This window comes from Ursus americanus, chromosome 5 (assembly GCF_024610735.1).
Source record: "Ursus americanus isolate L20-20 chromosome 5, mUrsAme1.1.p, whole genome shotgun sequence".
NCBI classification, from domain to species: domain Eukaryota; kingdom Metazoa; phylum Chordata; class Mammalia; order Carnivora; family Ursidae; genus Ursus; species Ursus americanus.
In genome coordinates this window covers 79,491,089-79,563,177 of record NC_142131.1, presented here as the reverse complement: position 1 = coordinate 79,563,177, position 72,089 = coordinate 79,491,089, and the positions used below count along the sequence as shown (strand labels likewise).

The 72,089-nt window shown below is 40.2% G+C and overlaps 1 protein-coding gene across 1 annotated transcript; it reads right to left on the bottom strand.

Annotated features, from left to right (window-relative positions):
• Positions 1 to 31,585: 31,585 nt before the first annotated feature.
• Positions 31,586 to 32,560, bottom strand: LOC123780264 (olfactory receptor 2V1-like). Its single transcript, XM_045779077.2, has one exon. The coding sequence runs from the start codon at positions 32,540 to 32,542 to the stop codon at positions 31,586 to 31,588; it is 957 nt and encodes a 318-aa protein (XP_045635033.2). The 5' UTR covers positions 32,543 to 32,560.
• Positions 32,561 to 72,089: the final 39,529 nt, after the last annotated feature.

Genomic DNA, 72,089 nt, shown 5'->3' with positions numbered 1-72,089 from the left:
ATCAGGGTAATTCTAGCCTCATAGAATAAATTTGAAAGATTTACTTTTCTTTCCATTTTTTGTGATAGTTTGAGAAGAATAGGTGTTAACTCTTTTTTTATTAACTATTCTTTCAATGTTTGATAGAATTTACCTGTGAAGCTATCTAGTACTGCACTTTTCTTAGTTGGGTATTTTTTTTTATTATTATTAATTCAATTTCTTTGCTGGCACTCAGTCTGTTCAAGTTTTCTATTTCTTCCTGTTTCCGTTTTGGTAATTTACATCTGTGTAGGAATTTATCCATTTCTTTCAGGTTCTCCAATTTGTTGGCATATGACATTTCATGATATTCTCTTATAATTGTTTGTATTTTTGTGATGTTTGTTGTTATTTCTCCTCTCTCATTTGTGATTTTGTTGGGGTCTTTGTCTTTCTTTTGGATAAGTCTGTCTTGAGGTTTACCAATTTTATTAATTCTTTCAAAGAACCAGCTCCTGGTTTCATTGATCTGTGCTGTTGTTTTTTTAGTTTCTATATCATTTATTTCTGATCTTTTTTAAAAGATTTATTTATTTATTTATTTATTTATTTATTCATTTATTATTTATTTATTTAAGAGAGAGTGACAAAGAGAGCAAGTGAGCAGGAGCAGAAGCAGGGGGCTGGGGAAAAGCCAGAGGAAGCAGCAGGTTCCCCACTCAATGGGTGCCTAATGCAGGGCTCAATCCCAAAACCCCGGGGTCATGACCCAAGCCAAAGACAATCATCTGCAGATGTTCTCTTTGCCTGCTGTGGGCACTGTTTAGGCCCTGGCCTGAATGTGGTGAATTTTAACTTGGTGTGCTCTACTATGTTTGTGAAATGAGACCTGTCACCACTTCCACCAGAACTGAGGCCCTGCTGAACTCTCTGTTTGGGAGACATGCTGTGGGTAGTTGTTTGTGCTGGTGTTCTAAGTGAGGTGACTGTTGTGCTGGGACTGAGGCAACCATGAGTGAGAAGTGCAGTCCCACTGGAACACAGAGTGTTGGAGCTTGGTGTAAACAAGTTATGCAGCCGGTGTTGGCAGTGTGCTGCTTCCCACAGTTGGTTCTGTGCTTTACTGAGGGCAAGGGAGGGAAATGGTGCTGATAAGCTCCTTTTTTCCTGGAAAGGCAGCACTGAGAATGCTACTTCTCAGGGATGCACTTGGAGAAGAGTGAATAATCTCCTCCCTGTATGCCCCAGACATTCTTCAGACCACTGTTTGACCTTGGGTTGTTTGTCTGCCTTATCTCCAGGAGCAGGGCAATATCCCCAAGGCTCTATCCCAGCCAAGCCCAATGAACTTCAAAACTCCAGGCTTTAAACCCCACTGATGGCAAGAACTCAACAAAATTCAGCAGCTTATTTTCCAAGCCAATGGCCTTGGGGAAATATTCTCCTTATAGGTTCCCTGTTTGTTTCTCTCTCTCTCTTTCTCTCTCTCTTCCTCTCTTCCTTCTTTGCAATCACAACTCCCTCCTCCTCAGAACACCTGTAATCTGTTTCTCCCTAAGCCATGTCTTTGCAGTTCTTATCTTCTTCAATTTGGCCTCTTCTCTCTCTTTAGTTTTAGAGTATGTTCTGTCACTCTTCAGGTCAATTTCTGGGTTATTTAGGATGATTTGATAGTTAACTAGCTATGTTCAAGGGTTGTGGCAAGTCTCGGTCCTTCTACTTTGATGCCATCTGCCCCCACCCAAATCATCATTTTTGTCTTTTTCCTGCTTAGGCCAAAAGTTGCTATTGTGGTTGGGGCACCTGGGTGGCTCAGTCGGATAACCATCTAACTTCAGTTCACATCATGATCTCAGGTCATTGGTTTGAGCCCCACATCAGAGTCTGTGCTCAGCAGGAAGTCTGCTTGAGATTCTCTCCCCCTCCCTCAGCCTCTCCCTCTGCCCTGCCTGTGCCCCTCTCTATGTGTCCCCCACCCCAATCATACTCTCTCTCTAAGAAGTGAATAAATATTTTTTAAAGTTGCCATTTCAGGGGAATTTGTTTGACATGCCCTTTAAGCACAAAAAAATTAGTTGTTGAATTTTTTAAAAATTAGTAGTAAAAATTTAAAAATTTTTAAAAAATAATTTTTTAAAAATTATACTAGTTATATTTTAGCAGTAACTGAGGTCTCTCTGGTATCTTGTACCTTTCTGTCTCTGTTTCACTTTCTTCTCACTGAAGTACACGCTTTGGTAGTTGTTTCAGTGTAAATCTTCAGTGTTAAATATTCTCTATGCTTTATTATCAGAGGGAAACTATCTTTTTGTTTGTTTATTTTTAAAATGACAGTGTGACTAAATTAAAACTTTCAGGTAGTAAGACCTAAATGAGAGACTTGAATCCATCAAAATCCTATTGAAAAACACAGGCAGCAACCTTTTTAACCTCGGCCACAGCAACCTCTTGCTAGACATGTCTCCAAAGACAAGTGAAACAAAAGCAGAAAAGAACTATTGGGACTTCATCAAGATCAAAAGCTTCTGCACAGCCAAGAAAACAGTCAAAAAAACTAAGAGGCAGCCCACAGAATGAGAGAATATATTTGCAAATGACACTACAGATAAAGGACTGGTATCCAAGATCTACAAAGAACTTCTCAAACTCAATACATGAGAAACAAATAAACAAATCAAAAAATGGGCAGAAGATATGAACAGACACTTTTCCAATGAAGACATACAAATGGCTAACAGACACATGAAAAAATGTTCAAAATCATTAGCCATCAAGGAAATTCAAATCAAAACTACACTGAGATACCACCTTACGCCAGTTAGAATGGCAAAAATAGACAAGGCAAGAAACAACAATTGTTGGAGAGGATGTGGAGAAAGGGGATCCCTCCTCCATTGTTGGTGGGAATGCAAGTTGGTACAGCCACTCTGGAAAACAGTGTGGAGGTCCCTTAAAAAGTTAAAAATTGAGCTACCCTATGATCCAGCCATTGCACTACTGGGTATTTACCCCAAAGATACAGACGTAGTGAAGAGAAGGGCCACATGCACCCCAATGTTCATAGCAGCAATGTCCACGATAGCTAAATCGTGGAAGGAGCCGAGATGCCCTTCAACAGATGACTGGATTAAGAATTTGTGGTCCATATATACAATGGAATATTACTCAGCTGTCAGAAAGAACGAGTTCTCAACATTTGCTGCAACATGGACGGCACTGGAGGAGATAATGCTAAGTGAAATAAGTCAAGCAGAGAAAGACAACTATCATATGATTTCTCTCATCTATGGAACATAAGAACTAGGAAGATCGGTAGGGGAAGAAAGGGATAAAGAAAGGGGGGTAATCAGAAGGGGGAATGAAACATGAGAGACTATGGCCTATGAGAAACAAACTGAGGGCCTCAGAGGGGAGGGGGGTGGGGGAATAGGATAGACCAGTGATGGGTAGTAAGGAGGGCACGTATTGCATGGTGCACTGGGTGTTATATGCAACTAATGAATCATCGAGCTTTACACTGGAAACCGGGGATGTACTGTATGGTGACTAACATAATATAATAAAAAATCATTAAAAAAAAGATAAAAGGACCAAAGTGTTAACAGGTTAAAAAAAAAAACTATAGAGAACAAACTGAGAGTTATTGTGGGGGTGGGGGGTAAATATGTGATGGGTATTCATGAGAGCACTTGTGATGAGCACTGGGTAGTGTATGTAAGCATAGACTCACTAAATTCTACACCTGAAACTTATATTACATTGTATGTTAACTGAGTGGAATTCAAATAAAAACTTGAAAAATATACGCCCGGTTTTATTACGCATCTCAGTAATTCTGCAGTTGAGGTGACGTTCTCTGCTGTCTAAACCTGCTTGCAAAATTGTAAGTTGGATATTTCAGGGTGACATTATTTATGGCAGAAAGAAAGAGAAGGAAGCCTACTTGGGTATAACTGTGGGCGTCCTTTAAAGTCCTCTATATGCCTCTATGTTGGTATTTCTTAGAACATTAACAAAATATCAGATGACATTAGTTGAGTACTTTGGTAGCACATTTTCTTTAAGAAATTACCACTGAATTATTTCAGGTCTGCAGAAATAATCTGAGACAATAAAACTTTTAAAAAAAGAAAAAATAATAAAAATAAAAAATAAAATGACAGTGTGACTAAATTAAAACTTTCAGGTAATAAGACCTAAATGAGAGACATGAATCCATCAAAATCCTATTGAAAAACACAGGCAGCAACCTTTTCAACCTTGGCCACAGCAACCTCTTGCTAGACATGTCTCCAAAGACAAGTGAAACAAAAGCAAAAAGGAACTATTGGGACTTCATTAAGATCAAAAGCTTCTGCACAACAAAGGAAACAGTTAACAAAACTAAAAGGCAACCCACGGAATGAGAGAAGATATTTGCAAATGACGTATCAGATAAAGGGCTAATATCCAAGACCTGTGAAGAATGTATGAAACTCAGCACACAAGAAACAAAGAATCCAGTCAATAAATGGGCAGAAGAAATGAACAGACATTTATCCAAAGAAAACATACAAATGGCCAAAAGACAGATGAAAAATGCTCCACATCGCTCTGCATCAGGGAAATACAAATCAAAACCACAATGAGATACCACCTCACAACAGTCAGAATGGCTAAACTTAACAAGACAGGAAACATCAGATTTTGGCAAGGATGCAGAGAAAGGGGAACCCTCTTCACTGTTGGTGGGACTGCAAGCTGGTACAGCCACTCTGGAAAACAGTATGGAGGTCCCTCAAAAAGTTAAAAATAGAGCTACCCTATAACCCAGCAACTGCACTGCTAGGTATTTACCCCAAAGATACAAAGGTCATGATCCAAAGGGGCACCTGAACCCCAGTGTTCATAGCAGCAATGTCCACAATAGCCAAACTGCGGAAAGAGCTGAGATACCCATCAACAGACGAATGAATAAAGAAGATGTGGTGTATATAAACAATGGAATATTACTCAGCCATCAGAAAGGATGAATACTTACCATTTATATTGATATGGATGGAACTGGAGGGTATTATGCTGAGCAAATTAAGTCAATCAGAGAAAACTAATTATCATATGGTTTTCCTCATATGCGGAATATAAGAAACAGTGCAGAGGAACATAGGGGAAGGGAAGGAAAACTGAATAGGAAGTCCTCAGAGAGTGAGAAAAACAATGAGAGACTCTTCTCCATAGGGAACAAACTGAGGGTTGCTGGAGGGATGGTGGGTCGAAGGGATGGTGTAATTGGATGACGGGCATTAAGGAGGGCATGTGATGTGATGAGCACTGGGTGTTATATGCAACTAATGAATCACTGAATATTATATAAAATCTAATGATGTAGTGTACATTGGCTAATTGAATTTAAATTAAAAAAAGAAAATAGAAAATAGAAAAAGAAATAAAGAACTTATAAAACTCAACACACAAAAACATATAATCCTCTTAAAAAATGGTCAGAACACATGAACAAACATTTTTCCAAAGAATATATCCAGATGGTCAACAGACACATGAAAAGATGTTCATTATTTACCATCTGGGAAATGCAAAAAACACCCTAAAATGAGGTATCACCTCACACATGTCAGATGGCAAAAATCAACAACACGAGGAAACAACAGGTGTTGATGAGGATGTGGAGTAAATGGAACAATTGTACACTGTTAATGGGCATGTGAACTGGTGTAGCCAGTCTGGAAAACAGCATGGAGAGACCTCAAAAAGTAAAACTAGAATTATCCTACAATTCAGCAATCACACTACTGAGTATTTACCCAAAGAATACAACACTAATTCAAAGGGTACATGAACCTCTATGTTTATAACAGCATTATTTGTGATAGCTAAGATATGGAAGCAATCCAGGTGTCCATCAACTGATGAATGAATAAGAAAGTTGTGATATATCTATATCTATATATCTATATCTATGTATCTATATCTGTATATATATATGTATATATATTATATATTTGGTTATAAAAAGAATGAAATTTGGCCATATGTAATGACATGAATGGAGCTGGAGAGCATATTGCTAAGGAAAATAAGTTAGTCAGAGAAAGATTAATACCATATATTTTCACTATAAGTGGAATTTAAAAAACAAACAAGAAAGTGAAGAAAGAGAGAGAGAGAGAAATCAAGAATCAGACTCTTAGCTATAGAGAACAAACTGATGGTTTCCAGCCTTGGTGGGGAGATGGGTTAAATAGGTAAAAGGGTTTAGGGAGTGTACTTGTGATGCGCACCAGGTGATGTATGGAATTGTTGAATCACTACACAGTTCACCTGAAACTAATATAACACTGTACATTAACTGACTGGAATTAAAATAAAAACTTAAAAAATGAACTATGAATGAATTGAGAAAAAGAATCAATGAAAAATGTGTTGGATAAAAATATTGCATTAAGACATTTAAAATGCCCTATTTGGGATAAACTCCAGACTGGAGTCAGTTGAAAATAAATTGGCTTATTAAAAGCTGATACCAGGCACTCACTCAAAATTAAGCATAAATAGGCATAGATTAGAAAAAATCTAAAGAATCAGTTTAAAAAACACGCTGTGGACTGCAAAAATTTACATTAGTATGAGTTCTGACAGAAGGGAATGAAAAAAATGAATGTTGGAGAAATGAAATATGAAGAGGAAAGTCCTTAGAATGGAAGAAACACCTGAATTCTTAGGATGAAATGCTCTCAGAATTCTGAACAAGGTATTTAAAAAGGCATACTCTGATATACTGTAATGAAATTGCAGACATCAAGGATAAAGAATCTTAAAATCAGAAAAAAAGAGGGGTTAACAATAAATGGTTAACAGCTTGCTCAGATTCCTCATGATAGTCAAGAGCAAAAGACATAGGATAATATCTACAAAGTGCTGCAGGGGAAAATATTTACTGCCTGAAATGCTTTTTTAAAAAATTCAATTAGCCAACATATACTACATCATCAGTTTCAGATGTAGAGATCAATTCATCAGTTGCATATAACACCCAGTGCTCATCACATCACATGCCCTCCTTAATGCCCGTCATCCAATTACACCATCCCTTCGACCCACCATCCCTCCAGCAACCCTCAGTTTGTTCCCTATGGAGAAGAGTCTCTCATTGTTTTTCTCACTCTCTGAGGACTTCCTATTCAGTTTTCCTTCCCTTCCCCTATGTTCCTCTGCACTGTTTCTTATATTCTGCATATGAGGAAAACCATATGATAATTAGTTTTCTCTGATTGACTTAATTTGCTCAGCATAATACCCTCCAGTTCCATCCATATCAATATAAATGGTAAGTATTCATCCTTTCTGATGGCTGAGTAATATTCCATTGTTTATATACACCACATCTTCTTTATTCATTCGTCTGTTGATGGGTATCTCAGCTCTTTCCGCAGTTTGGCTATTGTGGACATTGCTGCTATGAACACTGGGGTTCAGGTGCCCCTTTGGATCATGACCTTTGTATCTTTGGGGTAAATACCTAGCAGTGCAGTTGCTGGGTTATAGGGTAGCTCTATTTTTAACTTTTTGAGGGACCTCCATACTGTTTTCCAGAGTGGCTGTACCAGCTTGCAGTCCCACCAACAGTGAAGAGGGTTCCCCTTTCTCTGCATCCTTGCCAAAATCTGATGTTTCCTGTCTTGTTAAGTTTAGCCATTCTGACTGTTGTGAGGTGGTATCTCATTGTGGTTTTGATTTGTATTTCCCTGATGCAGAGCGATGTGGAGCATTTTTCATCTGTCTTTTGGCCATTTGTATGTTTTCTTGGATAAATGTCTGTTCATGTCTTCTCCCCATTCTGTGGGTGTCTTTTAGTTTTGTTGACTGTTTCCTTTGCTGTGCAGAAGCTTTTGATCTTAATGAAATCCCAATAGTTCCTTTTTGCTTTTGTTTCACTTGTCTTTGGAGACATGTCTAGCAAGAGGTTGCTGTGGCCTAGGTTGAAGAGGTTGCTGCCTGTGTTTTTTATCGGATTTTGATGGATTCCTGTCTCACATTGTCTTTCATCCATTTTGAGTTTATCTTTGTGTATGGTGTAAGAAAATGGCCCACTTTCATTCTTCTACATGTAGTTGTCCAATTTTCCCAGCATCATTTATTAAACAGACTATTTTCCATTGGATATTCTTTCCTTCTTTGTCAAAGATTAGTTGACGGATGATTTGAGGGTCCACTTCTGGGTTCTCTATTCTGTTCTATTGATCTGTGTGTCTGTTTCTGCACTAATGCCATATTGTCTTGATGACTACAGATTGTAATATGTCTTGAAATCTGGCATTGTGATGCTACCAGCTTTGGTTTTCTGTTTCAGTATTCCTCTGGCTATTTGGGGTCTTTTCTGGTTCCATACAAATTTGAGGAATATTTGTTCCAGCTCTTTGAAAAATGTCGATGGTATTTTGATAGGGATTATATTGAATGTGTAGATTGCTCTAGGCAGTGTAGACATTTTAACAATATTTATTCTTCCAATCCATGAGCATGGAATGTTTTTCCATCTCTTTGTGTCTTCCTCAATTTCTTTCATAAGGGATTTGTAGTTTTTAGAGTACAGATCCTTCAACTCTTTGGTTAGGTTTATTCCTAGGTATCTTATGGATTTGGGTGCAGTTGTAAATGGGATCCATCCTTGATCTCTCTTTCTTCTGTCTCATTATTATTGTATAGAAATGCAACTGATTTCTGTGCATTGATTTTATTTCCTGCCACATTGCTGAATTGCTGTACGAGTTCTAGAGATGTTGGGGTAGAGTCTTTTCAGTGTTTCAAATAAAGAATCATGTCATCTGTGAAGAGTGAGAGTTGGACTTCTTTGCCCATTTGAATGCCTTTTGTTTCTTTTTGTTGTCTGATTGCTCAGGCTAGGACTTCTAGTATTGTGTTGAACAACTATGGTGAGAGTGGGCATCCCTGTCATGTTCCTGACCTTTCAGGAAAACTTCTCAGTTTTTCCCCATTGCAAATGATATTCACTGTGTGCTTTTCATAGATGGCTTTTATGATATTGAGGTATGTTCCCTCTATTCCTACACTCTGGAGAGTTTTAATAAAAAGGGATACTGTATTTTGTCAAATGCTTTTTCTGCATCAATTGAGAGGATCATCTGGTTCTTATCCTTTCTTTTATTAAGGTGATGTATCACAGTGATTGATTTCCATATGCTGAACCATTCTTGCAGCCCAGGAATAAATCCCACTTGGTCATGGTGAATAATCCTTTTCTTATCCTGTTGGATCCTATTGGCTGGTATTTTGGTAAGAATTATTGCATCTATGTTCATCAGGGATATTGGTCTATGATTCTCCTTTTCGGTGGGGTCTTTGGTTTTGGGATCAAGCTAATGCTGGCCTCGTAGAACAAGTTTGGAGGTTTTCCATCCATTTCTATTTTTTGAAACAACTTCAGAAGAATAGGTTAATTCTTCTTTAAATGTTTTGTAGAGAGCATCAGAGGGGAGAGGTTGGGGGATTGGGATAGGCCACTGATGGGTATTAAGGAGAGCACGTATTGCATGGTGCACTGGGCGTTATACGTGAGTAATGAATCATGGAACATTACATCAAAAACTAGGGATGTACTGTATGGTGACTAACATAACATAATTTAAAACAATTATATAAATAAATAAATAAATAAATAAATAAATAAATAAATAAATAAAATTTCATAGAATTCCCCCTGGGAAGCCATCTGGCCCTGGCTCTTGTTTGTTGGGAGATTTTTGATGACCGCGTCAATTTCCTTGGTGGTTATAGATATATTCAGATGTTCTATCTCTTCCTGTTTCAGTCTTAGTAGTTTATAATTTCCAGGAATGCATCCATTTCTTCCAGATTGCCTAATTTGTTGGCATATAGTTGCTCATAATGTTTTCTAACAATTGTCTGTATTTCCTTGGTGTTAATTGTGATCTGTCCTCTTTCATTCATGATTTTATTAATTTTGGCTATTTCCCTTTTCTTTTGGATAAGTCTGGCCAGAGGTTTATCTATCTTATTAATTCTTTCAAAGAACCAGTTTCTAGTTTTATTGATCTGTTCTACTACACTTCTCGTTTCTATTTCTTTGAATTCTGCTGTAGTCTTTATTATTTCTCTTCTCCTGGTTGGTTTAAGCTTTATTTGTTGTTCTTTCTTCAGGTCCTTTAAGTGTAAGGTTAGCTTGTGTATTTGAGACTTTTCTAATTTTTGAGAAAATCTTGTATTTCCTGTACTTCCCTCTTAGGACTGCCTTTGCTGTATCCCAAAGGTGTGGAACAGTTGTATTTTTATTTTCATTTGTTTCCATTAATTATTTTAATTCTTCTTTAATTTGTGGTTGAATCATTCATTCTTTAGTAAGATGCTCTTTAATCTCCAAGTATTTGAGTTCCTTCCAAATTTCCTCTTGTGATTGAGTTCAAGGTTCAACGTATTGGTGTCTGAAAATTTGCAGGGAATAATCCCAATATTTTGGTACAGGTTGAGTCATGATTTGTGACACAGTATGTGCTCTATTCTGGCAAATGTTCTATGTGCACTTGAGAAGAATGTGTATTCTGTTGCTTTAGGATGGAATTCTCTGAATATATCTGTGAGGTCCATCTAGTCCAGTGTGTCATTTAAAGTTCTTATTTCCTGGTTGATATTCTGCTTAGATGTTCTCTCTGTTGCTGTTGGTTCGGTGTTAGAGTCCCCAGTATTATTGTATAATTAACAATGTGTTTCTTCAATTTTGTTATAAATTGGTTGATATAATTGGCTGCTCCCAAGTTAGAATAAATATTTTCAGTTGATAGATCTTCTTGTTGGATAGACCCTTTAAGTATGATAGAGTGTCTCTCTTCATTCCTTATACAGCCTTTGGATTAAAATCTAATTTGTCTGATATGAGGATTTCTTTTTTTTAATTTTTTTTATTTTTTTAATGTTTTTTTATTACATTATGTTAGTCACCATACAGTACATGGCCGGTTTCTGATGCAAGGTTTGATAATTCATTAGTTATGTATAACACCCAGTGCACAATGCAACATGTGCTGTCCTTACTACCCATCACCAATCTATCCCATTTCCCCACCCCCCTCCCCTCTGAAGCCCTCAGTTTGTTTCTCAGAGTCCATAGTCTCCCATGCTCCACTCCTCCTTCTGATTAACCCCCTTTCTTTATTGCTTTCTTCTCCTACCGATCTTCCTAGTTCTTATGTTCCATAGATGAGAGAAATCATATGATAATTGTCTTTCTCTGCTTGACTTATTTCACTTAGCATTATCTCCTCCAGTGCCGTCCATGTTGCAGCAAATGCTGAGAACTCGTTCTTTCTGATAGCTGAGTAATATTCCATTGTATATATGGACCACAGCTTCTTAATCCAGTAATCTGTTGAAGAGCATCTGGGTTCCTTCCAAGATTTAGCTATTGTGGACATTGCTGCTATGAACATTGGGGTGCATATGGCCCTTCTCTTCACTACGTTTGTATGTTTGGGGTAAATACCCAGTAGTTCATTTGCTGGATCATAGGGTAGCTCTATTTTTAACTTTTTAAGGGACTGCCACAATGTTTTTCAGAGTGGCTGCACCAACCTGCATTCCCACCAATATTGTAGGAGGGATCCCCTTTCTCCACATCCTCTTCAACAATTGCTATTTCTTGTCTTGTTGATTTTTGCTATTTGAACTAGGTAAGTTGGTATCTCAAGGTGGATTTGATTTGAATTTCCCTGATGGCTAATGATTTTGAACATTCTTTCATGTGTTTGTTAGCCATTTGTATGTCCTCATTAGAAAAGTGTCTGTTCATATCTTCTGCCCATTTTATGATTTGTTTATTTGTTTCTCACGTATTGAGTTTGAGAAGTTCTTTGTAGATCTTGGATACCAGTCTTTTATCTGTAGCATCATTTGCAAATAAATTCTCCCATTCCGTGGGCTGCCTCTTAGTTTTTTTTACTGTTTGCTTGGCTGTGCAGAAGCTTTCTATTATGATGAAGTCCCACATGTTCATTTTATCTTTTGTTTCTCTTGCCTTTGGAGATGTGTCATGAAAAAGTTTGCTTTTGCCGATGTTGTAGAGGTTGTTGCCTATGTTGTCCTCCAGGATATTGATGGATTCCTGTCTCACATCAGGGTCTTTCATCCATTTGGAATTTATCTTTGTATATGGTGTGAGAGAGTGGTCAAGTGTCATTCTTTTGCATGTAGCTGTCTAATTTTCCCAGCACCATTTATTGAAGACACTGGTTTTTTTCCACTGGATGTTTTTTCCTGCTTTATCAAAGATTAGTTGCCCAAAGAGCTAAGGATCCATTTCTGGGTTTTCTATTCTGTTCCATTGGTCTATGTGTCTGTTTTTGTGCCAGTACCATGCTGTTTTTGTGATCACAGCTTTGTAGTCCAACTTGAAATACGGCATTTTGATGCCCCCACCTTTGTTTTTCCTTTTCAACAGTTCCTTGGTGATTTGGGGCCTTTTCCGGTTCCACACAAATTTAAGGACTATTTGTTCCAGTTCCTTGAAAAATGTCCTCGGTATTTTGATTGGGATAGCATTGAAAGTATAGATTGCTCTGGGTAGCATGGACATTTTAACTATGTTAATTCTTCCGATTCATGAGCATGGAATATTTTTCCATCTTTTTGTGTCTTCCTCACTGTCTTTCAAGAGTGATTTGTAGTTTCTAGAATATAGATCCTTTACATCTCTGGTTAAGTTAATTCCGTAATGTATGGTTTTTGGTGCTATTGTAAATGGAATGCATTCCCTAATTTCTCTTTCTTCAGTCTCATTGTTCATGTATAGAAATGCAACTGATTTCTGAGCATTGACTTTGTATCCTGCCACATTACTGAATTACTCTATATTCTATTAGTTTGGGAGTGGATTCTTTTGGGTTTTCCATATAGAGTATCATGTCATCTGTGAAGAGAGACATTTTGACTTCTTCTTTGCCGATTTGGATACCTTTTATACCTTTTTGTTGTCTGACTGCTGTTGCAAGGATTTCTAGTACTATGTTGAATAATGGTGGTGAGAGTGGGCATCCTTGTCGTGTTCCTGATCTTAAGGGAAAAGCTTCCAGCTTTTCCCCATTGAGAATCATTTTTGCTGTAGGCTTTTCATAGATTGCTTTTTTGAGCTTGAGAAATGAACCCTGTATTCCTACTCTCTGAAGGGTTTTAATCAGAAAAGGACGTTGTATTTTGTCAAATGCTTTTTCTGCATCTATTGAGAGAATCATATGATTTCTGAATTTTTGTTTCTGAATAAAATCTAAGACACTGATAGATTTGCGAATGTTGTACCACCCCTGCACCCCAGGGATGAATCCCACTTGGTGATGATGGATAATCCTTTTAATGTACAGTTGGACTCTATTTGCCAGGATCTTGTTGAGGATTTTGGCGTCCATATTCATTAGGGAAATTGGTCTGTAATTCTCCTTTTTGTTGGGGTCTTTGCCTGGTTTGAGGATCAAGGTAATATTGGCCTCATAGAATGAGTTTGGTAGCTTTCCTTCTGTTTTTATTTTTTGAAATAGCTTTAGGAGAATAGGTATTATTTTTTCTTTGAATGTTTGGTAGAATTCCCCAGGAAAACCATCTGGGTCTGGAGTTTTGTTATTTGGAAGGTTGTTTATTACTGAGTCAATCTCTTCATAATTAATTGGTCTGTTTAAAAAATCAATTCCTTCCTGTTTCAGTCTTGGGAGTTTATGGGTTTCCAGGAAGGCCTCCATCTCTTCCAGATTGCTTAATTTATTGGCATATAGCTGTTGATAAAAGTTTCTAATAATCCTTCCAATTTCATTGGTGTTGGTTGTCACCTCTCCTTTTTCATTCATAATTTTATTAATTTGGGTCCTTTCCCTATTCTTTTGGATAAGTCTTGCCAGAGGTCTGCCAATGTTATTAATTCCCTCAAAGAACCAACTTCTAGCTCTGTTGATCTGCTCTACTGTACTCCTGGTTTCTAATTCATTGATTTTTGCTCTAATATTTGTTAACTGCTTCCTCGTGCATGGATTAGGCCTGTCCCTCTGTTGCTGTTCCAGCTTCTTGAGGTGAGAATATAAAAACTGCATTTTAGATTTTTCTATTCTTTTGAGTGAGGCTTGGATGGCTGTATATTTCCCCCTTAGGACTGCCTTTGCAGTATCCCATAGGTTTGGACCGTTGTGTTTTCATTATTTTTGGCCTCCATAAATTGTTTAAATTGATTTTTGATTTCCTGGTTTATTGAGTCATTCCTGAGCAGGATGGTTCCTAGTCTCCAAGTGTTCGTGTTTCTTCCAAATTTTTCCTTGTGGTTGAGTTCCACTTTCAAAGCATTGTGGTCTGAGAATATGCAGGGAATAATTTTAGTCTTTCGGTATCAGTTGAGACCTAGCTTGTGTCCCAGAACATGGTCTATTCTTGAGAATGTTCCATGGGCATTAGAATAGAATGAGTATTCTTTGGTTCTGGGATGTAGTGTTCTATATATATCTATGAGGTCCAATTCTTCGAGTATGGCATTCAAAGACTTTGATTCTTTGCTTAGTTTTTGCAAGGTTGTTCTGTCTATTTCTGATAGTGGGGTGTTGAGGTCCCCTACTATTAACGTATTTTTATCTATATGTCTCTTTATTCTGGTAAAGAGTTGGCTTGTGTATCTGCTGCTCCGCTGTGGGGGCATATATATTTATAATTGTCATATCCACTTGATGGATACATCCTTTAAGAATAATATAGTGCCCTTCTGTGCCTCTAACTATAGTCTTTAGTTTAATATCCGATTTATCTGATATGAGAATTGCTACCCCAGGTTTCTTTTGAGGTCCATTTGCGTGAAAGATGGTACTCCATCCCTTTACTTTCAGTCTGAATGTATCTTTAGGTTCAAAATGGGTCTGTTCTGGACAGCAAATGGAAGGGTCATTTCTTTTTATCCAATCTACAAACCTGTTTCATTTATGGGAGCATTTAAACCATTCACATTGAGACTGAATACTGAGAGATATGATTTTAATGATGCCATGTTGCCAGTAAAGTCTTTGTTTGTATCAGTTGTGACTTTCTGTTCTGTATCACTCTTGGGGATTTCTTTTTTTTTTAATGTTTTTTTATTATATTATGTTAGTCACCATACATTACATCCCTGGTTTCTGATGTAAAGTTCGATGATTCATTAGTTGCGTATAACATCCAGTGCACCATGCAATACGTGCCCTCCTTACTACCCATCACCAGTCTATCCCATTCCCCCACGCCCCTCCCCTCTGAAGCCCTCAGTTTGTTTCCGAGAGTCCATAGTCTCTCATGGTTCATTCCCCCTTCTGCTTACCCCCATTTCTTTATCCCTTCGTCCCCTACCGATCTTCCTAGTTCTTATGTTCCATAGATGAGAGAAACCATATGATAATTGTCTTTCTCTGCTCTGACCTTTGCTAGGGGGCTGGGCTCAGTGTAAGCTGCTTCAGATTTGTCTATGTGGCTTTTGTTTCCTGACACTTTTGCACGTCTTTTTAGAGGGTGAAAATGAAAATGCCCAGACCCAGATTTCCAGCCCTGGAGATGCAAGATCACAGTCCCCTCTCCTCAGTAAACCCTCCAGGATAAGCAGTCTTCCCTTTTGTGTGTGCCAAACTCTTCAAGCCTCCCTGGTGAGCCAGATCCCCCAGGCAAAGACAGAGGGTTGCTGCATTTCTGCCCCTTGCAGACCCCCTCACTGAGTGCTGTCACCAGATATTACCACATTTCTCAGTTTGTAGCAGACCGAGCTGAGAGCCCCCTCCTGGGCTCTCTGACCCTGACTGGTTTCCCTGCTCCAATGCTTGGATACCTGTTGGCTCAGGCACCCCTTTTTTCTCTGTGACCCCAGGGATCCTGAGACCACAGTGTCCCACCTAAGATTCTGCCCTGCTTCACTGCCTGAGCACCTTTTATGCAAGTATGTCTCTCACTTGACCAAATTTCTAAAGGTTTTGATTTTGCACTCTGGGGCTATATGACTTTCCAGTAGCTGGCTTCTGGAGTCTCCCTCCCCTTGCCATTTAGCTTCTGATATACCACCTCAGATTCACTTCTCCACACCTCCTACCTTGGAAAAAGTGGTCGCTTTCCTATTAGTACAATTCCAGCAATTCTTTTCTTACATTTCAGGTTGAATTCATAGGTGTTCAGGATGATTTAATAGGTATCTAGCTAAATTCAAGGGACCGATGAAAGGAGGTCTCCCACTCTTCTGCCATCTTGCTTCCCCTCCAGTTCTTTATATATCTTAGATATTAACCCTTACTGAATATGTCATTTGCAAAAATCATCTCCCATTCTTTAGGTTGCCTTTTAGTTTTGTTCATTATTTTCTTCACTGTGCAGAAGCTTTTGATTTTGCTGTAGTCCCAATAATTGGGTTTTTCTGTTTTGTTTTTTGTTTTGGGGGTGTTGTTGTTTTTGTTGTTGTTGTTTGCTTTGGTTTCCTTTGCCTCAGGAGACATATCCAGAAAGAAATTACTCCAGCGGATGTCAAAGACTTTACTGCCTGTATTCTCTTCTAGGATTTTTAAGGTTTCAGGTCTCACATTTAGGTCTTTGATTCATTTTGAATTTATTTTTGTGTTTGGTGTAAGAAAGTGGTCCAGTTACATTCTTTTGCATGTTGCTGTCCAGTTTTCAAAACATCCCTGGAAAATTATTGAATGGAATATCTTCTTCCCACTGGATAGTCTTTGCTTTGTTGTAGATTCATTGAACATATATTTGTGTGTTGATTTCTGGGTTTTCATTAGTAGATTATGTACAACTCTGTTAGCTTTACTATTTTATATTCTGTGTTTGTGGAAGTACACCTTTACTTTCCTCTTCACATACCTGCAAGATAGTATTTTAAATTTTTTGTCTGCTCTGCTATATTGTGGATTTCATCTTGAGTAAATTATTATGTTGATTTGGCTGCTTTTGACTGCTTTTGTAGGGGAGACTTAATTTTTTATTTTATTATCATCATTTTTGTCTCTCCCATGCATATCCCTTTCTAAAAACATGGGCCTGCCAACCTACTCTGTTAAGTGGCTGGTTATTCCTAGCACCACATCTTGAAGCAAGTTTTAAATTGTGGATTAGTTATTGTTGCCTACATGAAGTTGGCACTATGGAAGGGCTAAGTGACTGGTCAACAGCTCCATCGTACCTCCCCAGGCCTGGGACTCACCAGAACTAAGGCCTCAGAACATCCTTGGCAGCCGATTTTTCAGTTTCTTGCAGGTTTTAATGTGGATCTCTACTGCAACCCTTGGCCCCAACCCAAAAGGCTGGATCATGTTCCCTGTCTTCCACAGAATTTGCAGAACTTCACCTGCAGGACTGAACTTTTGCCCACCCTGAATATGTCCAAGACCAGACTTCAGCAAGCCCAGGTTTTCAGTCTTGCTCACTATTTGAAACTTCTCTATTGTTCCTATTTCATAATTCTTAAAGCTTCATGGTTGAAACCACTTCTATCTTCCTTGTCTTCTCTTTTTATACTTTATCCACTATTGCTACACGTGTTGTAGAGAGAGGTTTATGGTGAATGAATGCACTGCACCATCTTTTAGAAGTCAGCTGTCTTACTCTTAACAAAAATCATCACTCATCCCATCCCCACCCTCTTCTTTGACCATTTCTACCTTTATCCTTCTACCAGGCTCAAACATTGGAACAAAGTGCCTCTACTCTCTGGATGTCGTTCCTTTCTGACCAGCCTATGCTGCCAATCCTTAGTCTAAGCCAGAAATTGGCGGTGGCCCAGACAGATTCAATACAGTAAGAGAGGCAAAGGGGAGAGACCAGGCTTTGCCCAACTCCCACTCTAGGTACAGAAACCATAACATGAGGAACCCTTTTGCTGTAAAAGCTGATGAATACCTTAAAAATCACAATTAAATATAATTTTTCATGAGAACCAACCTTAATTTTCACAGTCTTGCAAAAGAACTACTCAGGATTCATCAAGAGTAATAACTTTCCTACTTAAGATGATTTCCGATTAACTAGGATATTGTCATCTCAAATTCAACACTGGGTAAATAAATGGAAATGAGTTACATAAAACATAGGCCAGCCCAGCTGACAACTGCTCAAGTCAAAATCTTGCTTTTCAAGTGTGGGCTGAGCCTGAAACTATGCTCCGTGTATCCTTGATTGGCCTGAATCACAACCTTCTCCAAGCCCCCTGGAAATAGACTCCAGGCATACTTAGAGGTCTTGTGGCACATACCCACCTCCATTTCATATCTTCCTCTATCCCATATTCCTGGCCAGAAAAGTGCTACTAAGCACCATAAAAGGCAGGTAGGAAGTTGTAAGTAATGTTGAAATTCATCTCTGAATGAGAGGCGAGGAGCTTGGGAAGATGGCAGAGTAGGATGACCCTAAGCTCAACCTGCCCCACATTTTCAACTAGATATCATTCACAACCAAGTCAATAAACTGGGTTCAATCCAATGACTGACAGGACAAACTCCACAACTAAATAGAGAGAAGAAGCTGCAACTGAAAGTTTAGGTCAGAAGGTGCAGGGACAAGGCAGGAAACAACAAATGTTGGAGAGGATGTGGAGAAAGGGGATACCTCCTACATTGTTGGTGGGAATGTAAGTTGGTACAGCCACTTTAGAAAATAGTTTCTGCTTCCCTTCAAAAGTTAAAAATTGAGCTACCCTATGATCCAGCCATTGCACTACTGGGTATTTACCCCAAAGATACAGACATAGTGAAGAGAAGGGCCATATGCTCCCCAATGTTCATAGCAGCATTGTCCACAATAGCTAAATCATGGAAGGAGCTGAGATCCCCTTCAACAGATGACTGGATTAAGAAGATGTAGTCCAGGAGGAGTTAAGATGGTGGAGGAATAGGAGACACCTTTTTCAGCCGGTCCCCCGAGTTGAGCTGTATAGGTACCAGACCAGCCTAAACAACCACAGAACCAGCCTGAGATGCAGGAAGATGCATCTGGATCTCTATAAATGAACATCTCCAGCGCTGAGTATTGAGGTACGAAGTGGGGAGCCATGAAACCGTGCACAGATATCGGAAGATAAAGGAAAGGGGGAGGGAGCCGACACGTACGGGCGCCGGGAAGCGGTAGCCACTTGCAGGGGAGAGCGGGAGGGACTCGCGGACGGCACCCGCAAAACAGCAGACTGAGACTGTGAACCGGGTGAGCGCGCCACCAGGCATCTCACGGAACACCGGAATCCCGGTGCACTCACTGGATCCAGACTGAGACCAGGAGCTCCGGAGGACGCGCGGGGCGGTGGGTGGCTGGTGGGTGGCGGCGTTAGAAACACAAAGGACAGAGACGCGCCGCCCTGGAAGTGAGGGCTGGGACGCCGGGTGTGGGGTGCACATCCCGGGACGCTGCAAGGTTGAGCAGCACCAACAGTAACAGAGTTAAAGGGGCCAGAACATTAGTAGAGAACAGGACGCAATCCCTCTGTTCTGTGACAGAGGCTGAAATTCGGCATCTGCTGCTCTGACTCTCAGAAGAGGCACAGGAAACTGCCAGGGAAATCCGCCAGAGAACAAAAGCCTGGAAATACTGACTCACAGCGCGCCCGTCCCCATCCCCCCTCACAGGGGACACGACTCTACCCAAACAGGGTTGCCTGAGTATCGGCGTGGCAGGCCCCTCCCCCAGAAGGCAGGCTGAAAAATCAGAAGCCCACAACCCAGGGCGCCTGGGTGGCACAGTCATTGAGCACGTCTTCAGCTTAGGGCGTGATCCCGGCGTTCCGGAAAGGAGTCCCTAATCGGGCTCACCCACTGGGAGCCTGCTTCTTCCTCTACCACTCCCCTGCTTCTGTTCTCTCTCTCGCTAGTTGGCTGCCACATAAATAAATAAATAAAATCTTTAAAGAAGAAGCCCACATCCCTAAGATCCCTATAAAACAAGGGGCATAGCCTGGGACCCAGTCAATAATTTGGGCTCTGGACAACCCCGCAACCTGTCCTCATCAGAATGACAAGAAGAAGAAGTCCCCCCAGCAAAGAAAAGACAGTGAGTCTGTGGCCTCTGCCACAGAAATAATGGATATGGATGCAACCAAAATATCAGAAATGGAATTGAGAGTAACGATGGTCAAAATGATGAGCAGAATTGAAAAAAGTATTAATGAAAAGGTTACTGACAATATAGAATCCCTAAGGACAGAAATGAGAGCGAATCTGACAGAAATTAAAAAATTCTATGAGCCAAATGCAGGCAAAACTAGAGGCTCTCACAGCCAGGGTCACCGAAGCAGAGGAAAGGGTTAGTGAATTCGAGGATGGGTTAATAGAAGAAAAAACCAAAATAGAAGCTGCTCTAAAAAAATCCAAGCCCACGAATGTAGGTTACGGGAGATTACTGACTCAATGAAACGATCCAATGTTAGAATCATCGGCATCCCCGAGGGGGTGGAGAAAAAAAGAGGTGTAGAAGAGATATTTGAACAAATTGTAGCTGAAAAATTTCCTAATCTAGCGAGTGAAACAAACATTCATGTCCAAGAGGCAGAGAAGAACCCTCACAAGCTCAACCACGACAAACCTATGCCACGTCACGTCATAGTACATTTTGCAAATATTAGATCCAAGGATACAGTATTGAAAGCGGCCAGGACAAAGAAATTTCTCACGTACCAAAGCAAAGGCATCAGAATAACGTCAGACCTGTATACGCAGACCTGGAATGAGAGAAAGGGTTGGGGGAGCATATTTAAAGCTCTTTCAGAGAAAAACATGCAGCCAAGGATCCTTTATCCAGCAAGGCTGTCATTCAGAATTGATGGAGAAATAAAGACATTTCAGAATCGCCAGTCACTAACCAATTTTGTAACCACGAAACCAGCCCTACAGGAGATATTACAGGGGGTGCTATAAAAGTAAAAAGGCCCCAAGAGTGATACAGAAGAGAAAGTCACAACCAGTACAAAACAAAGACTTTACTGGCAACATGGCATCATTAAAATCATATCTTTCAGTACTCAGTCTTCATGTTAATGGCTTAAATACTCCCATAAAATGACACAGGGTTGCAGATTGGATAAAAAGAAATGACCCATCCATTTGCTGTCTACAAGAGACTCATTTCGAACCCAAAGATGCATTCAGACTGAGAGTAAGGGGATGGAGTACCATCTTTCACGCAAATGGACCTCAAAAGAAAGCTGGGGTAGCAATTCTCATATCAGATAAATTGGATTTTAAACTACAGACTATAGTTAGAAATGCAGAAGGGCACTATATTATTCTTAAAGGAAGTATTTAACAAGTGGATATGACAATTATAAATATATATGCCCCCAACAGGGGAACAGCAAGATACACATGCCAACTCTTTTTTTTTATAATGATTTTTTATTATATTATGTTAGTCACCATACAGTACATCCCCGGTTTTCAATGTAACACATGCCAACTCTTAACCAGAATAAAGAGACATATAAATAAAAATACATTAATAGAAGGGGACCTCAACACTCCACTATCAGAAATAGACAGAACACCCTTGCAAAAACTAAGCAAAGAATCAAAGGCTTTGAATGCCTTACTTGATGAGTTGGACCTCATAGATATATATATAGAACACTACACCCCAGAACCAAAGAATACTCATTCTGTTCTAATGCCCATGGAACATTCTCAAGAATAGACCATGTTCTGGGACACAAAGCAGGTCTCAACCGATACCAAAAGATTGAAATTATCCCCTGCATATTCTCAGACCACAACGCTCTGAAATTGGAACTCAACCACAAGGAAAAATTTGGAAGAAACTCAAACACTTGGAGACTAAGAACCATCCTGCTCAGGAATGACTCGATAAACCAGGATATCAAAATTCAAATTAAACAATTTATGGAGACCAATGAGAATGAAAATACAACAGTCCAAAACCTATGGGATACTGAAAAGGCAGTCCTAAGGGGGAAATGCATAGCCATCCAAGTCTCACTCAAAAGAATAGAAAAATCTAAAATGCAGTTTTTATATTCTCACCTCAAGAAGCTGGAACAGCAACAGAGGGACAGGCCTAATTCACTCACGAGGAAGCAGTTGACCAAAATTAGAGCTGAAATCAATCAAGCAGAAATGAGAAGTACGTAGAATAGACCAACAGGACTAGAAGCTGGTTCTTGGAGAGAATCAATAAAACTGACAGACCACTGGCAAGACTTATCCAAAAGAAAACAGAAAGGACCCAGATTATTAAAATTATGAATGAAAAAGGAGAGGTCACGACCAACACCATTGAAATTGGAAGGATTATTAGAAATTTTTATCAACAGCTATATGCCAATAAACTAAGCAATCTGGAAGAGATGGAATCCTTCCTGGAAACCTATAAACTACCAAGATTGAAACCGGAGGAAATTGATTCCTTAAACAGGCCAATTAATTATGAAGAAATTGAGTCAGTGATAAACAACCTTCCAAATAACAAAACTCCAGGCCCGGACGGTTTTCCTGGGGAATTCTACCAAACATTCAAAGAAGATATAATACCTATTTTTCTAAAGCTATTTCAAAAACTAGAAACAGAAGGAAAGCTACCAAACTCATTCTATGAGGCCAATATTACCTTGATCCCCAAACCAGGAAAAGACCCCCTCAAAAAGGAGAATTACAGGCCAATTTCCCTAATGAATATGGACCCCAAAATCCTCAACAAGATACTTGCTAATAGAATCCAACAGTACATTAAAAGGATTATCCACCACGATCCAGTGGGATTCATACCTGGGATGCAAGCGTGGTTTAGTATTCGCAAAACAATCAGCGTGATACATCATATCAACAAGAAAAGACTCAGGAACCATATGATCCTCTCAATCGATGCCAAAAAAGCATTTGACAAAATACAGCATCCTTTCCTGATTAAAACGCTTCAGAGTGTAGGAATAGAAGGTACATTTCTCAATCTCATAAAAGCCATCTATGAAAAGCATACTGCAAATATTATTCTCAATGGGGAAAAGCTGGAAGCCTTTCCCTTAAGATCAGGAACTCGACAAGGATGCTCACTCTTGCCGCTATTATTCAACATAGTACTAGAAGTCCTTACAACAGCAATCAGACGACAAAAAGGGATCAAAGGTATTCAAATCGGCAAAGAAGAAGTCAAAATTTCTCTCTTCACAGATGACATGATACTCTATATGGAAAACCCAAAAGAAGCCACTCCCAAACTATTAGAAGTTATAGAGTAATTCAGTAACGTGGCGGGATACAAAATAAATGCTCAGAAATCAGTTGCATTTCTATACACGAATAACAAGACCGAAGAAAGAGAAATTAGGGAATCCATCCCATTTACAATAGCACCAAAAACCATACGTTACCTTGGAATTAACTTAACCAGAGACGTAAACGACCTATATTCCAGAAACTATAAATCACTCTTGAAAGACACTGAGGAAGACATAAAAAGATGGAAAGATATTCCATGCTCATGGATCGGAAGAATTAACATAGTTAAAATGTCCATGCTACCCAGAGCAATCTACACTTTCAATGCTATCCCGATCAAAATACCGAGGACATTTTTCAAAGAACTGGAACAAATAGTCCTTAAATTTGTATGGAACCAGAAAAGGCCCCGAATCTCCAAGGAACTGTTGAAAAGGAAAAACAAAGCTGGGGGCATCACAATGCCGGATTTCGAGCTGTACTACAAAGCTGTGATCACAAAGACAGCATGGTACTGGCACAAAAACAGACACATAGACCAATGGAACAGAATAGAGAGCCCAGAAATGGACCCTCGGCTCTTTGGGCAACCAATCTTTGATAAAGCAGGAAAAAACATCCGGTGGGAAAAAGACAGTTTCTTCAATAAATGGTGCTGGGAAAATTGGACAGCTACATGCAAAAGAATGAAACTTGACCACTCTCTCACACCATACACAAAGATAAACTCCAAATGGATGAAAGACCTCAATGTGAGACAGGAATCCATCAAAATTCTAGAGGAGAACATAGGCAACAACCTCTACGACATCGGCCAAAGCAACCTTTTTCATGACACATCCCCAAAGGCAAGAGAAACAAAAGATAAAATGAATTTATGGGACTTCATCAAGATTAAAATTTCTGCACATCCAAGGAAACAGTCAGAAAAACTAAGAGGCAGCCCACGGAATGGGAGAATATGTTTGGAAATGACACTACAGATAAAGGACTGGAATCCAAGATCTACAAAGAACTTCTCAAACTCAATACATGAGAAACAAATAAACAAATCAAAAAATGGGCAGAAGATATGAACAGACACTTTTCCAATGAAGACATACAAATGGCTAACAGACACATGAAAAAATGTTCAAAATCATTAGCCATCAAGGAAATTCAAATCAAAACAACACTGAGATATCACCTTACGCCAGTTAGAATGGCAAAAATAGACAAGGCAAGAAACAACAATTGTTGGAGAGGATGTGGAGAAAGGGGATCCCTCCTCCATTGTTGGTGGGAATTCAAGTTGGTACAGCCACTCTGGAAAACAGTGTGGATGTCCCTTAAAAAGTTAAAAATTGGGCTACTCTATGATCCAGCCATTGCACTACTGGGTGTTTACACCAAAGATACAGACGTAGTGAAGAGAAGGGCCATATGCACCCCAATGTTCATAGCAGCATTGTCCACAATAGTTAAATCATGGAAGAAGCCAAGATGCCCTTCAACAGATGACTGGATGAGGAAGCTGTGGTCCATATATACAATGGACTATTACTCAGCAATCAGAAAGAACGAGTTCTCAACATTTGCTACAACATGGACGGCACTGGAGGAGATAATGCTAAGTGAAATAAGTCAAGCAGAGAAAGACAACTATCATATGATTTCTCTCATCTATGGAACATAAGAACTAGGATGATCGGTAGGGAAGGGGGAATGAAACATGAGAGACTATGGACTATAGAAACAAATTGAGGGCCTCAGAGGGGAGGGGGGTGGGGGAATGGGATAGACCATTGATGGGTAGTAAGGAGCGCACGTATTGCATGGTGCACTGGGTGTAATACACAACTAATGAATCACCGAGCCTTACATCGGAATCCGGGGATGTAGTGTATGGTGACTAACATAATATAATAAAAAATCGTTAAGAAAATTAAAAACATTATTAAAAAAAAGAAACCAGGGATGTACTGTATGGTGACTAAAATAATAAAAAAACATTTAAAAAAGTTAAAAAATTAGCTATCCTATGATCCAGCAATTGTACTACTCGGTATTTACCCTAAAGATACAGACGTTGTGATGAGATGGGCCATATGCACCCCCCATGTTCATAGCAGCATTGTCCACAATAGCTAAATCGTGGAAGGAACAGAGATGCCCCTCAACAGATGACTGGATTAAAAAGATGTGGTCTATATATACAATGGAATATTACTGAGCTATCAGCAAGAATGAGTTCTCAATATTTGCTTCAACATGGACGGCACTGGAGGAGATAATGCTAAGTGAAATAAATCAAGCAGAGAAAGATAATTATATGATTTCTCCCATCTATGGAACATAAGAACTAGGAAGATCGGTAGGGGAAGGAAGGAATAAAGAAAGGGGGGTAATCAGAAGGGGGGATAAAGAATGGGAGACTATGGACTCTGGGAAACAAACTGTGGGCTTCAGAGGGGAGGGGGTGCGGGAATGGGATATACTTTGATGGGTAGTAAGGAGGGCACGTATTGCATGGTGCACCGGATGTTATATGCAAGTAATGAATCATGGAACATTACATCAAAAACTAGGGATGTACTGTATGGTGACTAACATAATAAAAAATATTATTAAAAAAAAGAAAAGGGAAAATAGAAATCCAGAGAAGTCATATAAGTTTAAGGGTGACAAAACTACTTAAGTTCAAAATGGCAGGCAGAGTTTTCTTAATGAGTATTCCTAAGCTACATGAATGTTTTTTAATGCTATATCATTCGTTTCAAGTTTTCTGAATTTTTGATGTTTGGACTCAGTGTGAACTAATAAACTGAATTTTCAAACAAGAAAAAAAATGGTGCAGGGAGGCTGCTAACATGGAGAGGACAGAGAAATTGCCCCTCACACCAGGGAGCTCACACAGGAAGGACTAACTGCCATGGTGTTTGGCTTTAGAAACCAGAGGGGCTGAATTCCATGAGTTTATAAAGCCAGTGATACTGGGAACCTGGAACTTCGGAGATCTCAGCACTGGGCATCCCTAGGGTGCCTATAGATGGATCACCACCCTTAAGGAGACAGCAGCCTGCCCTGAGAGGCAACATAAAAAAAGCCATTTACAAAATGCTGGGGCAAATGGGAGACAAATCTGTTCATACTGATTTTGGAGCAAGTTGAGGGACTTCGCTGAGAATGAGGGAATTGGCAGGCACCATTTTCCTCCCCTGCCCCAGCATTTACCAGCAGAAGGGGGGCCTGCACAAACAGTTGTTGCCTGACCTCTTCACAGGGTGCAATGCCTGTGAGTTCTTCTGAGGACTATCCTATTCCAAGCTTGCTAGCCTCAGCCTTGAGCTCAGACCAAATTTTGTTAAAGTACCCTGAACTGCTGCCCCCTGCACATCTGCCACACTGCACCCTGCCACATGCCCTGAGGAACCCTCATGCACTACCCCCAGGCATCAGTTATATAGCTGCAATTGCACACTGTGCCCAGTCACTGCACCTCTTCCAGCTGCATACCCCCAGCCACCATCGCCCTACAGGCCCAGTTTTGCCCAGCCATCTTCATGTGTGTCAACTATTTGTATCCAGTTCTGCAGTCCCAGCACACAATGCCCAGCCACCACAGCACTGCAGGGGATCTGGCATAAAACTAGTGGCCCAGCACAAATTTTGAAACCTAGGAATAAAGATAAAGTACTCTGAAAACTATAAAAAATTAATGAAAGAAATTGAAGATGACACAAGGAAATGGAAAGATATTCCACGCTCATGGATTAGAAGAACAAATATTGTTAAAATATCTATATTAGCCATGTACACATTTAACACAATCCCTATCAAAATTCCAGCAGCATTTTTCGCAGATCTAGAATAAACAATCCTAAAATTTGTATGGAACAGCAAAAGATCTTACGCAAGTAATGAATCCTGTTTTTTTTTCTTTTATAATAATATTTCTTATTATATTGTGTTAGTCACCATACAGTACATCCCTGGTTTTTGATGTAAAGTTCCATGATTCGTTAGTTGTGTATAACACCCAGTGCACCATGCAATACGTGCCCTCCGTACTACCCATCCCCAGCCTATCCCATTCCCCCACCCCCCTCTCCTCTGAAGCCCTCAGTTTGTTTCTCATAGTCCATAGTCTCCCATGGTTCATTCCCCCTTCTGATTCCCCCCTTTCTTTATCCCATTCTTCTCCCACCGATCTTCCTACTTCTTATGTTCCATAGATGAGAGAAAGCGTATGATAATTGTCTTTCTCTGCTTGACTTATTTTACTTAGCATTATCTCCTCCAGTGCTGTCCATGTTGCAGCAAATGTTGAGAATTCATTCTTTTTGATAGCTGAGTAATATTCCATTGTACATCATCTTCTTAATCCAGTCATGTGTTGAAGGGCATCTTGGCTCCTTCCACGATTTAGCTATTGTGGACAATGCTGCTATGAACATTGGGGTGCATATGGCCCTTCTCTTCACTACGTCTGTATCTTTGGGGTAAATACCCAGTATTGCAATGGCTGGGTCATAGGGTAGCTCAATTGTTAACTTTTTAAGGGACCTCCACACTGTTTTTCAGAGTGGCTGTACCAACCTGCATTCCCACCAACAATGTAGGAGGGATCCCCTTTCTCCACATCCTCTCCAACAATTGTTTCCTGCGTTGTCAATTTTTGCCATCTAACTGGCATAAGGTGGTATCTTAGTGTGGTTTTGATTTGAATTTCCCTGATGGCTAATGATTTTGAACATTTTTTCATGTGTCTGTTAGCCATTTGTATGTCTTCATTGGAAAAGTGTCTGTTCATATCTTCTGCCCATTTTATGATTTGTTTATATGTTTCTCATGTATTGAGTTTGAGAAGTTCTTTATAGATCTTGGATACCAGTCTTTCATCTGTAGCAGCATTTGCAAATATATTCTCCCATTCCGTGGGCTGCCTCTTAGTTTTTTTGACTGTTTCCTTGGCTGTGCAGAAGCTTTTTATCTTGATGAAGTCCCACAAGTTCATTTTTGAATCATGGAACTTTACCTCAAAAACTTGGAATGTACTGTATGGTGACTAACATAACATAATAAAAAATTATTATATAAAAAAAAAAAGATCCCGAATAGACAATGCAGTCCTGAAAAAGAAAAGCAAAGCTGGAGGCATCACAATTCTGGATTTCAAGTTATATTACAAAGCAGTAATGATCAAAACAGTATAGTACTGGCACAAAAACATACACATAGTTCAGTATAACAGAAAATAAAACCTAGAAATGAGCCCAAAATTCCATGGTCAATTAATATTTGACAAAGCAGGAGAGAATATCCAATGGGAAAAAGACAATCTTTTTAATAAATGCTGTTGGGAAAACAAAACAGCAATGTGCAAAAGAATGAAACTGGACCACTTTCTTATACCATACACAAAAATAAATTTAAAATGGATTAAAGACCTAAATGTAAGAGAGGAATCCATCAAAATTCTAGAGGAGAATACAGGCAGCAACCTCTTTGACATTGGGTATAGCGACTTCTTTCTAGATATGTCTCCGGAGGCAAGGGTAACAAAAGCAAAAATAAGCTATTGGGACTTCTTCCCTATAAGAATCTTCTGCACTACAAAGGAAACCATCAACAAAACAAAAAGGCAACCTATGGAATGGGAGAATATATTTGCAAATGATACATGTAATAAAGGGTTAGTATCCAAAATAAATTTTAAAAAAAGATACAACTCAACACCCAAAACCCAAATAATCCAATTTAAAAATGGGCAGAAGACATAAATTGACATTTCTCCAAAGAAGACATACAGATAGCCAACAGATACATGAAAAGATGCTCAACATCACTCATCACCAGGGAAATTAAAATCAAAACTACAATGAGTTATCATCTCACAACTGTCAGAATGGCTAGAGTCAACATCACAAGAAACAACAGATATTGGTAAGGATGTGGAGAAAGGGGAACCCTCTTGCACTGTTGGTGGGAATGCAAACTGGTGCAGCCATTGTGGAAAACAGTATGGAGGTTTCTCAAAAAGTTAAAAATAGACCTACTTTATGATTCAGCAATTGCACTTCTGGGTATTTACCCAAAGAATGCAAGAACACTAATTCAAAGAGATACATATACCCCTATGTTTATAGTAGCATTAGTTAAAATAGCCAAGATACGGAGGCAGACCAACTGTCCATCAATTGATGAATGTGTCAATTGATGCAGAAGATATGTCATTCATATGCAATGGAATATTATTCATCCATAAAAAAGAGTGAAATCTTGTCATTTGCAATCACATGGATGGAGTAGAGAGTATAATGCTAAGCGAAATAAGTCAGTCAGAATAAGACAAATACCATATATTTCACTCATATGTGGAATTTAAGAAACAAAACAAATGAGGAAAGGGAAAAAATAAGAGAGAGAAATCAAGAAACAGACTCAACTGTGGATAACAAACTGATGGGTACCAGAAGAGAGGTGGGGTGCTTAGGTTAAATAGGTAACAGGGATTAAGAAGCGCACTTGTGATAAGCACAGAATGATGTATGGAAGTGTGGAAGCACTATATCATACACTTGAAAGTAATATACCATTATGTTAATCAAGTGGAATTAAAATTAAAACCTAAAAAAATAAAGTTCATATCCATAATATTTGTTTTTCTCAACTGTAGGATGTTCGGATTATAATCACAGTTCAGGTCCTTCAATTTAAACAAAGTGCTGAGAATGGGTGATTTTACCAAAATTTTATCTTGTTATTTTGTTATTTGCTTTCTTGAGTGAAAATACAGGGAAGGCAAAGGCAGTGAAAAGGTTTTTGCTAGGTCCCACCTAACTCTTCCCAGGTTTCTTCCTGTTCAAGAACTTACCACACCCTCACCCCACAGCTGAGCCAGTGCTGTAACAGCTACAGGAGAGATTGAGAACAACATTCCTTCAACAATGAGATGCCCTTCTGTTCTGTTCTTTTCACTTCTCAGTATTTTCCATTGGTTCAGGGTTGAAATCAAGGATAGAATAAAACTCGTAGGAGCGGATGATTCTCTTGGGGGCACAGAACTCCAAGGAGGTTTCCTAGGGCTGTCTTTGAATTCAGGACAGAGATGGAGATCTGAGAGTTATCCTAGTAGACCTTATGGAGAGGTTGAGCACATACCAGAGCCCTTCTTTGGCTGTCCGGTAATCTGCTCTGCATATCTTCTTCTCCTCTTCTTTGTTCTCCCCACTGTTTAGTGCTGCTTCTGGCTCAACTTATAAGGACCATCCATGAGTGCACTTACAGCTTGTATCAACTGTGCACTTTCGGAGCACCTGGGTAGCTCAGATGTTAAGTGTCCACCTTCAGCTCAGGGAGTGATCCCAGGGTCCTGGGATCAAGCCCAGCATCAGGCTCCCTGCATCGCTGGGAGTCTGCTTATTCTTCTCCCACTCCCCCTGCTTGTGTTCCCTCTCTCACTGGCTGTCTCTCTCTCTGTGTCAAATAAATAAATAAAATCTTTTTTTTAATGTGCACTTTATCTTTTTCTGAACTCAAAGCTCAAGCAGACTGTGTGGAGCAGTGCATCCAGGTAGATTTAGTTAAGGAGCAAGTGTCTCATCCATCCCTATCCCCACCAGATGGCTTTCCTCATTGACACCCATGTCTGGAACTCTTGGCATTTTTTTTTTTTTTGCCACCCCTGCATTAAAATTGTCTTATGTGTCTTCAGGAAACTTTCTAACTTCTCTCTGATACCACCAACCAACAAAGTTTTCTGTGTCCACATTTTATTTTGACCACATGTACATGAACATTCTAAAAACTTAACTTTGACTTACCGTCATTCTTTCATTTCCACGTGTCACAGGTCAGGTTTCTTGCAAGCAGACTGAGACAAGTTTTATATATGGAGGGTTTATTAGAGAGTGCTGTAAGGACTGAACTCAAGGTGGGGAAAGGAGCTAAGGAAGCAAAACTGGATAGAGGGATAAGTAGCCTGTGATGACACAGATATTACAAGGAGTTCTGGAGCTGGGATATACCATCAGGGTCAAACCGAGTGAAGGTAACCAAGCCTTTATATCCTATATTGATTAGTCATGTGATTCAGGCATCCACCCAAAAAGAAGCACAACCTTGAGCAAGGGGTTTTCTTCAGTTGTTGGCAATTCCTGCAGAGGAAAACAGCTGAAACCTCTCACTGGCTAATTCTATGGGATGTAGGCTATGTGTCTCCTATTCCTTGTCACCCCATTGACACAGACTTCCTTCCACACTATCCATACTTAGCATGGACATGCTTGATTAAATTAATGAGTTAATCTCATGGACTCTGATGAAGGAATGACTTTTATTTTCAGTACAGCACATCTGTTTCTTTTCCAGTCAAACTACAGAGGCTAATTCAAGTTCCCAGACCCCAGAACCCACAACCACAGATGCCAATGTCATCCTAGCCCTGGCCGCCCACCACAGGGACACCTCCCCAGGAGTTTCCTGAGAGCTCCAGCCACTTCCTTGTTCCTCAAGGTGTAGATGAGTGGATTAAGCATAGGGGTGATCATCGTATAGAAAGCCGAGACCACCTTGTCCTGCTTGGAGGAGTGGTAGGCCTGAGGCCGCATGTAGGTGATCATGGCAGCCCCATAGAAGAGAGAGACCACTGCCATGTGAGAGGAGCAGGTGGCAAAGGCCTTCCGTCGACCTTCAGTAGAATGCATGTGGAGCACAGCTACCAGGATCCGCAGGTAGGAAGCAGAAATGACAGAGAAGGGCAGGAGCAGCATTAGAATGCAACAGACATAGATCATGGTCTCGTAGAGGGAGGTGTCAGCACAGGCTAACTTCAGTATGGCAGGAACCTCACAGAAGAAGTGGTCGATCTCCTGAGAGCCACAGTAGGGGAAGCGAAGAGTGAAAATGGCTTGGATTAGTCCATCCATCAGGCCAAAGAGCCAGGACCCTGCCACCATGAGCCAGCAGACACGGCAACTCATAACCACTGAGTACCTCAATGGGTTGCTGATGGCCACATAGCGGTCATAAGCCATGAAGGCCAGCAGAAAGCACTCATCTCCCAGGAGAGTGAGGAAGAAGAGGATCTGGAGCCCACAGCCTGTGAAGGAGATGGAGCCATGGCCCAGGAGGAAGTCAGTGGCCATCCGTGGCACAATCGTAGAGATGAGCATGAGGTCCATGAGTGACAACCAGCTGAGGAAGAAGTACATGGGGCTGTGCAGGCGGGAGTCAATGGTGATGAGGAGGATCATGAGCCCATTGCCAGAGAGGGCCACTAGGAACATGACCATGATGATGGAAAAGAAGAAGAGGTGTAGTGGTGAGTGGGTGAAAAGACCCAGGAGGATGAAGTGGGAGATGAGAGTTTGGTTTCCCACCCAGACCATTTCTCCTTTAGAGGGCTATGCCAGACAAAGTGTTGGGATCTGAAAATAGGAGATGTATGTTTAGTGCCAAAATACTGAGGACATTAAAACTTTGCCCAATGTGTTGACCTCTTTAAATGTTACGTGGTTTACAATAAACTCTTTAAGTTTCTTTTTTTTAAGTTTCAGAGGTACAGTATAGTGATTCATCAGTCACATATAACCCTCAGTGCTCATTACATCAAGTGTCCTCCTTAATACCCCATCCCCTCACCCACTTCCTCTCCAGCAACCCTCAGTTTGTTTCCCATAGTTAAGAGTCTCTTATGGTTTGTCTCCCTCTCTTAGTTCTTCTTATTTTATTTTCCTTCCTTTCCCCTATGTTCAACTGTTTCATTTCTTTTTTTTAATAAAAATTTGTATTATATTATGTTGTCACCATACAGTACATTCCTAGTTTTTGATGTAAAGTTCCATGATTCATTACTTGAGTATAACACCCAGTGCACCATGCAATACATGCCCTCCTTATTACCTATCACCAGCCTATCCCATTCCCCCACCCCCTCCCCTCTGAAGCCCTCAGTTTGTTTCATTTCTTAAATTCAACATATGAGTGAAATCTTATGATATTTGCCTTCCTCTGATGACTTCACCTAGGATAATACCCTCTAGTTCCATCCACATCATTTTAAACGGTAAGATTTCATTCTTTTTGATGCCTGAATAATATTCCTACATATATATGTATATATAAACCACCTCTTCCTTATCCATTTACCTGTTGATGGAACTCTGGGCTCTTTCCATAGTTTGGCTATTGGGACATTGCTGCTATAAACATTGGGGTGCATGTGCCCCCTTAAAATCACTATGTTTGTATCCTTTGGATAAATAACTAGTAGTGCAATTGCTGGGGTCATAGGGTAGCTCTATTTTTAACCTTTTGAGGAACCTCCATAAGGTTTTCCATAGAAGCTCTACCAGTTTGCATTCCCACCAACAGTGTAAGAGTTTTCCCCTTTCTCCAAATCCTCTTTAGGAAAAAGAATCTCTAACAAAGATGAAGGATGTTCACTGTGGAAAATAATATTGAGGTTCCTCAAAAGTTAAAAATAGAACTACCTTATGATCCAGTAATTGCATTATTGTGTATATATCCAAAAAACACAAAAACACTAATTCAACAGGATATATACAGCCATAGGTTTATAGCATTATTATCTACAATAGCCCAGGTCTCCATCAATTGAAGAGTGGATAAACAAGATGTGGTGTGAAAAAAAAAAGATGGCAGAGGAGTAGGGGACCATTTTTCAGCTGGTCCACTGAATCAAGCTGGATATCTACCAGATCATCCTAAACACCCACAAAATCAGCCTGAGATGGAGGAAAATACATCTGGATCTCTACAAATGAACATCTCCAGTGCTGAGGATTGAGGTATGAAGATGGGGGCCATGAATATGCACACAGATATTGAAAGATAAACAGAATGGGGAGGGAGCTGCCATGCTTGGGCGCCAGGAAGCAGTAGCCTCCTGAACAGGGGTGCAGGCCGGACACATGCACCAGTAGCAGCCGAGAAACTGACTGAAACAGGGAGCTCAGGAGTGTGCACGCGACCAGATGAAAACTGGAGCTCTGGAATGCGTGCGAACCATGCTGAAACAGGGAGCTCAGGAGCACACACGGGAACCGGGGGCAGATGGTAGTGTTAGAAGCACAAAGGACAGACATGTGAAGGGGGAATGAACCAAGAGAGACTGTGGACTCTGGGAAACAAACTGAGGGCTTCAGAGGGGAGGGGGTGGGGGATTGGGATGGGCTGGTGATGGGTATTAAGGAGGGCACATATTGCATGGTGCACTGGGTATTATACGCAAATAATGAAAAATGGAACATTGGATCAAAAACGGGATGTACTGTATGGTAACTAATATAACAAAATATAAATTATTTCAAAAAAAGAAAAAGAAGTGCAAAGGACAGAGACGTGTCAGCCCTGGAAGCAAGGGCTGGGAGGGTATGGGTGCGGCACACAACCCAGATGAGACAGGGTTTTTAGCAGCACTGACAGAAACAGAGTTAAAGTGGCCAGGAGACCTCAGTGAAGAGTAGACTGTGATCTCTCTGTCCAGAGAATGAGTCTTGGATACGGCCACTGCTGCTCTGACTCTCAGAAGAGTAAAAGGAAACCGCCAGGGAAAGCCACCAGAAAACAAAACCCCAGAAATACCAGCTCACATTGTGCCCATCCCCATCCCCCCTCGCAGGAGAAAGAGAGACCCTATCCAAACAGGGTGGCCTGAGTATCAGCACAGCAGGCCCCTCCCCCAGAAGGCAGGCTGAAAAATCAAGAAGCCCACATCCCTAAGGTCCCTATAAAACAACTGCGCACTGCCTGGGTCCTGGTCAATAATTTGGGCTCCGTGCATCCCTGCAACCACTCCATATCACAATGACAATGAGGAGGAACCCCCAACAAAGGACACAAACAGTGACAGTGGCCTCTGAAACAGAACTAATGGATATGGATATAACCAAATTATCAGAAATGGAGTTCAGAGTAACAATGGTCAGGATGATGTGTAGGCTTGAAAATATTAAGGAGAATATAGAATCACTAAGGGCAGAAATGAGAGCGAATCTGGCAGAAATTAAAAATGCTATGAATAAAATTCAATGTAAACTAGATGCTCTGATGTCCAGGGTAAATGAGGCAGAAGACGAATTAGTGAATTGGAAGATGGGATGGTAGAAGAGAAAGCTATAACAGAAACTTGGCTTAAAAAAATCCAATCTCAAGAATGTAGATAACAGGAAATTACTGACTCAATGAAACGTTCCAATGTCAGAATCATCGCCATCCCTGAGGGGGTAGAGAAAGAGAGAGGTCTAGAAGAGATACTTGAACAAATTATAGCTGAGAACTTCCCTAATCTGGCAAATGAAACAAACATTCGTGTCCAAGAGGCAGAGAGGACAATGCCCAAGATCAACAAGAGCAGGCCTATACCACATCACTTGATAGTGCAATTCGCAAATATTAGATCCAAGGATGCAGTATTGAAAGTGCCCAGGGGGGAAAAAATCCTTACATACAGAGGGAGAATATCAGAATAACATCAGACCTTTCTACAGAGATCTGGCAAGCTAGGACAGATTGGCAGGGTATTTTTAAAGCTTTATCTGAGAAGAACATGCAGACAAGGATCCTTTATTCAGCAAGGCTATCATTCAGAATGGATTGAGAAATAAGGACCTTCCAAGATCGGCAGAAACTGAAGGAATTCGTAACCACAAAACTTGCCCTACATGAGATATTAAGGGCAGTTCTATAAAAGTAAAAAGGCCTCAAGAGTGATACAAAACAGAAATTTACAGTCTATAGAAACAAAGACTTAACAGGAAGCATGACATCATTAAAATCATACCTCTCAATAATCACTCTCAATGTGAATGGCCTAAATGCTCCCATAAAATACCACAGGGTTGCAGATTGGATAAAAAGACATGACCCATCCATTTGCTGTCTACAACAGACTCGTCTTGAACCTAAAGATACATCCAGACTGAAAGTGAAGGTATGGAGACCCATTATTCATGCCAATGGACCTCAAACGAAAGCTGGGGTAGCAATTCTCATATCAGATTAGATTTTAAACTAAAGACTATAGTTAGAGATACACAAGGACACTAAATTATTCTTAAAGGATGTATCCTCAAGTGGATATGACAATTATAAATATCTATGCCCCCAACAGGGGAGCAGCAAGATATGCAAGCAAACTCTTAAACCAGAATAAAGAGACATATAGATAATAATACGTTAATAGTAGGGGACCTCAACACTCCACTCTCAGCAATAGACAGATCACCTAAGCAGAAAATCAACAAAGAAACAAGAGCTTTGAATGATATACTCGAAAGGTGGACCTCATAGATATATACAGAACACTACACCCGAGAACAACAGAATACTCATTCTTTGCGAATGCACATGGAACTTTCTCCAGAATAGACCGTGTTCTGGGTCACAAAACAAGTCTCAACTGATACCAAAAGACTGAAATTATTCCCTGCATATTCTCAGACCACAATACTTTGAAATTGGAACTCAATCACAAGGAAAAATTTGGAAGAAACACAAACACTTGGAAACTAAGAACCATCCTGCTCAAGAATGATTGGGTAAACCAGGGAATTAAGAAGATTAAACAATTTTTGGAGACCAAAAAGTGAAAACATATTGGTCCAAAACCTATGGGACACTGCAAAGGCGGTCCTAAGGGGAAAATACATAGCCATCCAAGCATCACTCAATAGAATAGAAAAATCTGAAATGCAGTTTTTATGTTCTCACCTCAAGAAGCTGGAGCTGGAACAGAAGAACAGGTCTAACCCATGCACGAGAAAGCAGTTGATCAAGATCAGAGCAGAGATCAATGAATTAGAAACCAGGAGCACAGTAGAGCAGATCAACAGAACTAGAAGCTGGTTCTTTGAAAAAATAAATAAGATCAATAAGCCACTGGCCAGACTTATTCGAAAGAATAGAGAAAGGACCCAAATTAATAAAATTGTGAATGAGAGGAGAGAGGTCACAACCAACACCAATGAAATAGGAAGGATCATTAGAAACTTTTATCAACAGCTTTATGACAATAAATTAAACAACCTGGAAGAAATGGATGCCTACCTGGAAACCTATAAACTACCAACACTGAAACAGGAAGAAATTGATTATTTAAACAGACCGATTAGTTATGAAGAGATTGAAGCAGTGATCAAAAAACTCCCCAAAAATAAGAGTCCAGGGCCTGAAGGATTCCCTAGGATTTCTATCAAACATGCAAAGAAGAAAGAATACCAGGGAGAGAGTTAAGATGGCAGAGGAGTAGGGGACCCCTTTTTCAGCCGGTCAGCTGAGTCAAGCTGGATAGGTACCAGACCAGCCTAAACAACCACAGAATCAGCCTGAGACGCAGGAAGATACATCTGGATCTCTACAAATGAACACCTCCAGCGCTGAGTATTGAGGTACGAAGCGGGGATCCATGAAACCTCGCACAGATATCGGAAGATAAATGGAAGGGGAAGGGAGCCGCCACGTTCCGGGGGCTGGGAAGTGGCAGCCACCTGCATGGGGGAGCAGGCGGACTCACGGACAGCACCCGTGAGAGAGCGGACTAAGACCTGTGAGCTGGGAGCTCGTGCTACCAGGCATCTCTCGAAACACCAGAATCCCGGTGTGCTCACTGGATCCAGACTGAGACCCGGAGCTCCCGGAGCGCACGCAGGGCGGCTGGCGGCTGGCGGGCCACATGCATGGGAGAGCAGGTGGACTCGCGCTCGGCACCCGCGAAACAGCAGACTGAGAAGCTGAACCGGGTGCCCGCGCCACCAGGCTTCTCACAGAACTCCGGAATCCCGGTATGCTCACCGGAAATAGACTGAGACCCGGAGATCCGAGAGCGCGGGGCGGCTAGAGGGTGGTGGTGTTAGAAACACAAAGGACAGAGACGCGCCGGCCCTGGAAGTGAGGGCAGGGACGCTGGGTGTGGGGCGCACATCCCGGGACGCTGCAGGGTTGAGCAGCACCAACAGTAACGGAGTTAAACTGGCCAGAACATCAGTGGAGAACGGGCCGCAATCCCTCTGTTCTGTGACAATGCATCCTCTGCTGCTCTGACTTTCAGAAGAGGCATAGCAGACCACCAGGGAAAGCCCCCAGAGAACAAAAGCCTGGAAATACCGGCTCACAGCGTGCCCATCGCCATCCCCCCTTGCGGGGGACATGGAGACTCTAACCAAACATGGTTGCCTGAATATCGGTGCGGCAGGCCCCTCTCCCAGAATACAGAAGGCAGGCTGAAAAATCAAGAAGCCCACAACCCGGGGTGCCTGGGTGGCGCAGTCATTGAGCGCCTGTCTTTGGCTTCGGGCGTGATCCCGGCATTCCAGAAAGGAGTCCGTCATCGGGCTCCTCCGCTGGGAGCCTGCTTCCTCCTCTCCCACTCCCCTGCTTCTTTTCCCTTTCTTGCTGACTGTCTGTCTCTTTCTCTCAGATAAATAAATAAAATCTTTAAAGAAGAAGCCCACACCCATAAGATCCCTATAAAACAATGGGCACAGCCTGGGACCCAGTCAATAATTTGGGCGCTGGACAACCTTGCAACCTCTCCTCATCAGAATTATAAGAAGGAGAAGCCCACCCCCCAGCAAAGAAAAGACAGTGGCCTCTGGCACAGAAATAATGGATATAGATGTAACCAAATTATCAGAAATGGAATTCAGAGTAACGATGGTCAAAATGATGAGTAGAATTGAAAAAAGTATTAACAAAAAGGTTACTGAGAATATAGAATCCCTAAGGACAGAAATGAGAGCGAATCTGACAGAAATTAAAAATTCTATGAGCCAAATGCAGGCAAAACTAGAGGCTCTGACGGCCAGGGTCACAGAAGCAGAGAACCGGGTTAGTGAATTGGAGGATGGGTTAATAGAGGAAAAAATGAAAATAGAAGCTGGTCTTAAAAAAATCCACACCCAGGAATGTATGTTACGGGAGATTACTGACTCAATGAAACGTTCCAATGTTAGAATAATCAGCATCCCCGAGGGGGTGGAGAAAAACAGAGGTCTAGAAGAGATATTTGAACAAAATGTAGCTGAAAACTTCCCTAATCTAGCGAGGGAAACAAACATTCATGTCCAAGAGGCAGAGAGGACCCCTCCCAAGCTCAACCGTGACAAACCTACGCCACGTCACGTCATAGTGCATTTCGCAAATATTAGATCCAAGGATACAGTATTGAAAGCGGCCAGGGCAAAGAAATTTCTCACGTACCAAGGCAAAGGCATCAGAATTACGTCAGACCTGTCTACACAGACCTGGCTTGACGGAAAGGGTTGGGGGAGGGGCATTTATAAAGCTCTTTCAGAGAAAAACATGCAGCCAAGGATCCTTTATCCAGCAAGGCTGTCATTCAGAATTGATGGAGAATTAAAGACATTCCAGAATCGCCAGTCACTAACCAATTTCGTAACCATGAAACCAGCCCAACACGAGGTATTACGGGGGGTTCTATAAAAGTAAAAAGGCCCGAAGAGTGATACAGAACAGAAAGTCACAGCCAATACAAAAAAAGACTTTACTGACAACATGGCATCAGTAAAAGCATATCTCTCAGTACTCAGTCTTAATATTAATGGTTTAAATTCTTGCTTAAATTAAACAGGGTTGCAGATTGGATAAAAAGAAATGACCCATCCATTTGCTGTCTAAAAGAGACTCATTTCGAACCCAAAGATGCATTCAGACTGAGAGTAAGGGGATGGAGTACCATCTTTCATGCAAATGGACCTCAAAAGAAAGCTGGGGTAGCAAATCTCATATCAGATAAATTGGATTTTAAACTACAGACTATAGTTAGAGACGCAGAAGGGCACTATATTATTCTTAAAGGAAGTATTCAACAAGTGGATATGACAATTATAAATATATATGCCCCCAACAGGGGAGCAGCAAGATACACAAGCCAACTCTTAACCAAAATAAAGAGACACATAAATAAAAATACATTAATAGTAGGGGGCCTCAACACTCCACTCTCAGAAATAGACAGAGCACACTGGCAAAAACTAAGCAAAGAATCAAAGGCTTTGAATGCCATACTCGACGAGTTGGACCTCTTAGATATATATAGAACACTACACCCCAAACCAAAGAATACTCATTCTATTCTAATGCCCATGGAACATTCTCAAGAATAGACCATGTTCTGGGACACAAAACGGGTCTCAGCCGATACCAAAAGATTGAAATTATCCCCTGCATATTCTCAGACCACAACGCTCTGAAATTGGAACTCAACCACAAGGAAAAATTTGGAAGAAACTCAAACACTTGGAGACTAAGAACCATCCTGCTCAGGAATGACTCGATAAACCAAGAAATCAAAAATCAAATTAAACAATTTATGGAGACCAATGAGAATGAAAATACAACAGTCCAAAACCTATGGGATACTGAAAAGGCAGTCCTAAGGGGGAAATACATAGCCATCCAAGCCTCACTCAAAAGAATAGAAAAATCTAAAATGCAGTTTTTATATTCTCACCTCAAGAAGCTGGAACAGCAACAGAGGGACAGGCCTAATCCACGCACGAGGAAGCAGTTGACCAAAATTAGAGCTGAAATCAATCAAGCAGAAACCAGAAGTACAGTAGAGCAGATCAACAGGACTACAAGCTGGTTCTGTGAGAGAATTGATAAAATTGACAGACCACTGGCAAGACTTATCCAAAAGAAAAGAGAAAGGACCCAGATTAATAAAATTATGAATGAAAAAGGAGAGGTCACGACGAGCACCATTGAAACTGGAAGGATTAGTAGAAATTTTTATCATCAGCTATATGCCAATAAACTAAGCAATCTGGAAGAGATGAAATCCTTCCTGGAAACCTATAAACTACCAAGATTGAAACAGGAAGAAATTGATTTCTTAAACAGTCCAATGAATTATGAAGAAATTGACTCAGTGATAAACAACCTTCCAAATAACAAAACTCCAGGCCCGGACGGTTTCCTGGGGAATTATACCAAACATTCAAAGAAGAAATAATACCTATTCTCCTAAAGCTATTTCAAAAAATAGAAACAGAAGGAAAGCTACCAAACTCATTCTATGAGGCCAATATTACCTTGATCCCCAAACCAGGCAAAGACCCCCTCAAAAAGGAGAATTACAGACCGATTTCCCTAATGAATATGGACGCCAAAATCCTCAACAAGATACTTGCTAATAGAATCCAACAGTTTATTAAAAGGATTATCCACCACCATCAAGTGGGATTCATACCTGGGATGCAAGCATGGTTCAATATTCGCAAATCAATCAGCGTGATACATCATATCAACAAGAAAAGACTCAGGAACCATATGATCCTCTCAATTGATGCCGAAAAAGCATTTGACAAAAATACAGCATCCTTTCCTGATTAAAACCCTTCGGAGTATAGGAATAGAAGGTACATTTCTCAATCTCATAAAAGCCATCTATGAAAAGCCTACTGCAAATATTATTCTCAATGGGGAAAAGCTGGAAGCCTTTCCCTTAAGATCAGGAACACGACAAGGATGCCCACTCTCACCACTATTATTCAACAAAGTACTAGAAGTCCTTGCAACAGCAATCAGACAACAAAAAGGGATCAAAGGTATTCAAATCGGCAAAGAAGAAGTCAAAATGTCTCTCTTTGCAGATGACATGATACTCTATGGAAAACCCAAAAGAAGCCACTCCCAAACTATTAGAAGTTATAGAGCAATTCAGGAACATGGCGGGATACAAAATCAATGTTCAGAAATCAGTTGCATTTCTGTACACGAATAACGAGACTGAAGAAAGAAAAATTAGGGAATCCATCCCATTTACAATAGCACCAAAAACCATACGTTACCTTGGAATTAACTTAACCAGAGACGTAAAGGACCTTTATTCTAGAAACTATAAATCACTCTTGAAAGACATTGAGGAAGACATAAAAAGATGGAAAGATATTCCATGCTCATGGATCAGAAGAATTAACATAGTTAAAATGTCCATGCTACCGAGAGCAATCTACACTTTCAATGCTACCCCGATCAAAATACCGATGACATTTTTCAAAGAACAGGAACAAATAGTCCTGAAATTTGTATGGAACCAGAAAAGGCCCCGAATCTCCAAGGAACTGTTGAAAAGGAAAAACAAAGCTGGGGGCATCACAATGCCGGATTTCGAGCTGTACTACAAAGCTGTGATCACAAAGACAGCATGGTACTGGCACAAAAACAGACACATAGACCAATGGAACAGAATAGAGAGCCCAGAAATGGACCCTCGGCTCTTTGGGCAACTAATATTTGATAAAGCAGGAAAAAACATACGGTGGGAAAAAGACAGTCTCTTCAATAAATGGTGCTGGGAAAATTGGACAGCTACATGCAAAAGAATGAAACTTGACCACTATCTCACACCATACACAAAAATAAACTCCAAATGGATGAAAGACCTCGATGTGACACAGGAATCCATCAAAATTCTAGAGGAGAACATAGGCAGCAACCTCTACAACATCGGCCAAAGAAACCTTTTTCATGATACATCCCCAAAGGCAAGAGAAACAAAAGATAAAATGAACTTATGGGACTTCATCAAGATTAAAAGTTTCTGCACAGCCAAGGAAACAGTCAGAAAAACTAAGAGGCAGCCCACGGAATGGGAGAAGATATTTGCAAATGACACTACAGATAAAGGACTGGTATCCAAGATCTACAAAGAACTTCTCAAACTCAATACACGAGAAACAAATAAACAAGTTAAAAAATGGGCAGAAGATATGAACAGACACTTTTCCAATGAAGACATACAAATGGCTAACAGACACATGAAAAAATGTTCAAAATCATTAGCCATCAAGGAAATTCAAATCAAAACCACACTGAGATACCACCTTACGTCAGTTAGAATGGCAAAAATAGACAAGGCAAGAAACAACAATTGTTGGAGAGGATGTGGAGAAAGGGGATCCCTCCTACATTGTTGGTGGGAATGCAAGTTGGTACAGCCACTCTGGAAAACCGTGTGGAGGTCCCTTAAAAAGTTAAAAATTGAGCTACCCTATGATCCAGCCATTGCACTACTGGGTGTTTACCCCAAAGATACAGACGTAGTGAAGAGAAGGGCCATATGCACCCCAATGTTCATAGCAGCTTTGTCCACAATAGCTAAATCGTGGAAGGAGCCGAGATGCCCTTCAACAGATGACTGGTATAAGAAGTTGTGGTCCATATATACAATGTTATATTACTCAGCTATCAGAAAGAACGAATTCTCAACATTTGCTGCAACATGGACGGCACTGGAGGAGATAATGCTAAGTGAAATAAGTCAAGCAGAGAAAGACAACTATCATATGATTTCTCTCATCTATGGAACATAAGAACTAGAATGATCAGTAGGGGATGAAAGGGATAAAGAAAGGGGGGTAATCAGAAGGGGGAATGAAACATGAGAGACTATGGACTATGAGAAACAAACTGAGGGCTACAGAGGGGAGGTGGTAGGGGAATGGGATAGGCCGGTGATGAGTAGAAGGAGGGCACATATTGCATGGTGCACTGGGTGTTATACACAACTAATGAATCATCGAGCCTTACATCGAAAACCAGGGATGTACTGTAGGGTGACTAACATAATATAATAAAAAATCATTACAAAAAAATCATATCTCTCAGTTATTAGTGACACTGTGAATGATTTGAACACTCCCATAAATGCCACAGGGTTGCAGATTGGATAAAAAGAAATGACCCATCCATTTCCTGTCTACAACAGACTCATTTCGAACCCAAAGATGCATTCAAACTGAGAGTAAGGGGATGGAGTACCATCTTTCACGCACATGGACCTCAAAAGAAAGCTGGGGTAGCAATTCTCATATCAGATACATTGGATTTTAAACTACAGACTATAGTTAGAGATGCAGATGGGCACTATATTATTCTTAAAGGAAGTATTCAACAAGTGGATATGACAATTATAAATATATATGCCCCCAACAGGGGAGCAGCAAGATAAACAAGCCAACTCTTAACCAGAATAAAGAGATATATAGATAAAAATACTTTAATAATAGGGAACCTCAACACTCCACTATCAGAAATAGACAGAGCACACTGGCAAAAACTAAGCAAAGAATCAAAGGCTTTGAATGCCATACTTGACGAGTTGGACCTCATAGATATATATAGAACACTACACACCAGAACCAAAGAATACTCATTCTATTCTAATGCCCATGGAACATTCTCAAGAATAGACCATGTTCTGGGACACAAAGCAGGTCTCAACCGATACCAAAAGATTGAAATTATCCCCTGCATATGCTCAGACCACAACGCTCTGAAATTGGAACTCAACCACAAGGAAAAATTTGGAAGAAACTCAAACACTTGGAGACTAAGAACCATCCTGCTCAGGAATGACTAGATAAACCAGGAAATCAAAAATCAATTTAAACAATTTATGGAGACCAATGAGAATGAAAATACAACAGTCCAAAACCTATGGGATACTGAAAAGGCAGTCCTAAGGGGGAAATACATAGCCATCCAAGTCTCACTCAAAAGAATAGAAAAATCTAAAATGCAGTTTTTATATGCTCACCTCAAGAAGCTGGAACAGCAACAGAGGGACAGGCCTAATCCATGCACGAGGAAGCAGTTGACCCATATTAGAGCTGAAATCGATCAATCAGAAACCAGAAGTACAGTCGAGCAGATCAACAGGACTAGATGCTGGTTCTTTGAGAGATACAATAAAATTGACTGACCACTGGTAAGACTTATCCAAAAGAAAACAGAAAGGACCCAGATTATTAAAATTATGAATGAAAAAGCAGAGGTCACGATGAACACCATTGAAATTGGAAGGATTATTAGAAATTTTTATCAACAGCTATATGCCAATAAACTAAGCAATCTGGAAGAGATGGAATCCTTCCTGGAAAACTATAAACTACCAAGATTGAAACCGGAAGAAATTGATTCCTTCAACAGGCCAATTAATTATGAAGAAATTGAGTCAGTGATAAACAACCTTCCAAATAACAAAACTCCAGGCCCGGACGGTTTTCCTGGGGAATTCTACCAAACATTCAAAGAAGAAATAATACCTATTCTCCTAAAGCTATTTCAAAAAATAGAAACAGAAGGAAAGCTACCAAACTCATGCTATGAGGCCAATATTACCTTGATCCCCAAACCAGGCAAAGACCCCCTCAAAAAGGAGAATTACAGGGCGCCTGGGTAGTGCAGTCGTTAAAGCGTCTGCCTTCAGCTCAGGGCGTGATCCTGGCGTTCCAGGATCGAGTCCCACATTGGGCTCCTCCGCTAGGAGCCTGCTGCTTCCTCTCCCATTCCCGCTGCTTGTGTTCCCTCTCTCGCTGGCCGTCTCTGTCAAATAAATAAATAAAATCTTTAAAAAAAAAAAGAAAAACAGGAGAATTACAGACCGATTTCCCTAATGAATATAGACGCCAAAATCCTCAACAAGATCCTGGCTAATTGAATCCAAAAGTACATTGAAAGGATTATCCATAATGATCAAGTGGGATTCATACCTGGGATGCAAGCGTGGTTCAATATTCGCAAATCAATCAACGTGATACATCATATCAACAAGAAAAGTCTCAGGAACCATATGATCCTCTCAATTGATGCCGAAAAAGCATATGACAAAATACAGCATCCTTTCCTGATTAAAACCCTTCAGAGAGTAGGAATAGAAGGTACATTTCTCAATCTCATAAAAGCCATCTATGAAAAGCCTACTGCAAATATTATTCTCAATGGGGAAAAGCTGGAAGCCTTTCCCTTAAGATCAGGAACTCGACAAGGATGCCCACTCTCGCCACTATTGTTCAACATAGTACTAGAAGTCCTTGCAACAGCAATCAGACGACGAAAAGGGATCAAAGGTATCCAAATCGGCAAAGAAGAAGTCAAAATGTCTCTCTTTGCAGATGACATGATACTCTATATGGAAAACCCAAAAGAATCCACTCCCAAACTATTAGAAGTTATACAGCAATTGAGTAATGTGGCAGGATACAAAATTAATGCTCAGAAATCAGTGCCTTTCTATACACGAATAACGAGACTGAAGAAAGAGAAATTAGGGAATCCAACCCATTTACAATAGCACCAAAAACCATACGTTACCTTGGAATTAACTTAACCAGAGACGTAAACAACCTATATTCTAGAAACTATAAATCACTCTTGAAAGACATTGAGGAAGACATAAAAAGATAGAAAGATATTCCATGCTCATGGATCGGAAGAATTAACATAGTTAAAATGTCCATGCTACCCAGAGCAATCTACACTTTCAATGCTATCCCAATCAAAATACCAAGGACATTTTTCAAAGAACTGGAACAAATAGTCCTTAAATTTGTATGGAAACAGAAAAGGCCCCGAATCTCCAAGGAACTGTTGAAAAGGAAAAACAGACCTGGGGGCATCACAATGCCGGATTTTGAGCTGTACTACAAATCTGTGATCACAAAGACAGCATGGTACTGGCACAAAAATAGACACATAGACCAATGGAACAGAATAGAGAGCCCAGAAATGGACCCTCAGCTCTTTGGGCAACTAATATTTGATAAAGCAGGAAAAAACATGCGGTGGGAAAAAGACAGTCTCTTCAATAAATGGTGCTGGGAAAATTGGACAGCTACATGCAAAAGAATTAAACTTGATCACTATCTCACACCATACACAAAAATAAACTCCAAATGGATGAAAGACCTTGACGTGAGGCAGGAATCCATCAAATTCCTAGAGGAGAACATAGGCAGCAACCTCTACGACATCGGCCAAAGCAACCTTTTTCATGATACATCCCCAAAGGCAAGAGAAACAAAAGATAAAGTGAACTTATGGCACTTCATCAAGATTAAAAGTTTCTGCACAGCCAAAAAACAGTCAGAAAAACTAAGAGGCAGCTCACGGAATGGGAGAAGATATTTGCAAATGATGCTACAGATAAAAGACTGGTATCCAAGATCTACACAGAACTTCCCAAACTCAAAACACAAGAAACAAATAAACAAATCAGAAAATGGGCAGAAGATATGAACAGACACTTTTCCAATGAAGACATACAAATGGCTAACAGACACATGAAAAAATGTTCAAAATCATTAGCCATCAGGGAAATTCAAATCAAAGCCACACTGAGATACCATCTTACGCCAGTTAGAATGGCAAAAATAGACAAGGAAAGAAACAGCAATTGTTGGAGAGAATGTGTAGAAAGGGGATCCCTCCTACATTGTTGGTGGGAATGCAAGTTGGTACAGCCACTCTGGAAAACAGTGTGGAGGTCCCTTAAAAAGTTAAAAATTGAGCTACCCTATGATCCAGCCATTGCACTACTGGGTATTTACCCCAAAGATACTGATGTAGTAAAGAGAAGGGCCATATGCACCCCAATGTTCATAGCAGCAATGTCCACAATAGCTAAATCTTGGAAGGAGCCGAGATGCCCTTCAACAGATGACTGGATTAAGAAGTTGTGGTCCATACATACAATGGAATATTACTCAGCTATCAGAAAGAACGAGTTCTCAACATTTGCTGCAACATGGACGGCACTGGAGGAGATAATGCTAAGTGAAATAAGTCAAGCAGAGAAAGACAATTATCATATGATTTCTCTCATCTATGGAACATAAGAACTAGGATGATCAGTAGGGGAAGAACGGGATAAAGAAAGGGGGAGTAATCAGAAGGGGGAATGAAACATGAGAGACTATGGACTATGAGAAACAAACTGAGGGTCTTAGAGGGGAGGGGGTGGGGGAATGGGATAGGCCGGTGATGCGTAGTAAGGAGGGCACGTATTGCATGGTGCACTGGGTGTTATACGCAACAAATGAATCATCGAGTCTTATTACATCGGAAACCGGGGATGTACTGTATGGTGACTAACATAATATAATATAAAATCATTAAAAAAAAAGAGAGAATAAAGAATACCTATTCTCCTTATGCTGTTTCAAAACATAGAAACAGAAGGAAAACTACCAAACTCATTCTATGAGGCCAGTATTACCTTCATCCCCAAACTAGGCAAAGACTCCATCCAAAAGGAGAATTACAGACCAATATCCCTGATGAATATGGACGCCAAAATTCTCAATAAGATCTTAGCTAATAGTATCCAACAGTACATTAAAAGGATTATCCATCATGACCAAGTCGGATTCATCCCTGGGATGCAAGGGTGGTTCAACATTTGCAGATCGATCAGTGTAATAGATCATTCAACAAGAAGAGTCAAGAACCATATGATCCTCTTAATTGATGCAGAAAAAGCATTTGACAAAATACAGCATCCTTTCCTGATTGAAACCCTTCAAGGGGCGCCTGGGTGGCACAGCGGTTGAGTGTCTGCCTTCGGCTCAGGGCGTGATCCCGGCGTTATGGGATCGAGCCCCACATCAGGCTCCTCTGCTGTGAGCCTGCTTCTTCCTCTCCCACTCCCCCTGCTTGTGTTCACTCTCTCGCTGGCTGTCTCTATCTCTGTCAAATAAATAAATAAAATCTTTTAAAAAAAAAAACCTTCAGAGTGTAGGGAGAGAGGGTACATTCCTCAATCTCATAAAAACCATCTATGAAAGCCTACAGTGAATATCATTCTCAATGGGGAAAAGCTGAAAGCCTTTCCCTTAAGATCAGGAACAGGACAAGGATGCCCACTTTCACCATTATTATTCAACATAGTACTAGAAGTCCTTGCAACAGCAATCCGACAACAAAAAGGGATAAAAGGTATCCAAATCGGCAAAGAAGAGGTCAAACCGTCTCTCTTCAGAGATGACATGATACTCTATATGGAAAACTCAAAAGACTCCACCCCCTAATTACTAGAACTTATATACTAATTCAGTAATGTAGCAGGATACAAAATCAATGCTCAGAAATCAGTTGCATTTCTATACACGAACAATGAGACAGAAGAAAGAGAAATTAGGGAATCCATTCCATTTACAATAGCTCCAAATATCATATGCTATCTCAGAATTAACCAGAATGTAAAGTATCCATATTCCAGAAACTACAGATCACTCTTGAAAAACATTGAAGAAGACACAAAAAGATGGAAAAACCTTCCATGCTTATGGAGCAGAAGAATAAACATAGTTAAAACATCTATGCAACCCAGAGCAAGCTACAATTTCTAATGCCATCCCGATCAAAATCCCAAGGACATTTTTCAACAAACTGGAACAAACAGCCCTTAAATTTCTCTGGAACAAGAAAAGGCCCTGAATTGCCAAGGATTTGTTGAAAAGGAAAAACAAAGCTAGGGGCATTACATTGCTGGATTTGAATCCATACTTACAAAGCTGTGATCACAAAGACAGCATGGTACTGGCACAAAAACAGACACATAGACCAGTGGAACAGAATAGAGAACCCAGAAATGGAACCTCAGCTCTATGGGCAACTAAACTTTGACAAAGCAGGAAAAAACATCCAGTGGAAAAAAGACAGTCTCTTCAATAAATGGTGCTGGGAAAATTGGAAAGCTACATGCAAAAGAATGAAACTTGACCACTCTCTCACACCATACACAAAGATAAACTCTAAATGGATGAAAGACCTTGATTTGAGACAGGAATCCCTCAAAATCCTAGAGGGGAGCATAGGCAGCAACCTCTACGACATCGGCCACGGCAAACTTTTTCATGACACATCTCCAAAGGCAAGAGAAACAAAAGATAAAATGAACTTATGGGACTTCATCAAGATAAAAAGCTTCTGCACAGCCAAGGAAACAGTCAGAAAAACTAAGAGGCAGCCCACGGAATGGGAGAAGATACTTGCAAATGACATTACAGATAAAAGACTGGTATCCAAGATCTATAAAGAACTTCTCAAACTCAATACACGAGAAACAAATAAACAAATCAAAAAATGGGCAGAAGATATGAACAGACACTTTGCCAATGAAGACATACAAATGGCTAACAGACACATGAAAAAATGTTCAAAATCATTAGCCTTCAGGGAAATCCAAATCAAAACCAAACTAAGATACCACCTTATGCCAGTTAGAATGGCAAAAATTGACAAGGCAAGAAACAACAAATATTGGAGAGGATGTGGAGAAAGGCAGATCCCTCCTACATTGTTGGTGGGAATGTAAGTTGGTACAGCCACTTTGGAAAACAGTGAGGAGGTCCCTTAAAAAGTTAAAAATTGAGCTACCCTATGACCCAGCCATTGCACTACTGGGTATTTACCCCAAAGATACAGACATAGTGAAGAGAAGGGCCATATGCACCCCAATGTTCATAGCAGCATTGTCCACAATAGTTAAATCATGGAAGAAGCCAAGATGCCCTTCAACAGATGACTGGATGAGGAAGCTGTGGTCCATATATACAATGTTATATTACTCAGCTATCAAAAAGAACGATTTCTCAACATTTGCTGCAACATGGACGGCACTGGAGGAGATAATGCTAAGTGAAGTAAGTCAAGCAGAGAAAGACAATTACCATATGGTTTCACTCATTTATGGAACACAAGAACTAGGAAGATAGGTAGGAGAAGAAAGGGATAAAGAAAGAGGGGTAATCAGAAGGGGGAATGAAGCATGAGAGACTATGGACTCTGAGAAACAAACTGAGGGCTTCAGAGGGGAGGGGGTGGGGGAATGGGGATAAGCTGGTGAAGGGTAGTAAGGAGGGCATGTATTGCATGATGCACTGGGTGTTATACACAACTAATGAATCATGGAACTTTACATCAAAAAGCAGGTATGTACTGGATGGTGACTAATATAATATAATTAAAAATATTATAATAAATAAATAAATAAATAAATAAATAAATAAATAACACCCAAAAAATTAGTAATCCAATCAAGAAATGGGTAGAAGTCATGAAAGGACACTTCTCCAAAGAAGACATACAAATGAGTTACAGACACATGAAAAAATGTTCAGCATCAGTATTCATCAGGGAATTTTGAATCAAAATCACCTTACACTTGTTAGAATGGCCAAAATTAACAAGGCAGGAAACAACAAATATTGGAGAGGATGTGGTGAAAGCAGAACCCTCTTACACTGTTGGTGGGAATGCAGGCTGGTACAGGCACTCTGGGAAACAGTACGGAGGTTTCTCAAAAAGTTAAATATAGAGCTACCCTATGATCCAGTAATTGCACTTCTAGGTATTTACCCCAGAGATGTAGTGATCCATAGGTGCACATGCACCTCATGTTCATAACAGCAATGTCCACTATAGCCAAACTGTGGAAGGAGCCAAGATGCCCTTCAAGAGACAAATGGATAAAGAAGATGTGGTCCATATATGCAATGGAATGGTACTCAGTCAACAGAAAGAATGATTACTCACCATTTGCACTGACATGGATGGAACTAGAGGGATTATGCTAAGTGAAATAAGTCAAGCAGAGAAAGACAATTATCAGATGGTTTCACTCATGTGTGGAACATAAGCAATAGCACAGAGAACATTGGGAGAAGGAGGGAAAACTGAAGCGGGGGAAATCAGAGATGAACCAGGAGAGACTATGGACTCCACAAAACAATCTGAGAGTTTCAGAGGGGACGGGGTGGGAGGAGGGAGTAGCTGGGTGGTTGGTATCAAGAAGGGCACATGTTGTGATGAGCACTGGGTGTTATACACAACTAATGAATCATTGAACACTACATGAAAGACTAATACTGTACCATATGTTGGCTAAGTGAACATAATTTAAGAAAAAGAAAAATGTATATTATATCATGTAATATATAATACTACATTTTACATTTGTGTGCGTAAAAAAGAAGTGTGTGTATATTTATATCTATAGTTTGCCTCTTTGGAAAGAAACATAAAATTAGATTGAAGAGATCTAGAGTAGTAAAGAGTCTTTATGGTATACACTTTGTGCCTTCTTGAATTGTATTCTGTGAAACACCTACACGGTCTAAATAAACACATAAATATAATGTTGAAGAGATGCTCAGCAGGATTTGCCATGGAAATTGACAAAGTGAAAACCAACATGCATCCCCAGCTTGTTTTATGTGTTTAATAGATGTTTGCAGGAAAAGTAGCTAAAGTAATTTTGAAAAACACAGTGCTCAAAGAAAAAGTAAAACTGATTTGTCAGTAATCAAAAACTAAAGAGTCTAGAAATGGTGAAGGAATAAGCAAATTTACAGACAGAACAGAGTAAGTCCAGAATCAGACACATATGTGTATGAAAATTTACAGTCCAATTTAAATAATACAGTGTAAAATCTAAGGGGAGAAAAGGGTATTCAATAAATGATTTGGAAAAAATTTTTCACCTGTTTTGAAAAAAAAATTAGACCCCTACCTCATACCACACACAAAAATAAATTCCTAGCAGGTAAAAAACTAAGTAGAGAAACTTTTACATTGTCAGAAGAAAGGAATAATGTGTTTATGACTTCAGAGTAGGAGCAATATCATTAAATAAGACATAAGAATAAACAAAATATTTATAACACATTATTATAATAAAAAGAATTTACAATATATTATATAATACATACTAGAAAAAGATTCATATATCTTCATATATATTTTCCAAAATATATTTAAAAACCCATTAATAAAAAGAGTGGTAAAAAAATTAGCAGTAATTCTCAGAACAGAAAATACAAATAAACATTTAAAAAACTAGGTGATGGGAATCAAAGAGAGCACGTGATATGATGAGCACTGGGTGTTATATTCAGCTAATGAATCATAGAACATTATATCAAAAACTAATGATGTTGGCCAGCATAAGCTGGCTAACTGAACATATAAATCAATCAATCAATCCTTAAAAAACTAATGATAATACCTTGGGTAGTTGAATTTAAAAATTAGTTAATTAAAAAAGACTGCTTTATTTCTCTAGTAACTAGGAAACATAGATACAAATTTTCACCCATAAAGTTGACATAAATTTGGTCATATTAAATGTAGGCAGGCAGGAATATGAGAAAAAAATACACACACATTGCTGAAGGACACAGAGTATGATAACAGTAGTTCCCCTGCAGAGAGGGTTAGGATTGAGTGGGGATTATGGTCAAAAGAGAAACTCTAGCTTGAACTGTAATATTTGAATTTTTTTATAATAATTTTTTATTATGTTATGTTAGTCACCATACAGTACATCCCTAGTTTTTGATGTAATGTTCCATGATTCATTTGTTGTGTATAACACCCAGTGCACCATGCAATACTTGCCCTCCTTAATACCCATCACTGGCCTTGACAAGAAAGTCTTCATGTAATCCTTCAATTTAAGTGAAGATTGTCATATGAGCAGGTAACTAATGTGCCCGGAAGATCTTTTCTCTTTAAGCTTCCTTTGTAGCATAACATTAAAAAAACTTATACAAGCAAAAACTAGGATTTTTTCAAGCAAAAGTAGTAAGTTCACATTTTTAAACTTTCTTTTACAGAAAAAGTAACCCTGATTGTATACTACCCTCAGTCCCATATCTAGAGTGTTGTAAGGGATCTCTGTTGCTAATACTACCTGCCATATGCACTGCAGTCATAGCGCTTAGAGCATATGAGAGTTCCAACCAAGGGCAGGACAGTAGACTTCAGAGAGTGACCACACGCAATGCAGTGAATCATGAAAAAAAAAGGGGAGGGAGTAGAAAGCAGAGCAACATTAACAGGAGACAAAGGGAGGAAGGGAGAGATGAAAGGAGTAATGGGAAGATGTGAAAGAAAAGGAGACAAGATAAAGAGATGTGATAAAATAGAGAAAAATGAAGAAGAAAAATATTAGACTATCAGAAATGTTATTGCCCCAGGAGACACCAAAAGTAAGAAAACAAGGACAATGCAACAGAGGGCAAGGAACATAAACATGGTGAGAAAGAGAAAACACAGATGCGAAGAGGGGAGGATCAGGGGAAATGCAATGACACAGGTTGGATGGGGGACAGACACACCAGGGGCACCTGAGTGAAGTGGGCAACCAGGCAGAGGGGAAGAGCACTCCTGTTACCAATGCCACAATGAGCTCTCTGATTTCTGGGATTCTGGGGAATATGAGAGCCCACCATCTCTGACTCTCCCATCCTGTTTGGAAAGACTGTGGAGCAGACTACAATGTCTGCAAACCCCTCTGGCTCTCTTTGGAAGTCCTGCCCTATTGAGGTCTTCCATATCTGCGCTGGGCCCCTCAGGCACCAGAAACTGGTGCTTCCAATATGCGCAGAGGCAACAGTCATGGCCTGACCCTTCCTAGCTTCCTCCAACCGAGATACTAATTTGTCCTGGAAAAGACTTACCAGTGGCTACAACACATATTTTTTTTTCAGTTGGACAATATTGGGAGATACTTTATACCAAGAAGACCATCCTCCACCCCTCAGATCACACTCAGATCACAAGTCCTAGGTTTTGCATAGGATATGCCCCAAGAGGAACACTGGGAATTGTCTTGGCAGACCTGCAGCAGAGTAGTCAGATTCATGGCGCAGCTATGAAATGAAAGGAAACTGTGGAATGGGAAGAGAAGTGAGCAAAGGCACCAAAGAATGCTTTTCAAAATAACATCAGGGCCCTAATTGTCCTTCAAAAAGAAGGGGCATAGGAGAAAATATCCACATACAATAATATATATATAATAACATATATAATATATATATAATAACATATATAATATATATATACAGAAAGTTTTTCTCATGAGTTAAAAATATAATTGAATTTAAATTTAAAAAATAAATAATAAAAATAAATAAACTGTCTGCCACACTAAAAAAAAAAAAGAAATATAGGTGCATGTGGTGGGACAGCAGGAGACCACTGCACACTTCTCATTCAAAATCTAACAGCCTGAGGGCTTCAGAGGGGAGGGGGGTGGGGGATTGGAATAGGCCAGTGATGGGTATTAAGGAGGGCACGTATTGCATGGGGCACTGGGTGTCATGCACAAATAATGAATCATGGAACACTACATCAAATACTAAGGATGGTGACTAGCATAACATAATAAAAAATTTTTATTAAAAAAAATCTAACAGCCAGATGTCATCAGGGACAGATAGCTTTCCTGGTAACATAGGGGGGCAGTTTCAGAAGGTCCAGCCATTGTCACATCCTCTCTAGCCTTGAAAAGACAAAATCTGTGGTGAGACCCTGAGAAATTCACTTCCTCTCTGGGGTCAGGGTCCCCCAAGCAGCAACATGACAGGTTGGATGAAACAGCCATGAGGTCATTTCTAGTTCTACCCACAGAATAAACAATTAGGAGGCAATTCAACATTCCAGAAACAAAATCTAGTCACATAAGAGGTCTGTACCTCAAGAGAAATAGTAAGCAGGAGAATGGCAGAGGTAGTTGTGGGTGAACAAACATTTTAAGTGTTTGATAACAGAGAGGGAAAATACAAGACACATAGAGGGAAGAACCTTACCTGAAACCATGTAATCAATGACACCAGGAAGTGCTGGGGGGGGCAGATCAGGAGTCTGGAGCCCTATGTCCTTGGAAAACAGACTTCATCACCAAGAGATGGCTGCTCTAATTAGTCCTTTGAGTCTGCAATGAGTCTCTCTCAGTGCAGGGAAGCCAGTGAACCTCCATCTCCTTAAGAGGAAATGGGACTGAAATGGAAAAAGGACATTCTCTTAGAGAAGCAAAGTTTCCAAAATTAAAAAAAAAAAAAGACGTGTGGTCAGAACTCCACACAATCATTCCTATCCTTTGAAAATGGGAATTGACTGAGGTACTTGGGGGCACTCCCCTTTTACAAGTAGGAAATACCTGATGCCTTCCATGAGGGCTGTGGAGAGATTTTGAAGAAATGCATTAAGATTGGGTCAGGGGTGGGGGGGACCTGGCTGGCTCAGTCGATTAAGCATCTGCCTTCAGTTCAGGTAATGATCCTGGGGTCCTGGAATTGAACCTCACATCAGGCTTCCTGCTCAGTGGGGAGCCTAATTCATCCTCTCCATCTGTGCTCCCCTTGCTTGTGCTCTCTCTCTCTCTTTCTCTCTCTCCCTCAAATAAACAAATTACAAAAAAAAAGATTGTTTAAAATGGGAGGAAAATGGATTCTGAATGGAAGAACACACAAAAATCCAAGAAGAGACAGCCTCATGTTAAAACCAAGGCAGTATCTTTATGGTTAAGAAAAACCCTTCCAGGACAACAATTACATACAGAGAGATCATATGTCCTTCATCTATAAGAGGAGCATCCAGAGTAACCTGGACAAGGAGAGGAAGAGGCATTCACTGGGAGCCAGCAGGGAGAATTTCACCTGTGGAAGAGAACCTTTGTTGGGCCAGAACCACTGCCAGGCTAAAAGCTTTTATTCCTTCACTCCTCCCTGCTGCCTATTGTTCTTCTTCTCTGCTGTGACTAAGGAAATTTGCTTCTAATTTCACAAATCCCTGGAGACCCCTCCTCTTTCACAACTCTGTCCCCAGTCTCTGGCAATTAAATTCCCAGAGAAAGGAGCCTCCTGCAAAGTTCTCTGTTCATCTCAGCTACACCAACAAGCAAACACTCTCTCAGGAGAAGGAAGAGAAGAAAACTGAAGAGGGTTTCTATGGGTCATCCTGGGAGGAGTTGGCTCTCCCTCTATTCCAAAACGAAATGGGAAACATTGGCCTTTGTTATGTGTTGTGGCCCACATTAGAATGCCCACTAAAGACTGTATGTAAGCAAAGGGCATCCAGTTACTTCCAGAGCCTCACCTTTCTGAATCTTTCTACCTCCTCCCAGGACTTTGGCCTAATGAGGAGGCAACCCTCCAAGATCACACTGACTCTTCTGATCTCACAGCTCAATTCCACTGAAATTCAAACCAGTCCCTAAGAGGTCAAACACTCTACTATGACCAAGAATTCATCTGTCCCTGCCACTTACCACCACCTCCCACTCTCCTGTCAGCTCCCACCCACTTGACTTTCTCTGATACTAAAAAATTCACACAAAGGAAACATAGCACAGACACTTCACCTCGAAGTCAGACAGAGTTGGGTGGGAATCTTATGTAGACTTGACCTTGGGCAAGGGACTAATCTGAACCCCAGGTTCCTAATGTGTAAAGTGAGAATGATGATGTTCACTACATATATTTGTTGTGAGAATTAAATGGAATAAAATATCTAAGGTGTTCTCCCTGTCACAGGTTCTAATAACTGTAGTTACTAGTGTCACTGCCCTCCCATCTCTCTAAAACAGAGACAAAAATACAGACCTTACAAAAATAGAACTCACTAAACAAATAACATAGCCTAAATATTAATTAATTGATTAATTAACAATAGAAATAAAGAAATCAGTGAAATAAATCCTAAGTAGGAATTTCTGGGTTGCCAATACTATTCAAAATGTTGAGGATTGTATGACAAATTGCAAAGCATGAAAAGGAATAACAAAGTGTGAGGGAAAAGTCAACAAACTTAATGATAAGTCAGGATTATGAGGTATAAGGCAAAGAAAGAAAAGAGAAGTAAGTGTAAGATCTCTGTGGGACACCATCAAGCATAGCAACATAGGTATTTGAAAATTTAAGAAAAAGAGAATAAAAGGTGCAATAGGATATTAAAGAAATAATCTGTGACAGGCATAAAAAATTTTTAAAAAAAGAAATAATTCTTGAAAGCTGGAAAAAGGTATGAATCAATGCATTGAAGAAGCTCAGTGAATTTCAGGATGCAAAAGGATCCATACAGAGACCATTTTATTCAAATTCTTGGAATCCAAGGACAAGGGGGCTTTGAAAGCTGCAAGAGAGAAACAACTCATCATGTACATAGGCACAATAAGATTAATATCAGATTTATCACCAGAAACCATGGAGACCAGAAAAGAGTACATTGAAACCACTAGAGAAAAAAAAATCCAAGTAAGAATTCTATATCTTGGGGGAAGAGTTAAGATGGCAGAGGAGTACGGGTCCCCTTTCTCAGCTGGTCCCCTGAGTCGAGCTGGATAACTACCAGAGCATCCTGAAAACCCATAGAATCAGCCTGAGACACAAAAAGATACATCTGGATCTTTACAAATGAACATCTCCAACGATGAGTATTGAGGTACGAAGTGGGGAGCCATGAAGCCGCGCACAGATATCAGAAGATAAACGGAAGGGGGAGGGAGCCACCACGTTCGGGTGCCAGGAAGTGGTAGCCACCTGCACTGGGGAACTGGCAGACTCGCGGACTGGCACCCACGAGAGAGCAGACTGAGACCGTGAGCCAGGGAACGCGCGCCACCAGACTGAAACGGAGCTCTGGTGTGCTCACTGGAACCAGACTGAGACCGGGGGTTCTGGGAGGGCACAGGGGTGGCTGGCGGCTGGCGGTGTTAGAAACACGAAGGACAGAGACACATGGACCCTGGAAGTGAGGGCTGGGACCGGCCGTGGGGCGCACATCCCGGGACGCTGCAGGATTGAGCAACACCAACAGAAACAAAGTTAAACTGGCCAGTACACCAGTGGAGAACCGTCTGCGATTCCTCTGTTCTGAGACAGAGGCTGGGATTTGGCCACTGCTGCTCTGTCTCTCAGAAGAGGCACAGCAAACCACCCGGGAAAGCCGCCAAAGAACAAAACCCTGGAAACACCAGCTCACAGTGTGCCCATCTCCATCCCCCCTCGCAGGGGACATGGAGACTCTACCCAAACAGGGTTGCCTGAGTATTGGCACGGCAGGCCCTTCCCCCAGAAGGCAGGATGAAAAATCAAGAAGCCCACATCCTTAAGATTCCTATAAAACAAGGGCACACAGCCTGGGTCGCGGTCAATAATGTGGGCTCTGGACAACCCCACAACCTCTCCTCATCAGAATGACAAGAAGGAGAAAACCCCCAACAAAGAAAAGACAATGAATCTGTGGCCTCTGCCACAGAACTAATGGATATGGATATAACCAAATTATCAGAATTGGAATTCAGAGTAACAATGGTCAAGATGATGTGTAGACTTGAAAAAAATATTAACGAAAATGTTAATGAGAATATAGAATCTCAAAGGGTGGAAATAAGAGTGAATCTGGCAGAAATTAAAAATTCTATGAGCCAAATGCAGTCAAAACTAGAGGGTCTGACGGCCTGGGTGAATGAGGCAGAAGAACATATCAGCGAATTGGAGGATGGGTTAGTAGAAGAAAAAGCTAAAATAGAATCTGGACTCAAAAAAATCCACATTCTGGAATGGAGGTTATGGGAGATTACTGACTCAATAAAACGTTCCAATGTCACAATCATCGGCATCCGTGAAGGGGTGGAGAAAAAAAGAGGTCTAGAAGAGGTATTTGAACAAATTATAGCTGAAAAGTTCCCTAATCTAGCAAGGGAAAAAAGCATTTGTGTCCAAGAGGCAGAGAGGACCCCTGCCAAGCTCAACCACCACAAACCTACACCATGTCATGTCATAGTGCATTTCGCAAATATTAGATCCAAGGATACAGTATTGAAAGCGGCCAGGGCAAAGAGTTCTCACGTACCAAGACAAAGGTATCAGAATAATGTCAGACCTCTCTACACAGACCTGGAATGAGAGAAACGGGGGGGGGGACATTTTTAAAGCTTTTTCAGAGAAAAACATGAAGCCAAGGATCCTTTATCCAACAAGGCTGTCATTCAGAATTGGTGGAAAAATAAAGACGTTCCAGAATCGCGAGTCATTGACCAATTTCGTAACCACGAAACCAGCCCCACAGGAGATATTAAGGGGGGTTCTATAAGAGTAAAAAGGCCCCAAGTGTCATAAAGAACAGAAAGTAACAATCTATAGAAACAAAGACTTTACTGGCAACATGGCATCATTAAAATCATATCTCTTAATAATAAGTATCAACGAGAATGGCCTAAATGCTCACATAAACGCCACAGGGTTGCAGATTGGATAAAAAGAAATGACCCATCCATTTGCTGTCTACAAGAGATTCATTTTGAACCTAAAGATACATTCAGACTGAAAGTAAAGGGATGGAGTACCATCTTTCACGCCAATGGACTTCAAAAGAAAGCTGGGGTAGCAATTCTCATATCAGACAGATTGGATTTTAAACTAAAGACTAGAGTTAGAGACACAGAAGGTCACTATATTATTATTAAAGGATGTATCCAACAAGTGGATATGACAAATATAAATAAATATCCCCAAAGGGGAGCAACAAGATACACAAAACAACTCTTAACCATAATAAAGAGACATATAGATAAAAATACACTAATAGTAGGAGACCTCAACACTCCACTATCAGCAATAGACAGATCACCTAAGCAAGAAATCAACAAAGAAACAAGAGCTTTGAATGCCAGACTCGATGAGTTGGACCTCATAGATATATACAGAACACTTCACCCCAGAACCAAAGAATACACATTCTATTCTAATGACCATGGAACATTCTCAAGAATAGACCATGTTCTGGGACACAAAACAGGTCTCAGCCGATACCAAAAGATTGAAATTATCCCCTGCATATTCTCAGACCACAACACTCTGAAATTGGAACTCAACCACAAGGAAAAATTTGGAAGAAACTCAAACATTTGGAGACTAAAAACCAACCTGCTCAGGAATGATTTGATAAAACAGGAAATTAAAAATCAATTTAAAAAATTTATGGAGACCATTGAGAATGAAAACACAATGGTCCAAAACCTATGGGATACTGCAAATGCAGTCCTAACGGGGAAATACATAGCCATCCAACCCTCACTCAAAAGAATACAAAAATCTAAACTGCAGTTTTTATATTCTCACCTCAAGAAGCAGGAACAGCAACAGAGAGACAGACCTAATCCACGCACGAGGAAGCAGTTGACCAAGATTAGAGCAGAAATCAACGAATTAGAAACCAGGAGTACAGTAGAGCAGATCTATAGAATTAGAAGTTCGTTCTTTGAGAGAATCAATAAAATTGACAGATCACTGGCAAGACTTATCCAAAAGAAAAGAGAAAGGACCCAAATTATTAAAATTATGAATGAAAAAGAAGAGGTCACTACCAACACCATTGAAATTGGAAGGATTATTAGAAATTTTTCTCAAAAGCTATATGCCAATAAACTAAGCATCTGGAAGAGATGGATTCCTTCCTGGAAACCTATAAACTACGAAGATTGAAACAGGAAGAAATTGATTTCTTAAACAGGCCAATGAATTATGAAGAAATTGAGTCAGTGATAAACAACCTTCCAAATAACAAAACTCCAGGCCCAGACGGTTTTCCTGGGGAATTCTACCAAACATTCAAAGAAGAAATAATACCTATTCTCCTAAAGCTATTTCAAAAAATAGAAACAGAAGGAAAGCTACCAAACTCATTCTATGAGGCCAATATTACCTTGACCCCCAAACCAGGCAAAGACCTCCTCAAAAAGGAGAATTACAGACCGATCTCCCTAATGAATATGGACGCAAAAATCCTCAACAAGATACTTGCTAATAGAATCCAACAGTACATTAAAAGGATTATCCATCACAATCAAGTGGGATTCATGCCTGGGATGCAAGCGTGGTTCAATATTTGCAAATCAATCAGCGTGATACATCATATCAACAAGAAAAGACTCGGGAACCATATGATCCTCTCAATCGATGCCGAAAAAGCATTTGACAAAATACAGCATCCTTTCCTGATTAAAACCCTTCAGAATGTAGGAATAGAAGGTACATTTCTCAATCTCATAAAAGCCATCTATGAAAAGCCTACTGCAAATATTATTCTCAATGGGGAAAAGCTGGAAGCCTTTCCCTTAAGATCAGGAACACGACAAGGATGCCCACTCTCGCCACTATTATTCAACATAGTACTAGAAGTCCTTGCAACAGCAATCAGACAACAAAAAGGGATCAAAGGTATTCAAATCGGCAAAGAAGAAGTCAAAATGTCTCTCTTTGCAGATGACATGATACTCTATATGGAAAACCCAAAAGAAGCCACTCCCAAACTATTAGAAGTTATAGAGCAATTCAGTAACGTGGCGGGATACAAAATCAATGTTCAGAAATCAGTTGCATTTCTGTACACGAATAACGAGAACGAAGAAAGAGAAATTCGGGAATCCATCCCATTTACAATAGCACCAAAAACCATATGTTACCTTGGAATTAACTTAACCAGAGACGTAAAGGACCATTATTCCAGAAACTATAAATCACTCTTAAAAGACATTGAGGAAGACATAAAAAGATGGAAAGATATTCCATGCTCATGGATCGGAAGAATTAACATAGTTAAAATGTCCATGCTACCCAGAGCAATCTACACTTTCAATGCTATCCCGATCAAAATACCGAGAACGTTTTTCAAAGAACTGGAACAAATAGTCCTTAAATTTGTATTGAAACAGAAAAGACCCCGAATCTCCAAGGAACTGTTGAAAAGGAAAAACAAAGCTGGGGGCATCACAATGCCGGATTTTGAGCTGTACTACAAAGCTGTGATCACAAAGTCAGCATGGTACTGGCACAAAAACAGACACATAGACCAATGGAACAGAATAGAGAACCCAGAAATGGACCCTCAGCTCTTTGGGCAACTAATATTTGATAAAGCAGGAAAAAACATCTGGTGGGGAAAAGACAGTCTCTTCAATAAATGGTGCTGGGAAAATTGGACAGCTACATGCAAAAGAATGAAACTTGAGCACTATCTCACACCATACACAAAAATAAACTCCAAATGGATGAAAGACCTCGATGTGACACAGGAATCCATCAAAATTCTAGAGGAGAACATAGGCAGCAACCTCTACAACATCGGCCAAAGCAACCTTTTTCATGACACATCTCCAAAGGCAAGAGAAACAAAAGATAAAATGAACTTCTGGGACTTCATCAAGATAAAAAGATTCTGCACCGCCAAGGAAACAGTCAAAAAATCTAAGAGGCAGCCCATGGAATGAGAGAATATATTTGCAAATGACACTACAGGTAAAAGACTGGTATCCAAGATCTACAAAGAACTTCTCAAACTCAATACATGAGAAACAAATAAACAAATCAAAAAATGGGCAGAAGATATGAACAGATACTTTTCCAATAAAGACATACAAATGGCTAACAGACACATGAATAAATGTTCAAAATAATTAGCCATCAGGAAAATTCAAATCAAAACCACATTGAGATATCTCCTGACGCATTAGAATGGAAAAATTGACAAGGCAAGAAACAACAATTGTTGGAGAGGATGTGGAGAAATGGGATCTCTCCTACACTGTTAGTGGGAATGAAAGTTGGTACAGCCACTCTGGAAAACAGTATGGAGGTCCCTTAAAAAGTTAAAAATTGAGCTACCCTCCATTTCCATGACACATTTCCAAAGGCAAGAGAAACAAAAGATAAAATGAATTTATGGGACTTCATCAAGATTAAAAGCTTCTGCACAGCCAAGGAGACAGTCAAAAAAAACTAAGAGGCAACCCACGGAATGGGAGAAGATATTTGCAAATGACACTACAGGTAAAAGACTGGTATCCAAGACCTACAAAGAACTTCTCAAACTCAATACAGGAGAAACAAATAAACAAATCATAAAATGGGCAGAAGATATGAACAGACACTTTTTCAATGAAGACATACAAATGGCTAATAGACACATGAAAAAATGTTCAAAATCATTAGCCATCAGGAAAATTCAAATCAAAACCACACTGAGATACCACCTGACGCATTAGAATGGCAAAAATTGACAAGGCAAGAAACAACAATTGTTGGAGAGGATGTGGAGAAATGGGATCTCTCCTACACTGTTAATGGGAATGCAAGTTGGTACAGCCACTCTGGAAAACAGTATGGAGGTCCCTTAAAAAGTTAAAAATTGAGCTATCCTCCTTTTCCATGACAGATTTCCAAAGGCAAGAGAAACAAAATATAAAATGAACTTATGGGACTTCAGCAAGATTAAAAGTTTCTGCACAGCCAAGGAGACAGTCAAAAAAAACTAAGAGGCAGCCCACGGAATGGGAGAAGATATTTGCAAATGACACTACAGCTAAAGGACCGGTATCCAAGATCTACAAAGAACTTCTCAAACTCAACACATGAGAAACAAATAAACAAATCAATAAATGGGCAGAAGATATGAACAGACACTTTGCCAATGAAGACATACAAATGGCTAACAGACACATGAAAAAATGTTCAAAATCATTAGCCATCAAGGAAATTCAAATCAAAACCACACTGAGATACCACCTTATGCCAGTTAGAATGGAAAAATTGACAAGGCAAGAAACAACAATTGCTGGAGAGGATGTGGAGAAAGGGGATCCCTCCTACAGTGTTGGTGGGAATGCAAGTTTGTACAGTCACTCTGGAAAACAGTGTGGAGGTCCCTTAAAAAGTTAAAAATTGAGCTACCCTATGACCCAGCCATTGCACTATTGGGTGTTTACCCCAAAGATACAGACATAGTGAAGAGAAGGGCCATATGCACCCCAATGTTCATAGGAGCATTTTCCACAATAGCTAAATCGTGGACGGATCTTAGATGCCCTTCAACAGATGACTGGATTAAGAAGTTGTGGTCCATATATACAATGGTATCCAGAAAAAACGAATTCTCAACATTTGCTGCAACATGGACGGCACTGGAGGAGATAATGCTAAGTGAAATAAGTGAAGCAGAGAAAGACAATTATCATATGATTTCTCTCATCTATGGAATATAAGAACTAGGATGATCGGTAGGGGAAGAAAGAGATAAAGGGAGGGTAATCAGAGGGGGAATGAAACATGAGAGACTACGGACTATGAGAAACAAACTGAGGGCCTCAGAGGGGAGGGGGGTGGGGGAATGGGATAGACCAGTGACTGGTAGTAAGGAGGGCACGTATTGCATGGTGCACTGGGTGTTATACGCAACTAATGAATCATCGAACTTCACATCGGAAACAGGGGATGTACTGTATGGTGACTAACATAATAAAATAAAAAATAATTTAAAAAAATAATAATAAATAAATAAATAAATAAATAAATAAATAAATAAATAAATAAAAATTGAGCTACCCTAACATCCAGCCATTGCACTACTGGGTATTTACTTCAAAGATACAGACGTAGTGAAGAGAAGGGCCATATGCACCCCAATGTTCATAGCAGCATTGTCCACAATAGCTAAATCATGGAAGGAGCCAAGATGCCCTTCAACAATTGACTGGGAGAAGAAGATGTGGTCCATATATACAATGGAATATTTCTCAGCTCTCAAAAGAACGATTTCTCAACATTTGCTGCAACATGGATGGCATGGAGGAGATAATGCTAAGTGAAATAAGTCAGGCAGAGAAAGACAATTATCATGTGATTTCTCTCATCTATGTAACATAAGAACTAGGAAGATCGGTAGGGAAGAAAGGGATGGGGCAAGGGGGAGTAATCAGAAATGGGAATGAAGCATGAGAAGCTATGGACTCTAGGAAACAAACTGAGGGCTTCAGAGGGGAGGGTGGTGGGGGAATGGAATAGGCTGGTGATGGGTATTAAGGAGAGCACGTATTGCATGGTGCACTGGGTATTATACGCAACTAAGAAATCATCGAACTTTACATCAAAAACCAGGAATGTATTGTTTGGTGAATAACATAATATAATAAAAATATTATTATTAAAAAAATAAATCTGGGAAGCAGAGACAAAAATACACATTTTACAAAAACAGTCAAGCTCACTAAACAAATAACAAGCCTATACTAAGCAACAAAGTAATGTTGAGGTTGGGGAAGAATTTGATTTATAGAATTATCATAATATAACATTCTAAATGTCTAGGTTTTTTTTTAATTTTATGTATGTATGTATGTATGTATGTATGTATTTATTTATTTATTGGGGGCAGGAGCAGAGGGAGAGAGAATATCACACCAACTCAGCACTGAGCACAGAGCTCAACATGGGTCTTGATCTTACCATTCTGAGATTCGGAAATCAAAAAATCAAGAGTCGGATGTTTGACTGATGTGAACAGAAACTGTCCTTGAGGTACCACAGACATTAGATTTACTAGACAAAGATTTAAATAAACTGACTTAAATATGCTCATAGACCTAAAGTAGGGGAGTCTGGATATGTGAGTAGGAAGATGGTGGAGTAGGAGAACCTTAGGTTTGCCTCATTCCACAAATACAACTAGATAACTATCAAATTATTCTAAAACCCCAGAAATCAACCCAAAGGCTGACAGAACAAACTCCAAGACTAAACGGACAGAAGAGGTCACATTGAAGAAGGTAGGAAGTACAGAGACATGGTTTAGGGGAGAAATGGATCATGGGTGCTACAGATAGAATGGAGCCAAGGTCACAGAGAAGGGCAAGAGAAAGAGGAGCATGCAGGGGAATGCACAAGGAAAACATTTCCCCAAAGCCACTGCCTTAGAAAATTATAGGGGCTGAATTTCATGAGTTCTTGCAACCAGAGGGGCTTGAAGACTGAGTTTTAAAGGTTGGCATACTTGGATGAAATAGAGCCCTGGGGGCACAGCCCTACTCCTGGACAGAAGGCAGGCAAACAACCCAGAGGCAGATGGCATGGAAACAGCAATCTGAAGACTGCTTGGGCACACTGGGGGAAAGTATTTGCTGGTTTTGGAGCCTGTCCCTGAGAAGCAATGTTCACAGAGATGACTCTCTGGGAACAAAGGAGTTCATCTGCACCATTTCCTTCCCCCCACCCCTCACCAAAAACACAACACCACAATGGCTGCATAACTTGCTTACACTGAGCTCTACACCCCTGCACTCCAGGAAGAATGCCCTTCCTAGTCACGTTTGCCTCAGTCCCCACACAGCAGGCCCTTCCCCCAGAAGACCAGCAGAAACCCCTGCCCACACCATATCTCCCAGACCAGAGAGTTCTGCAGGGCTTCAGTTCTAGTGGAAGTAGTATCAGATCTCATTTAATAAGCACCCCAGAGCACACCTAGTTAAAACTCACCACATTCAATGGTCTAAAACCTTTGGGATACAGCAAAAGCAATCCTAAGAGGGAAATACATTGCAATACAGGCCTATCTCAAGAAGCAAGAAAAATCTCAAATAAGCAACCTAACCTTACACCTAAAGGAGCTAGGTAAAGAGCAATGAACAAAGCCTGAAGCCAAAAGAAGGAATGAAATATAAAGATCAGAGCTGATATATAAGTAATATATAAAAAGTATCTAAAAAGTAATAGACCAGTTCAATAAAACCAAGAGCTGGTTCTTTGAAAAATTAATAAATTTGATAAACCTCTAGCCAGACTTATCAAAAGGAAAAGAGAAAGGATCCAAATAAATAAAATCAGAAATGAGAGAGGAGAGATCACAGCCGATTCCACAAAAATACAATTATAAAAGAATATTATGTTGAGAATTCATTCTTTCTGATAGCTAAGTAATATTCCATTGTATATATGGACCACAACTTCTTAATCCAGTCATCTGTTGAAGGGCATCTCGGCTCCTTCCATGATTTAGCTATTGTGGACATTGCTGCTATGAACATTGGGGTGCATATGGCCCTTCTCTTCACTACATCTGTATCTTTGGGGTAAACACCCAGTGGTGCAATGGCTGGATCATAGGGTAGCTCAATTTTTAACTCCACACTGTTTTCCAAAGGGGCTGTACCAACTTGCATTCCCACCAATACTGTAGGAGAGATCCCCTTTCTCCACATCCTCTCCAACATTTGTTTCTTGCCTTGTCCATTTTTACCATTCTAACTGGCATAAGGTGGTATCTCAGTGTGGTTTTGATTTGAATTTCCTTGATGGCTAATGATTTTGAACATTTTTTCATGTGTCTGTTAGCCATTTATATGTCTTTGTCGGAAAAGTGTCTGTTCATGTCTTCTGCCCATTTTTTTATTTGATTATTTGTTTCTCGTGTATTGAGTTTGAGAAGTTCTTTGTAGATCTTGGATACCAGTCTTTTATCTGTAGAGTCATTGAATTTAAATTAAAGAAAAAACAGTATGGTATTGGCAGAAGAATAGACACATGGATCAATGGAACAGAATAGAAAACCCAGAGGGACTTTCGAGGCAAGATGGCAGAGGAGTAGGGATCCTGCTTCAACAGGTCACCTAAATTTAGCTGGATAGCCACCAAACCATTCTGACCACCCACAAAATCAGCCTGAGATATAAGAATATATATCTGGATCTCTACAAGCAGAAAAACTCCACCAGTCACAAGGTATGAAGGGCAGAGTCATGAATCTGTGGGCAGATATGGGAAGATAAACAGAAGGGGGATGGAGCCACCATAAGCTGGCGCCTTGAAAGTAATATAACACTGAGGCGCAAAAGCGTCCTGTGCTGGGAACTGGGCACAAACTTGCAGAGCAATAGTGATGGGGAAAGGGCTTTAGAACTGCCTCCAGACAGGATCCACAAACTGCAGGCGCACATGCAAGAACCCAAGGAGGTTCATGATTTTAGAAGAACAAAGGGCAGACACAAGCCCCGTGCTGGGGGTAGAACTCTAGGAGAGTTCCGGTGGGCGTGCACCACTGGGGAAGGCTGCAGTTTTTAGCAGTGCATACAGAAACAGAGACTGTGTGTCCTGGAGGGCTCAGTGAAGAGCAGACTGTGATTTCTCTGCTCTGGGACAGAGGTTTGTGTGAGGCCATTTTTGCTATGACTCTCAGAAGAGATGTGGAAAGCTGCCAGAGAACAAAAGCTCAAAAAGTTAGTGTCCACTGATCACCTCCCCTGACAGGGGCAGGGAAACTCTGCCCAAGCAGAGTTGCCTGAGTAACAGCATGGCAGCCCTCCCCCCAACAGAAGACAGGCTGGAAGAATAACAGGATGACAAACCTAAGGTCCCCATAACACAGGTGCCTATTGCTTGGGTCATGGTTATTACTTTGGACTCTTTACATTCCCTCAACCACCCCTCAACAAAGTGACTAAGAGGAGGAAACCCCAACAAAGAAAAGAACCAGAGACTATGGTCTCTGCCACAGACGTAATGGATATGGATACAAGCAAGATGTCAGAGTTAGATTACAGAGTAGCAATTATGAACTTGATATCTAGGGTTGAGAAAAATATTAGCAGCAATATAGAATCCCTAAGGGAAGAAATGAGATCTAATCAGGTCAAACTTAAAAATGCTATGAATGAGATACAGTCTAAACTGGATGCCCTGACAACAAGGGTAAATGAGGCAGAAGAAAGAATTAGTGAGCTAGAAGATAAGATGATAGAAAGGAAGGAAGCCTAGGAGTCTTGGATAAACAACTAGAAGCCCATAAGAACAGACTTAGAGATATCAATAATGCCATGAAACTTTCCAATGTGAAAATTATTGGGATCCCTGAGGGGGTGGAGAGAGAGAGGAGACTAGAAAGAATGTTTGAGCAATTCGTAGCTGAGAACTTCCCTAATCTGGGTAAGGAACAAGCATTCATGTCCAAGAGGCAAAGAGGACTCCTCCCAAGATCAATAAGAACAGACCAATGCCCCAGCATATAATAGTAAAACTTGCAAATCTTGGAACCAAGGAAGCTATCCTGAGAGAGAGGGAAAAGGTTTCTTACATACAGAGACAGGAACATCAGAATAATATCAGACCTGTCCACAGAGACCTTTCAAGCCAGAAAGGGATTGCAAGACATATTCAGGGTACTAAATGAGAAGAACATGAAGCCAAAAAAATTTATCCAGAAAGGTTGTCTTTCAGAATGGATCGGGAACAAGGAGCTTCCAGGACCAGTGGAAACTGAAAGAATATGTAAACACCAAGCCAGCCGTGCAAGAAATATTAAGGGGAATTCTATAAAAGAAGAAAGACCCAAAGAATAATATTGACCAGAAATTTACAGAGATGATCTATAGGAATAGGGACATCACAGGCAACATGATGGCACTAAAATCATCTTTCAATAGTCACTCTCAATGTGAATGGCCAAAATGATCCCATGAAATGGCAGAGGGTGGTAGATTGGATAAAAAGACATGACCCATCCATATGCTGTCTATAAGAGACTCATTTTGAACCTAAAGATACCTCCAGATTGAAAGTGAGAGGATAGAGAACTATTTCTCATGCCAACAGACCTTGAAAGAAAGGTGGGGTAACAATTCTCATATCAGACAAATTAGATTTTAAACCAAAGACCATAGGAAGAGATGGAAAGGGACACTATCATTCTTAAAGGGTCTATCCAACAAGAAAATCTAACAATTATAAATATCTATGCCCCCAACATGGAAGCAGCCAACTACATAAGCCAGATGTTAAGCAAAATAAAGAATCATATTGATAACAATAATTTAATAGTAGGAGACCTCAACACTCCACTTTCAGCAATGGGCAGAACTTCAAAGCAGAAGATCAACAAAGACACAAGAGTTTTGAATGGCACATTGGACCCGATGGACTTTGTAGATATATAAGGATTTCCATGCTAAAACTATTCCATTCTGAAACTACAGAATACTCATTTTTCTTGAATGCACATGGAACTTTTCCCAGAACAGACCACATACTGGGTCACAAAGGAGGTCTCAACTGATATAAAAAAAATGAGACTATTCCCTGAAATTCTCAGACAACAATGCCTTGAAATTGGAACTCAATCACAAGAAAAAATTTGGAAGGAATGCAAACATTTGGAAGCTAAAGACCATCCTGCTTAAGAATGTTTGGGTCAGGGGCGCCTGGGTGGCACAGCAGTTAAGCATCTGCCTTCGGCTCAGGGCGTGATCCCGGCATTCTGGGATTGAGCCCCACATCAGGCTCCTCTGCTGGGAGCCTGCCTCTTCCTCTCCCACTCCCCCTGCTTGTGTTCCTTCTCTCACTGGCTGTCTCTATCTCTGTCGAATAAATAAATAAAATCTTAAAAAAAAAAAAAAGAATGTTTGGGTCACCCAGGAAGTCAAAGAACTTAAACAGTTCATGTAAACCAATGAGAATGGAAACACATCAGTCCAAAACCTATGGGATAATGCAAAATCCTAAGGGGGAAATACATAGCCATCCAAGCCTCACTCAAAAAAGTGAAAAAATCCTTAATGCACAAGCTAACCTTACACCTAAAGGAGCTGGAGAAAGAACAGCAAACAAAACCTAAACCAAGCAGGAGAAGATAAATAATAAAGATTAGAGCAGAGATCAATGAAATAGAAACCAGAAAAACAGTAGAGCAGATCAAAGAAACAAGAAGCTGGTTCTTTGAAAGAATTAATAAGATCAATAAACCTCTGGCCAGACTTATGTAAACGAAAAGAGAAAAGACCCAAATTAATAAAATCATGAATGAAAGGGGAGAAATCACAACTAACGCCAAGGAAATAGAAACAATTATTAGAAATTATGACCAGCAACTATATGCCAACAAATTAAGCAACCTCCAAGAAATGCATGTCTTCCTGGAAACTTATAAACTACCAAGACTAAAACAGGAAGAAATAGATAATCTGAATAGACCAATTACCAGTAACAAAATTGAAGCAGTCATCAAAAACCTCCTGAAAAATGAGAGTCCAGGACCAGATGGCTTCCCAGGGGAATTCTACCAAACATTTAGAGAAGAAATAGTACCTATTCTTCTGATGCTATTTCCAAAAAATAGAAGCAGAAGGAAAACTTCCAAACTCATCCTATGAGGCCAGCATTACCCTGATCACAAAACCAAGCAAAGACCCCATCAAAAAGGAGAACTACAGACCAATATCCCTAATGAACATGGATGCCAAAGTTCTCAACAATATCCTAGCCAATAGGAACCAACAGTACATTAAAAGGATTATTCATCACTACCAGGTGGAATTTATTCCTGGGATGCAAGGGTGATTCAACATTTGCAAATTAATCAACATGATCTGTCACATTAAGAAAAGAAGAGACAAGAACTATATTATCCTCTCAATTGATGCAGAAAAAGTGTTTGACGAAATACAGCACCCTTTCCTGATTAAAACTCTTCAGAGTGTAGGGATAGCGGGAACATTCCTCAATTTCA

Coding starts and splice junctions, on each gene's coding strand:
- LOC123780264 (XM_045779077.2), bottom strand. CDS start 32,542: ATGGTCTGGGTGGGAAACCAAACTCTCATCTCCCACTTCATCCTCCTG.